Genomic DNA, 72,089 nt, shown 5'->3' with positions numbered 1-72,089 from the left:
TTACTAAGAACAGAATGCTCTGAAGTATTTCAAATGGGTCTTTTCTCTTTTAACTGCTGGAAACCCAACGGAATTTTTCTCTGATATTTACTATGGGAACCTGGTGGATCTTCTGGAGGTAAATCTCAAAATACTGTGGGGGCCTGCCTATGACAGGGTCGCCCTATAGTTTTTAACTCTCAGTTATGTCTGCAATACGCCTTCAGTAAAAGTGAACGAATCACCTTCCAAGTTCTTCACATGTCAGAGCTGAACTGGAAGTCTAACATCTGAATCAAATGCTGTTTATTTTTTGTCTTTTGGCTGTGTGTTGTTATCAGATTTTTACATATGTTTCATAATGTTTTTATGAAACTGGACATCTTTTTTTAGGACAGTAGAGACAGAAAAATGGATTTTGTACCTGCGAATGTGTCCATCTTTTCTTCTGCCAGGCCTTTGGTGTGGTAGTTTAATCTATACAGCAGTATTTCTGAGTTGCATATGTGGTGGTGGTGGTGGTGGGGGGAACTATAATTAACCTGAATGTAAAGTAGCCTACAAGCCTACCCATTCCACAAGGCATAATTTGTGATTAAGGTGGAAGGCTGTTTGGGCATAGGGTTTTTTATCGATACAACTCTACCCTCAGGTTTAGGTCTTACTTTTGTGTTATACTTTTCTGAGGATTGTCTATAGAGACAAGAGAATACTTCTAGAGGTAAATACAGTTAACTCTTGAACAATATAGGAATTAGGGGGGCCAACCCCACACACACACTTGAAAAGCCACATAGAACTTTTGACTTCCCTAAAAACCTAATAGTAGCCTACTGTTAACCAGAAGCCTTACCAACAACATAAACAGTTTATTAATACATACTTTGGATGCTATAAATGTTATATACTGTATTCTTATAATGTAATGAGCTAGAGAAAAGAAAATGTTATTAAGGGAATCATAAGGAAAATAAAATACATTTACAGTATTTATTGAAAAAAAATTTGCATGTAAGTGGACCTGCGCAGTTCAAACACATGTTGTTCAAGGGTCAAGTGTATTTTCACTTTTTACCTGACGCTTGCTACTCTGATGGTTAATACCATACTGAACAAGCCACAGCCTTCTGCAGGTACTGTGTCCCTTCATCTCAGCGGATTGGACTTCCCAGAGATCTTGTCCTTCCCTTATCTCTAGTTCTAGGCCCAGCACTTATTCTTACTGCTTCCCATTTAGTAAAGGATGTTTTTTTCTGTTCTTTTTCACCAGCAGCAATATTATACCTGTGCCCTCAAAATGCAGTTTTTGTTGTCCTTTCCCCCACAGATAAAGCCTTCTGTTTCCTGGGGAAGCTAAATTGGAAGGGTCCTGGCAAATTTTGTGCCTCTCCTGTAGTTCCTGTTGTTCTCCACTCCAAGGCATGCACTAGTATGGATGCTTTCTCAGGACTCTGGCCAATTCTCTTTGTGAGCATGTAGTGAATTATACTGTGAAAAACTCTTCAAGATTTTGCAAACTCTTCCTATATTTGTAACATCCTAGGGTTCCACATTTCCTAACAAAATCATATGCTGAGGACAAGTATAGTATTCCATTGCAGCTGAGGATATGAGAACAAAAAGTTTGCTACTAGTAAGAAAAGGGCAAAGATAAGTGCTGAGCCCAAAACTAGATATGGGGAGTGAAAGGAACAGGGCCAGACACAGCCAATCCTCTGAGGCCAGAGACACAGTACTTGCAGAAGACTGAAGTTTCATCAGATCGAGATATCCAATGCACCACCCCCCACTGGGTATCTTTAGGAGTTCTTGGTTGTCTTCATAGACATTCCTAGTAGAAGGACAACACAAAAGGATGACACACTCTAGGCCTCACCAGGTAATCCTGTCTGATTTCTTCATTCCTGGGCCTGGCTCTGTCTGTTATGAGTAACCAAAGATTTACATCCCATATCTCATCAGGGGCCTTCCTCTCCATAGGCCAACGACTGTTTAGCAGTCCTGCCACCTCAGCCTTTTGATGTGTTCAAGTAAAGTTGTGGATGTGCTGTTTGCCTGGCTCTTTGTTGTTGTTACAAGACTGTGACACTCTGCCCAGGTCTTTGCATCAGACATGAAATCCAATCAGTCTTATAAAAATGTTATCTCCTTCGAAGACTTATTGTTTTGTGAGTGAGTTACTATGTTATAAGTTGCTCCTTGATAGCCTTAACAGGAAGTCAAATCATTTTTCCCTTATTTTATTTGGTTTGCTATGGACTCTTTCAACTCATGCAGTAATTTGTCTCTTTAATTTTCAGATAATCACATCAATTTTAAAACCTTTCTTCCTCTATATCTTGTTTGCAGGTTTATTTTATGATGCCTAAAAAAACTTTGAGGCAACTTGAAGGTATTTTCCTCTTTGTGTATGTTTTCTCTGACTCTCTGTCTTTCTCTCTTCTCCTCTCTCTCTCTCTCTCTCTCTGGTTGTGTTTTGTAAATAAGCTCTAGCTGCTGCTTCCAAATGCTGGTTTATTATTCAAGCAGTAGGTCAATGTGTGAATATTGTAACATTTTAAGATTATGAATCCAATTCCAATAATTCCTGAGCCTTTTCTCTGTAGGTCAGATAAGCATGTATCCTTAGAAGACAATTTCATGGGAAGCACAACACTGACCGTGCACCATTTTATGAATTTATTGGCGTTATGGACTGAATGTGTCCTCCCAAAATTCATACATTGAAACCCTAATCTCCAATGTAAAGGTGTTTGAAGATAGGGCCTTTGGGAAGTAATTAGGTCATGAGGGTGGAGCCCTTACAATGGGATTAGTGCCTTTAGAAGAAGAGGCAGGAGAGAGTTTGCTCTAGTGCACACTCTCTCTCTTTCTGCACAATGTGAGGAAACAACAGGGAGATGGCCCCCTGAAAACCGTGAAGAGTGCCCTCACCAGGCACCCAATTACTAGCACCTCGATCTTGGACTGTGAAATAAAGGATATGTTTTAAAGCCATCCAGTTGTATTATTTTAGTCACAGCAGCCTGAACTAAGATGATTGGTATTGTATTTTGAATTGTAACATGCTGTGGATCAACTTTGGGCTTGCAGTAGTCATGATGCAAAAGTGAAGAGAAAAAAAATAAGTATAAATGCAGACATTTGGGGAAGACAATTAAGTAAGAAGATTGTTCTCTTTGACTTTGGGTTAGTTACCTCATTCATTTCTTTTACAACTTGTGAATTTAGAGAATGTTGGATTTACTTCTTAATCCAACACTTATTATACTTGTATTTCCATTGCCTCCAGATGTATTGATTTCTTAGTTCCAATAAGACAGATTACAAGGATGAGCCAAGGAATATATTAAGAAAGCCTGTTTCTACTTCTGTAAAGTTAAAGTGAATAAAGTTGGTATTAGTGTTACATTTCATATTCTTATGAAATATTCTAGTTCCTGGGTAAATTTCTCAAATTCCAGGTAATCTGGGTCAGTGTCCTATAGCAGTTTCTGAGACGTTTCTGCTTAAATCAACAATTTTAATTTCCTAAATTCACTAGCTTGCTCCCTCTGTTAGAGTCAAGAAAAATCTTTATTTTTACATGTTGCTAGATTTTAATTTAACCTCTCTGCAAGGTTGTCATATTTTCTGTAAGATCTCCTTTGATTCTTCATGCCAGTTTGTCAGCTGGGATTCCAAGCTGCTGCACTTGGCTTGCAGTCTTTAAAATATTACTTGTGTGTAGAGTTCTATTTTAACTTTTCACCGTCATTCTTCATGAAAGGTTTAAATGAAATATTGACACTTTCCATATTTATTTAAAATATTATGTGCACCCTCTGCAGTTCTTCACATTTTTGCATGAAATAATTTTAAACATGGGGATATGTAATTTTACAGAAAATTCTTATCGGTTTGAGCTTTCCCTGACAAGCTATTAATCTTTGAAATATTTTGCCCAACGCTGTGATGTACTGTCAGAGAAGTGGGTTCATTGCTTCCAAATTCTTTTAGACAGAAATAGAACATCATTATAGACATTTATCATTTTTCACACACTCAAAATTTTGGTAAGTGATGTGCATCTAGGTCTTCCGTTGGGTCATCACAATTAGCACCTAAACAATATAAGTATGAAGTATTATTCATCAGACTTGATAATGACTTAATGTTCTTGTGTTATCTTTATGATATTTGTACCTGCCCAAAACTTTACCAACTTGAGTACTTAAATTCTTCTATGAAAAATCTGGGAGAACTGTTGAGGAGTTAAGTATTTGACTGTGGTATTATTGATAGTAAGTTTCAATATGCTAATCATTATTGTTCACCTAACTTATTTGTTTTTACAAAAACAGTCATCATTTGAATGAGAAAAAAATGTATTAATTATAAGACATAGGTTATAAGTGTTTTCGGAACATTTCAACTTTCTTTTTTTGATATTGCCAATACCTGATAGAGTGCTTTATATATAGAAGGGGCTTGATAAATAGCTAGTGATGAAGTAAAAATGTTAATAAATGATTAAATTTGGTTCATATTATTTAAAAGATTACTTAAGTCAATATCCAAATTTCTATTCCAGCTTTCATTTTTGACAAATGATTTAGATTTTTTGGGACCTCAGTTTCCTCCTTAGTAAGATTATAGCATTGGCATCATTAGTTTTCAGCATATTTCGTAATACACTCAATTATTTCATTTATCTTAGGTGCTACCAGAAATATTTCTTATAATCCTATTTCAAATTTTATTGTTTTTGTTCTTTTGGTAACAAGAATTGGTAACATTATGTGATTTTTCTTTTTACTTTAGTACATTGTTAATTAAAACAGAGTTGGGAAAATACAATTTAGTGCCATATTAACATACAAGTGAGCATAGTTATAATAAATTGATCATTGGTTTTCAAGTTGTTTTCTTTTTTTTGAGTGATTTTTCAAATGGTGACTTCAGATAAATGCTTATTCGTTTCTTCTCTGACTCAGAATTGCATAATATCATCTACGAATAAACTACTGTGGCTAAATAACAGGGAATATGTAACTCACTTAAGCAAGGATTGAAGTACAAACTCTTGATAAGTAGAATATATTTAAGAATTTTTAAAATATAGCCTATAAACTTTGATTAAAACTTACAAACAAAATTCTAGAAGTCAATTTTTAAAAGACAGCCCTATTTAGGGGTAATGCTGGATATAAAACAATTAAAGTATAATATGATGCTATCTATGTTCTAAATTATTAGTACCCTTCATGAAATAGCATTCAATGTCACAATGAAGGATATAAAAAATTATCATAAATTATGACCATAATTTTTTTATAATATGAACTTGTATGAAAACATATTATTTTAGGTTTTCTCACATTTATCATTAAAATAGACTGTAAATTAAGGATTTAATATGTGGAATGGTCTCCATGAAATTTACAGTTATTGTGTTAATTCATTTTTTACATATTTTTTAAATTAAAGTTTATTGGGGTGACAATTGTTAGTAAAGTTACACAGGTTTCAGGTGTACAATTCTGTAATACAATATCTGTATATCACATTGTGTGTTCACCACCTGGAGTCAGTTCTTTTGCCATCACCATATATTTGATCCCTTTTACCCTCATCTACCACTCCCTTTGCCCCTTGTCCTCTGGTAACCACTAAACTCTTGTCTGTGTTTATGAGTTTTTGTTGCTTCATTTGTTTATCTTGTTCTTTTGTTGTTTTCAGTTTTATATACGAAACATCAGTGAAATCATATGGTTCTCAAGTTTTTCTGTCTGACTTGTTTCATTTAGCATAACATTCTCAAGATCCATCTGCGTTGTTGCAAATGGCACTATTTCATCTTATGGCAAAGTAGTATTCCATTATCTATGTATGCCACATTTTCTTTATCCAGTTATCTATGGAAGGACACTTTTGTTGTTTCCATGTCTTGACCATTATTAATAAAGTTGCAATGAACATCTTTACAGATAAATGTTTTCAGATTTTTTTAGATATATACCCAGAAGAGGGACTGCTGGGTCATATGGTAATTCTATTCTTGATTTTTTGAGGAACCTCCACACTGCCTTCCATAGCAGCTGCCAAGCTGCATTCCCACCAACAGTGTATGAGGGTTCCATTTTCTCCACAGCCTCTCCAACACTTGTTACTGTTTGTCTTGTTGATGATAACTATTCCAACTGATGTGAGGTGATATCTCATTGTGGCTTTAATTGCATTTCTCTGATGATTAGTGATGTTGAGCATTTTTTCATGTTTATTTGCCATTGTATGTCTTCTTTGGAGAAATGTCTATTCAGGACCTCTGCCCATTTTTCAATTGGATTATTTGTTTGTTTTTTGTTATTGTTGAGTTGTATAAGTTCTTTATATATTTTGGATAGTAGCCCCTTATTGGAGGCATTGTTTGCAAAAATCTTCTCTCATTTGTTTGGTTGTGTCTTTATTTTGTCGATGGTTTCTTTTGCTGTGCAGAAGCTTTTTTAATTTGATATAGTCCCATTCATTTATTGTAGCTTTTACTTCCCTTGCCTTTGAAGTCAAATTCATAAAATGCTTTTTGAACTCAATGTCGATAAATTTAGTAACTAAGTTTTCTTATATGCAGTTTATTGTTTCAGGTCTTATGTTAATGTTTTTGATCCACTTTGAGTTAATTTTGGTACACAGTGACAGACAGCAGTTTAGTTTCTTTCTTTTGCACATGGCTTTCCAATTCTCCCAGCACCATTTATTGAAGAGGCTTTCTTTTCTCCATATGTTTTTGACTTCTTTGTCATAAATTACCTGTCCATATTTATGTGGTTTTATTTCTGGGTTCTACATTGTATTCCACTGTGTGTCTTTTTTTCTGCCAATACCATACTGTTTTGACTGTTGTTGGCCCTGTAGTACAAGCTGAAGTCAGAGAGCGTGATACCTCCAGCATTATTCTTTTATTCTTAGGATTGCTTTGGCTATCTGATGTTTGTTCTATTTCTTTTAAAAACGGCATTGGGATTTTGATGGGGATTGCTTTAAATCTGTATATTGGTTTGGGTGATATGGCCATTTTAACTATGTTGATTCTTCCTGTCCATGAACACAGAATGTCTTTCCATTTTTTTGTGTCTTCTTCAATTTCTTTTAAAAATGCCTTATAATTTTCAGTGTATAGGTCTTTCACATCCTTGGTTAAGTTTATTCCTAGGTATTTTACTCTTTTGTTGCAATTGCAAAGGAAATTTTTTTTATATAAGCTTGTTTTTTTAATTGGGAAATACTGGGGAACAGTGTGTTTCTCCAGGGCCCATCAGCTCCAAGATGTTGTCCTTCAATCTAGTTGTGGAGGGTGCAGCTCAACTCCTAGTCCAGTCACTGTTTTCAATCTTTAGTTGCAGGGGGCACAGTCCACCATCCCATGCGGGAATCAAACTGGCAACCCTGTTGTTCAGAGCTCATGATGAAAGCAAACGAGCCACCTGGCCACCCCTCTGGAAGCTCAGCGGCAGCTCATTGTCTTCAATCTAGTTGTGGAGAGCTCAGTTCACTGGCCTATGTGGGAATCGAACCGGCAACCCTGTTGTTCAGAGCTCACGATCTGAAAAACTGAGCCATCCGGCCACCCCTTTATTTCTTTCTCTGAGATTTGATTGTTAGTATATAGGAATGAAATGGACTTTTGTACATTAACTTTGTAGCCGACAACTTTACTGTATTCGTTTAGTGTTTCTAATAGTTTTTTGGGGGGAGTCTTTAGGATTTTCTATGTATAGCATCATGTCATCTGCAAAAAGTAACAATTTAACTTCTTCATTCCCAATTTGGATGCCTTTTATTTCTGTCTCTTGCCTGATTGATCTGGCTAAGACTTCCAATACCATGTTGAAAAGCAGAGGTGATAGGGGACAGCCCTCTCATGTTCCTGAACATAGAGCAAAGGGCTTCAGTTTTCCACCATTAATTATGATATTAGCTGAGGGTTTGTCATATATGTCCCCTATTATGTTAAGGTATTTTCCTTCTATGCCTATTTTATTAAGTGTTTTAATCATAAATCGATGTTGTATCTTGTCAAATGCTTTTTCTGCCTCTATTGATATAATCGTATGATTTTTGTCCTTTATTTTGTTTATGTGATGTATCACATCGATCAATTTGCATATGTTGAACCATCCTTGTGCCCCTGGGATGAGCCCCACTTAGTCATGTTGTGTAATCTTTTTACTACATTGTTGCATTTAGTTTGCAAGAATTTTGTTCAGGATTTTTGCATCTGTATTCATCAGAGATATTGATCTGTAGTTTCCTTTTTTGTGTGTATTATCCTGAGCAGGTTTTGGAGTCAGGATAATGTTGACCTCGTAAAATGAGTTAGCGACTATTGTCTCTTCTTCAGTTTTTTTGGAAGAGTTTGAATAGTACAGGTATTAGATCCTCTTTGACTGTTTGGTAGAATTTACTAGTGAAACCATCTGGTCGCTGACTTTTGCTTTTGGGAAGGTTTCAGATGACTGATTCAATTTCCTTACTGTTGATCAGTCTATTTAGATTTTCCAGTTCTTCGTGATTCAGCCTAGGAAGGCTATATGTTTCTAAGAACTTGTCCATTTCTTCTAGGTTATTGAATTTAGTGGCATATAGTTCTTCATAGTATTCTTTTTTGATCCTATGTATTTCTGTGGCATCGGTGGTAATTTCCCCTTTTTAATTTCTGATTTTGTTTACTCGTGTCTTTTCTCTTTTTACCTTAGTGACTCTAGCCAAGGGTTTGTCAATTTTATTAATCTTTTCAAAGAACCAGTTCTTTGATTAATTTTTTCTATGGTCTTTTTGTTCTCTATTTCATTTTGTTCTGTTCTGATATTTATTATTTGCTTCCTTCTGCTGACTTTGGGTTTCATTTGTTCTTTTTTTCCTAGTTCTTTAAGGTATGACGTGAGGTTATTTATCTCGGATTTTTCTTTCTTGAGATAGGCCTTTAAAGATACAGATTCCCCTTTTAAAACTGCTTTTGCTGCGTCCCAAAAATTTTAGTAGGATGTATTTTCATTCTCATTTGTTTCTGTGTATCTTTTGATCTCTCCTCTTTTTTCTTCTTTGACCCAGTCATTCTTTAAAAGTGTGTTGTTTAATCTCCACATATTTGTGGTTTTTCCTGCTTTCTTTTTGCAGTTGATACCCAATTTCAAAGCCTTGTAAGAATATGCTTGGAATGATTTCAATCGTCTTAAATTTGCTGAGGCTAGTTTTATGTCCCAATATATGATTTGTCCTTGAGAATGTTCCATGTACACTAGAAAAGAATGTATAGTCTGATGTTCTAGGATGAAGTGCTCTATAAATGTCAGTTATGTCCATTTCATTTAATGTGTCATTTAGGGCTGCTATTTCGTTATTTATTTTCTGTTTGTATGATCTATCCATAGCTGTCAATGATATATTTAGGTCCCCTACTATAATTGTGTTTTTATCAATTTCTCCTTTTAATTCTGTTGGTAGTTTCCATTGTATATTTCAGTGCTCCCTCACTGGGGGCATAAATATTGATGACTGTTACGTCTTCTTGGTGTATAGTCCCCTTTACCATTATGAAATGTGCATCTTTGATTCTTGTTATCTTTTTTAATCTGAAATCTGTTTCATCTGCTATCAGTATGACTACACCTGGTTTTCTCTGGATACCATTTGTTTGGAGTGTCAATTTCCACCCTTTCACTTTGAGTCTATGCTTGTCCTTGTAGCTGAGATGAGTCTCTTGGAGACAGCATATGGTTGGGTTTAGTTTTTTGATCCAATCTGCTACTCTGTGCCTTTTTATTGGTGAGTTCAGTCTATTTACATTTAGGATGATTATTGATACATGAGGATTTCCTATCACTCTATCTTTGGTTTTCTGGTAGAATGGTGTCTCCATTGTTTCTTTGCCTTTTTGTTGCTGTCTATTATTTCAGTGTGGTGGTATTCTATGATTTTCCCCTCTTCTTCTTCTTTTTTTATGTTGTATATTTTAGTTCTGGATTTTTTTGAGTGATTACCATTTACTAATTTATGTAAAAGTTAGTTTCATATTTAGAGTATTACATTTTCTTCAACATTCTCCCTTTTTCCATTTCCTTGTACTGGTTCAGCCTTTTACTCTCTCCCCTTTTATGTTTTTATTGTCCCAAATTGTCCCTATTTATGCTGTGAGTTGATTTCTGTGCTGTAGTAGCAAGTTGTGTGTTTCTTCGCTCTCTTTTTTTTTGTGTTTTTTTTTTCTTCTTTACCCCATGTTATGTTTAAGTGCATAGTGTCCTATTTGATGTAGGGGTTGCCATTTCCTGCTTCTGTCTGTCTGCTCATAATACTACCCAAGGTTTTGTTTTCTTTTGATTTTTTGTTTCAGTTTGAATAGCCTCCTTCGGTATTTCTTGTAGTGCAAGTCGTGTGTTAGAAAATTCTGTCAGCTTCTCTATGTCTGGGAAGGTCTTTATTCCTCCTTCATATCTATAGGATATCTTTGCTGGATATATTATTCTTGGCTCATAATTTCTCTCTTTCAACAGATTGAATTTTTCATTCTACTCCCTTCTGGCTTGTAGAGTTTCTGCTGAAAAATCTGATGATAATCCAATAGGCTTTCCTTTGTAGGTTACCATCTTCTTTTCCCTGGCTGCCTTAAGGATTCTTTCTTTGTCGTTAATTTTTAACAGCTTCAATACAATGTGCCTTGGAGAAGGCCTGTTGGGGTTGAGGTAATTAGGTGTTCTATTTGCTTCTTGTATTCGAGGATCCAGTTCTGTCCACAAGTTTGGGAAGTTCTCGTAGACTATTTGTTTGAATATACTCTCTGTTCCCTTCTCCCTTTCTTCTCCTTCTGGTATGCGCGTTATTCTTATGATGCTTTTCCTGATGGAGTCTGAAAGTTCTTGTAGAGTTCTTTAATTTCTTTTAAATCACAATTAATTCTCTCCCTTCTTCCATCTGTGTCATTTCCATATTTCTATCTTCAATGTCACTGATTCTTTCCTCCATCTGGTCAGCTCTATTACCTAAGCTGACTATTTCATTCTTCACTTCTTCTATTGAGTTCTTAATCTCCAGAAATTTTATTTGGTTCATTTTTAAAATTTCAATCTCTTTGGTAAAATGTTCATTTTGTTCTTTGATTGTGTTTCTGGGTTCATTAAATGGCCTGTCTGTGTTTTCCTGCATCTTGCTGAGTTTTTTTAAGAACTACAATCTTGAATTCTCTGTCATTTAAGTCACATATTTTCATATCTTTAAGTTCATTTTCTGGAGACTTTTCATTTTCTTTCTGAACTGCCTTGTTACTTTAGTTATCCATGCAATTCATGAATTATTATTTCTCTTCCTCCAGCAGTGAGTTCTGCAACAGGTTGATAGAAAGAGGTCTTTCTTTTGTTTTCCTGTAGGTGTTGGTAGAATGTTTTATTTTCTTTCTGACTGTAGCCTCTCACACTGTAGTGTTATATTTTCTCTGCACTGTTCCAGCTTCTCACACAAAGGGGGGATAGGGGGCGTCCCTGGAAGGTGCACTTCTCTTTTTGAGCAGGTTGCCTGGGTCACCGGACACTGTCTCCGTGGAGGATGTGGAGAGCTTCTGAAGTTCCAAAGCTCTTTCTGCACCAGTTTCAGGGCTTATGTGTTTCAGTGGCTCTGTTTATCCTGGCAGGGATCCACCCAGATAGGTGGGGACAGGGGCGGGATGGGTTGTGAGAGGTGGCTCTGAGCAATGGCAATGACCACCAGCACAACCAATCCTGCACCCAAGGCTCTCTCCCCTTCACCGGAGTTCTGCTTCTAGCACTAGGAGGGTGAGGGTGGGGCGAGCTCTGGGAGGGTAGGAAAGTATCGGCTAGGTTCTGTGCCTGTGCCTTCTGTCTTCTGCTTGGCAGTAAGGGTTAAAACCACTATTTTCACGCTTCTTCCCTCAGTCTTTGCTCTGAGGTCTCTGCCTGAGCGTTGGGTTCAGCCCTGTTATATGCTGATCCCTCAGGTAGGACTGGGGGACATAAGGGAAGCACCTCTCCTGTGGCGTGCTAGGTCCGGAATGCAGGAAGTTTGGAGCTCCAATCTAGGTCTGTGTCCTGTGCCCACATCTCCTTTTCCGCACTTCCCAGTTCCCTCCACACCCACTTGTCCAATTTGCCGACCTTTAGATTATTTCAGTTGTACATCCCTTAATCTTGCCTGTGTGCTGCACATGGAGTCCTTTGTGGAATTATAGATGTTCAATTTGTTGTAAATTTCAGGGGAAATTTCAAGAGGCTCACCTTACATTGCCATTTCTATGATGTAATTCCCAGTTATTTTATTTTCAAATTAGCTGATGAGTCTAGTGACATACATAATTTTTAAAGAAGTTTGGCACAGCTCATAATTTCATTTTAATAACCAATTAATCTAATGTGAAAGATCTGGCTTAACTTCAATTTTTTTTCTAATTTTATGAAAGATCTTATGAAAATATTAAATTATTTTGTCATTTGCTGTGGGATAAGAGTTGTGAAATAAAATGGAGACTTTTTTCCTGTCTATTAAACAAATTTAATAATTTAGAGCAATTGCAATTGTCTTTTAAACAGTTTAAAATATGAGGAAATTAATAAAGAAATACTGTTGACTTCATTAAATTTCTTTCTTTCTTTCTTCCTGAACTATTTGAAATCATGTACTGGGACAAAATATTTTCATGCTACATTCCAATATTAACTGTAGCCTTTGAGTATATCTCTTGGCATTTATAATTTCTTTAAAAATTAGCAGCTTAGATTATAACTAACATAAAATAAACTACTTATAAAAATATACTGTACTATCTCCAATTTTTATTTAAAACAAAAAATTCTTTGCATTATTGGTTACTTGAGTTTTAAAAATTCAGATGACTGAGAATAAATATATAACATGAAAACTTTAGGATTTGTAACTAGAATGTAAAAATAAAAGTAGAAAATAGAGCAATTTCTAATAATAAATAGAAAATATATTTTTCCTAAAATATTATTTTAGTTCAAAATAATGTTTTACTCTAAAAGTCTATATAAATCATTATATACATACATTACATTGTTAAACATTATTTGTATTCATATAATTTAAATTGTCTTAAGTGTGTGTATAAGCTATTTTATGCATTAGTGAGTGATTATGCCAGTTTCTTGAAGATAAACATAGAAATGTTATATTAATAATGAGTAATACTGATTAGAATTTGACCCACTGTGTCACAAATTAAAAATATATATCATTAGGGAAAAATATTCCTAATAAACAAGTATAACTATATCCTGTACAGAAAGAAACATGTGATCAGTAACAAAAAGTATAATTATAAAATATTTTGACAAAATTTAATACATGGCAACTCGAGTGGTGACCACACATACTAGTTATATCAACGAATGTAAATGGACTTAATGCACCTAATAAAGTAAAATATTTTTTTAATATTATTCATTTGCCTGGATAGTTCTCTTTTTTACAATTATTAAAATGACCCTGTTACATTACATTTAAAAAACAATTGAAAACTATTATATTCACTTGGAATGATTTAAAATTTGCCCTGGCAAAAAAAAAAAAAAATTGCTTCAGAAAATTAATAGTTTTTTTCCTGATATGAATTACACTTTAGAACTTCACTGAAACCCCTTCACTATAATTGCCAGACATTGAGATGATAAAACCAAAAATCTTGACTCCTCATTAGCATCTTCTTTGTTTGATTAGTTATGTAATTTAAGATAAAAAGTAATTTTTGCCATTTCCCTCTTTGCTGAAAGTTCTTAATATCTACTTACTAAGCTATAATTCATCAATAAGCCCACCAAGAAAATAATTAGGCAACTGTGTTTTATATATCTGAGTAGATCTGCCTCAGAGTACTATTATTTTGACTTTGTATGACATTAGACACCTAAGTACTTCACCCCATTCCTATCCCTAAAAAACATACATTGCATATTTGGGATACCGCATTAAAAATTTGTACCACAAAAGAAAAAATGCAGCACCCAAAAAGAGCTCGAGAAGAAGGAAATTTATTTATGAAAATATTCAAGGAACAATTTGTTTCTTTGACAAGTGACTGTACCATAGGTATATTCTGTTCCTATTATAACAGTACTGTTATCAAATGTGTACCATCTACCTTTACTTATACAGCAAATACCCAAGGAAGTTACTTTGTTTATCAGGAAATACATAGAACAAATACATTTTTCTACCTCTGCTTAAAGTTTGAATCTCTGGTGAACAGCTTGCTCATTTCTAGAGTGAACATGTCACAATACTATGAATATCAGTGGAGTGATTCTGACATTTGGTTGATAAGGTTAGCCTTAAAATATATTTACAGAAATTCTATTTAGCTAATATGTAGCTCTTCACAACCTTTATCAATTTCAAACATATTTGGTTTTCTCATGCATAAAACTTACCGGAATGTTTGCCAAGAAAAGCAATTCTAAATGGGAGGAAAAATTGGTAAAGAATACTGTTACTGATATGTTTCATGTAGAGCTGAGATGAAACAGAAAATCAAAGACAATATGATAAATTCTCATTTTATTTACCTACATTTATTTTACAGCAAATGTCTTATGCAAATATACACAATTATCATCATTTTTCACACACTGGTTATATATTTTTGTTAATATTCCCTCTTTGGTCTTCAGCATTTCTACTCCCTATGTTTCCAAAAACTTAATAAAAAAGTACTTCTCTTATCTGTAGTGTATTATCTCTACATCTGTAAAAGTGTTAAAGTATATGGAAAACTTTTTCTGTCCAAAAGTATTATTCTACCTATTTATATTCATCAAATGCAGTAATTACATAACAACAGATAATTAAGTTCTAGTTCAATTATAAAGTTTAAATATTTTAGAATTCAAGTTATTTATATTGAGTTACCATGTATTAAATTTTATACAGGTCTTGCTTCAATTTAAAATGTAAGTTAAGTTTTAAGTTTTAAAAAGCAATACTTTTTTTCTAATATAGACTTCAGTTATTACATTAACACATTTGAATTACAGTATTAAAATAGACTAGGGTCTTTTGGTTTTTTTTTTAATATTCTGAAATTGTAAAACTCCCCGAAGAAAACATAGAAGAAAGCTTCATTGGTCTTGGCAATGATTTTTTGAAATAACATCAAAACACAAGTAATGGAAGCAAAAATAGACAATGGGACCACATTAAACTTAAACACTTCTGCCCAGCAAAAGAAATTATCAACAGAATGAAAGGCAACCTAAAGACTAGGAGAAAATATTTGCAAATTATATACCTGATAAGGGGTTAATATTCAAAATTTATCAGGAACTTTTATAACTCAATAACAAAAAACAACCTAATTCAAAAATAAGCAAAGGAAATATATATACATATATATATATATATATATATATATATATATATATATATATATATATGTATATATATCGCGATGCCAAAAAAATGTATACAAGTGGACACTTTGGTCAACGTTGCTCAAGTAGTAGTTCGCCGTAATCAGAAGTGTCTGGACACGGATGGTAACCACTTTGACCACTTCTTGTAATTGCAGAAGTCAAACGTGACTTGTATTCATCTTTTGTTACCAATATATATTGAATATTACAACATTAATACAGTTTTCTTAAAATGTGTATGCATTTTTGGCACTATATATATATATTTTGGCACTTTATATATATAAATTGAAACACTTGTACACTATTGGTGGGAATATTAAGTGGTGCAGCCACTATTAGAAACAGTACAGAGGTTCCTTAAAAATTGGAAATAGAAAACCATGTGATAAAGCAACCCCACTCCTGGCCTTCATTTTATAAGTCTGTATTATACTGCAGGTTCCTAATTTTGCTGAACTAATCTTACATAATTTTCCTAATACTCCAGTGATGTAAAATATAATTTTAAGTTGGAATATATACCTGCAGTGAATGACTCTTTGCTCCCTTCCTGCAGGATCAGACTTCCTAGTATCAGAATGATGAATATCACCAACTGACTCTGGGTGGTGAGCACACAATGTGATATATAGATGATATATTATAGAATTGAACACTTGAAACCTATGCAGTTTTACTAATCATTATCACCCCAATAAGTTTAATTTAAAAAAAAAATTAAACAATGGTGAATACCGTAGAGTGTATTGCTAAAATATTGTTCGCTAATAGAATAACCATATGCCTAAATTCTTAAAAGTGAATTTTGGAGCAGTTGGGGTGAAGATATTAACTAAGAAGCTCTATCTATTACAAAAGCTATTCATTGACAGTATTTTAGGTAATATGATAATGTATCATTTGAAGATAAGTCCCAGGGCAACCTTTAGATCTTTTTTAATGACCTCCTTGATATTTCTTTTCTAATAGGCCAATATGAAACTTTTCTCACAAGTTAATTATAACCCATGACCTGAACAATTTCAACTGAACTTTCACTGAATTTCCTTTGTGTTTGGCAGTAAGGAAAAAAATAGAGGATGCTTTGATCTTCTTGATCATAACACAGAAGAATCTGTGCTAAAGACATTCCAATCTCTCTCTCTCTCTGTCTCTCTCTCTAGTTTTTGGATCTTAATGCCTTTATTTATACTTGAGTTTTATCAATAAATAGTTGCTTTTGAATCATTTACCAAAGGGTAAAAATTATTTATCATGAAACACAAATTAAATAAACTTTAAAGTTATTTTTAATTTTAATTTTTAATTAACATTTAGTAAGAGCAGAGAATGATGATTTGTATCTATACATAGAACTAGTTACCTATATTGTTTTAGTGTCAAAAACAAAACATATTTCCAAATTAATACCTTATGACAAAGATACAAATCATTACGGAATGTAAAAGGAGAGAAAGGGGGAATAAATATTTACTGTGTATTCATGTAATGTCTAATTTGTGTCAACTTCTATCAGCTACAGATTTTGAATTTTTACAGATATAGCAAATGAGAATACTATTATTTGTCCAGGCACTCAGCTAGTTATTATTCTAAAGTTTGACTCTTACTCCCAGATTTTTTTCCCTCTAATTTATTGCATTAGTTTTGTAAACATGATAAAATAGATGCAGTAAAGAATAGTACTTTGTAAATGCCTTCCTGAGCTGACATGTATTTAGAGATAGATACATTTAACTTCCCTATTTTTTTTCTTTAAAACCCAGTACAAATTATTTAACTTCTCTCTCTTATCTGCAAAATGATGTTCTGTATGGTAGTAATAAACAGGAATGTTATTGGGAGAAAATGCAATAATTCATTTAAATCACTTAGCATTATCTCCTCACAGGGCTCTGTTAATGTTAGATATTAATACTATGCTTGTTGTTACAATTTATCATTACCGTTATTGTTGTTATTAGAATCAATGCTTGACAAAATTCATGAAAATGATAGAAAAGATCTGTTATATAGCTCCAGTAGCTTTGAATCGCTTTCTCTCAGCTTCATTTATTATTTCATGCATTCACAAGCTTCTTTCTCACTTAATCAATTGTCAAGTATTTATTAGAAACCCATTTTGTGTCAGGCAGTGTGCTACATATTAGTGGAACCAGAAGAAAATTGGGATTCCCTTCCCTCAAAGGTTTTATTCTCCCTTGAAAGAGAAATGAAAATAATACTACTTTTGTGAGATATGTAATAACAGAGTTAATCTCTAACTAGTACTAGGGAAAGTCAAAGACAATACTTTAAGTTCAAAGCTTAGGATTTGGGGAAAGTCTCCCAGAAGTGACCAATTTAAATTGGGCTAAAATGTGAGTAGTCAAGCACTGGGTGAAATGATGGTGTTAAGTGTGGTCTAAATAGAAGCATCAGACTACTCATATCCCCCGAAATAGGAGAAAGCGTGAGAAGTGCTGAGAAGGGCAAGTTGACTGTGGCAGGATGTGTATGAAGCAAATGTGTATGAGGGTGTGAAGCTAAATGTGCAAAACCCTTATTTAAAAGTGCTCTTGGGATTAGCACCTATGGAAGGGAAGACAAAGAAGTAAGATTTGGCAGTCAAGTTGCAATGAGATCGCAATGAAGGCCTCAGCCAATCTCACAGGGAGTTTTTGAGTGAAGACAGCTTTTCAAAATTGTCATGAGTTAGTGAAGGGGACTATGCCTTTTACTTCCCATATTGATCAGTCATTGGATGCAGCTACCCTGGAAGGAATTGTGACCTTGGGCATCGTAACTTTCTTTGGTAGAGAACTGACTGCTGAGGGCTATCTTGGAAGCTCTTTGATTACCTGGCTAAATAAATCCTTCATTTCTGAATGGAGATCTAGGTGAAGCACCACAGTGTCACTACAATGTCCTGAAAAGTTACTGTTGGTCACTGAAAAATTTTAATCAGTGAAATGATAGTGTTTCAGTCTTGCACTTTCTGTTGTGTTCAAAATGAATGTATGAGGGCAATGTTTGCTTGCTGCAGGGGACATTCAGACTGTACTTTATGGTTATACAGCCTTCACTCTATGTTTAAGTCTGCCTACTAATAACTACCTACCTACCTACCTACCTATGCTACTAAGGTATATCAACTACCTGTACTACTACCTAGTTGTAACTGCCTATACTACTAAAAAGTTTATCCCACTATTTTCATTTCTTGCTTCTATCGCCATGGTTGCCCCTGAAAGCAGCCCTCTTGTTTCCATTCTTGCCCTCTATAATCCCTTCCCCACGTGGCAGCCAGATCAGAGATGTTACACCATAAATGACATAATGCAGTGCTGTTGCTTAAAGCTTTCCGATGACTTCCAAATCTACTCAGAATAAGATACAAAGTCGGAGTCCTACTACCTTGTTTGTTGAAATAATCTCCCCTAGTATCTACTTTTGAGCCAATTTATATATTCTAAAATAGATTTTAACAGGAGATTCAGGAAATGTCCTAAAAGTACATGGGATAATTTGTGTTTGATGAGAAAAATACACCTGAGTAGGTGAATTCATCTACCCCAATTCTTTTTAGGGTTGACATGTAGAATGTTTAAAAAGCTGTATTTTAACAACATCCAGAAATTGACCACTCTTTAATGATATATTTGCTAATTTTATATAAAAATGAAGACATATTTGATCAATACTTATATAATTAGCATATCAATAAGAAATTTTATGGATTTTTCAGTATCTTATAACAATACAAAACAAGCTCTTTTTCATATAGCATGCCACAATTTACAATTTAGAACAATACTTCTTTAATATAAATTGTATTTAGAATGCTTTCCAAGTCACGTGAACTTTTTACACATTATTAGTCCTTAATATCTTTCAGAAACTGTGTTAAATGCTCCTTATGAATAAACATACTTTTCTCACAGCAAACCTAGGAGGTAAATAACTAAATTTATTCAGAATTAAGGTTTCCCAGTTCACGGGTGACAAAGAGGATTGAAATCATGTATGCCACTGCGAAACTTATGCCCTTGCTATTTAGGTAAGCAATTGGACATTGCATCTCATATTTCAGAAGAGCTAAGAGTGGCTCATTGTACTGAACTTCTGCTGAATACTACTCTTATTTTAATTTTTACTTCAAACACAGAAATTTAACTAGTATTTCCTAAAGCTTCTACATTCTACTTGTATATGATTTTAGATTTTTTCATAATTTAAAATAAAGTTTATGAAATTAATAAAATAGGAATATAAATGTCAAGTTTACAATATTGAAATGTAAGACTTAGATGATATTTTATGTTACTGTTTCACTTGTTTGTGTTGAGGATACGGGCTTGACTACATCTAATAATGTGAGAATATGGAATTTTGTCATTATCTATGAATATAGTTAAGTATTGCCATTGAAATGACTTTCATTAAAAAACATTTTAATGAAATACCACCCTAAAAATAATACTACATTTTTTTCGGGTAGTATTGACTTAAGTCAAATAATATTTGATATTCAGGAATATTTTTTGTATGTAATTAAATTCAAAATTAGTCATACTTAAGAATATCATCTTGTATTTCAGAGTTGAATAATAAATAGTACTTGTTTCAGTTCCAATTTATGATATAGTAATTTTATGAAGATTGCTTGTAGATAGTAAAACTGGTATTACATATTCCAAGTGTTATTTTATTCAGAAAACTGATGAAATCTAAATATTATTTCTGCTTAAAATGACCTAGATTAAAAGGGAAAAAAATGAGTTATTTATTTAACACCTTGACTTCTAAAATATATTCACCTTCTTTTATTCTTTTTAATTAGCCCAGCAACTAGTCTAGAATTACAGGAAATGGTTTACATCCTTTTGTACATAAAGAAATTCAAATTTAGAAGGATTAAGAAGTTTATGAAGAAATTTAATGAACTTAATTTAAAGAATTTAATAAATCTGAAGGTCACAGGTTGATTCATTTTAAAGAGTTAGTCTTTGGAATTAGTTAAATGTATGTTTGAGTCCTGCTTCTGCCATTTACTAGCTTTGTCACTTTGGACAAGTTATTTAAATATCTGGAACTTCAACTTGACTATCTATAAAATGAGGGTAATATCTATACTGACAATTCTTATGAAGAATACAGATGGCATATATCTTTCTTAAAACAATACTTGATATACAGTTGATACCATGTTTCCCCTGAAAATAAGACCTATCCGGACCATCAGCTCTAATGCATTTTTTGGAGCAAAAATTAATATAAGACCCAGTCTTATATTAGATTATATAAGAACCAGTCTTATATCATATTATCTTATGTTGTATTATATGATATTATAATATGTTATGTTGTATTATACCCAACATTATATTATATTATATTATATTATATTATATTATATTATATTATGTATTACATTATATTGTAGATTATATATATGTATATCTATATATATATATACACACACACACACACACACATAATATTACCAAGATTTTATATTATACCCAGTCTTATATTAAAATAAGACCAGATCTTATATTAATTTTTGCTACAAAAGATGCTTTAGACCTGAAGGTCTGGCTAGGTCTTATTTTCAGGGTATGGTATGGTATGTATTGATGACAAGGTCACAAAACTCCTAAGTAAGTAAAAGGAGTTCAAACATTCAGAGACTTAGAATTCAAGCCTAAAGATATTTCTACTAAGCACTTTTAAAGATACCAATGAGAAACAAATTTCTTTCCTTATAATAGCTATTTGTTTAGATTTAGGCAAGTATGTTTGAATTAATCAAAATACAGGACTATCACAAAAAGTACATAACATATAAAACCTAGTAACATAGGAAAATAACTTATCTGAGGATATCATAATAACTTTAACATCTTTGTATAAATTTCACTTTTTTTATCTCAAGTGTCTCAGTGCTCTCCAAGATAATTCTTCAATATAATTTAGCTGAGGTTCTTGTATGTGTAAATGTGTTTCAGTTACACATGTTTGTGGAGTGTTTATAAAACATATATGACAATTTTTATCTTATGCTTCTACAGGAAGGAAAAATAACATATGTGGTTTGACAATTGAATTCACAAACTCACCTAAAAAAAGTGCTACATATCTCATTGCTGAATATCACCATTGTCACCTTTAAAATACTCCCCTTGGGAAGCTATGCACTGATGCCAGTGCCTAGTCCATCCTTCAAAGCAATTTTGTAACTCTTTTTCTGGAATGGCCATCAGAGCTGTAGTCCTATTACACTTGATGTTCTGAATGTCATCAAAATGTCTTCCTTTCAATATTTCCTTTATCTTTGGGTAAAGAACGAAGTCAATGGGGGCCAGATCAGGTGAGTAGAGAGACTGTTCCAATACAGTTATTGGTTTACCTGCTAAAAACACCCTCATAGACAGTGCTGTGTGAGCTGGTGCATTGTCATGATGCAAGAGTCATGAATTGTTGGCTAAAAGTTCAGGTCGTCTAACTTTTTCATGAAGACTTTTCAGCACTTCCAAACAGTAAACTTGGTTAACTATTTGTCCAGTTGGTACAAATTCATAATGAATAATACCTTTGATACCAAAAAAAGTTAGCAAAATCGTTTTGACTCTTGATTTGGATTGACAGAACTTTTTTGGTCGTGGAGACTTGGCTGTCTTCCATTGTGCACTTTCACGCTTCGTTTCGGGGTCCTATTGGTACAACCATGTTTCATCACCAGTGATAACACAGTCCAAAACTTTGTCTTGCCTTTCAAAAAAGGTCTTGGGAAACTTTGACTCTCCTTCCTTTTGTTCAATGGTGAGCTCCTTCAGGACCATTTTTGCAAACACCTTTCTCATACCAAGGTTTTCAGTTAAGATTTTCCTAACTGTTTCTCTATCGATGTTTACTTGGTCTGCTATGCTTCTCACAGTCAGCCAATGATTCTGATGCACAATTCAATGAATTTTTGCAATGTTTTCATCAGTACTGCTCGTTACTGGCCGCCCTGACCTCTCTTCATCAGTGACACGTTCTTTCCCCTCAGAAAAACATTTAATCCATTTGTTCACTGCCATTTTCTTCATGGCATTATCACTATAAACTTGGACTAATATGTCCCCGGTTTTAGTTCCACTCTTGCCAAGTTTAACAAGAAATTTAATGTTTGTTCGTTGCTCTAATTCAAACTCAGACATTCTCGCCACGGCACACAAAAGCACACAACCAAAATAACAAATGCCATTCAGCAAGACATCACCACACGTCGATACAAACACAGCTGTGAGGCACTGATATAACAAGTTAGGAAACTTACCAAACTCTTTGTACAGTGCTGCCAATATATGCACACAGTGGTAAGCTCATGAACTTAATTGTCAGTCCTTGTAGGTATTCTGGCTTCTCAAAGTGAATTATTTTTCACCAAGTCTCCCTTTATAGTAGTATATCCCACCTCATTGTCATTGATATACTGCATTTGAGTCACAGTAACTGTGAAAACTTAAAACAAAACAAAACAAAACCTGCTTTCAGCATAATGAAAAGGAGATGTGAATTAATATTTCAGCAAATTACTTACTTTTCCCCAACTTTTAAGCATGAGTTTTCTACTTTTAGTTTTTCCTATATTCAGATTACAATTCAGCAACAATTTCCCTGTCATATTCACTGTCATATAGAAAATGAAAATTGCTCCTACTTTCTTAATGCATTCAAATTCTTAGTGACAGATCCTTGTGTGAATTACCCTGGAACTCAGTTTCTTAACATTTCCCTCTTTTGGTGGGTTTAGGATGTTGAATGCTGCTGGAAAAAAAAAAAAAAATTTTTTTCTTCTAAATTTTTAAATGTTTTTCTATAAATCATTCTGAATTTCCTAGAGTCATTGTTCCAAAAGATACCTATAATAGTGACTTTATACATTTTATTTGATTATTACTATTTATAAAAGAAAAATTATGAAGCTGGATTCTGAAAAATGTAATGCTTTTAAATACTTAAATGATTTCCCCTGAAGCCTGCAATACCATTTTTAGAATTGGTGTTTCTTTCAAATTTGTTAGCTATTAGAGTATAAGACTTCTTAGTTTATTAGTAATACAAATGTTATGACTGAATTATAAAAGCTTCCCTAATCACTAAAAGGTCTTTGAATGCTCCAAAGCAATTATATCTTGTAATTATCAGAAAGTAAAGTTCCCCAATCATTCCAACAGTCAAGCATTTACTTGTTCGTTCATAGCCTGCAGCTACGTGTGGATAAGATTAGCTGCTAATTATAGGGAGGGAAAATAATTAAGGTGAAATACATTTTTTATTTTAACTTGCATATGATATTTTTAATAAGGATGTTTTCTGCCCTTATGAAAGAATTTCTAGAATCTAAAGAATGGATTGTAATTGCACTTCAGGAAGCTATGACAAGGAAGGTAAATGGGTGTATTTCAAATATTTTATAAAATAAATAAATATTCTAAATAGTTATGCTTTAATTAGTAGTTTAGTTTATTATACCAACTCATTTGGGTGGATTGAATTATACCATAAATAGACTGACAAATAAACAAATGCAGCTATTTAATGAACTAATAATTATTGCCATGTTGTCTGTAAGACTCACTTTTATAATCTGTTTGCCACTGAAGACCAATAAAAATAAGTATTACATATGATAAAAACATCAGATGCATTTTGAAAATCCTTGGTTGAAAGAAATTATGTTATTAACTAAAGGATTTATCGTGTCTTTTTAATGCACTTTAATTCTTCATCTGGGGGTTATAAGATGCAGATTTTTCCAGCCTTACTTAAGCAGATGTCTAGAGTTCCCTGGGAGACATTTTGGAATATACCAATCTAGTTTTTATCCATTTATATACTTTATTGATCAAGTAATCAAATAATCCATGTGATAGTAGTTTCCTCAAATTTCCACATACTTAATTTTTTTTTCTTTTTGCTTTGTGATAATATTAAAATTCCTAGGTTATATTCTTTGCAACAATGTTTTTCAAATGTGTCATCTTTACCTTTACTAATTACAGAATTTAAATATTGCCCGACAATTAAGTTTGCGAACTGGTTGCAACCATGTTGCTAACCTTTCTTGGTATTTCAGGGATTATTCATTATGAATTTGTACCAACTGGACAAGCAATTAACTAAGTTTACTATTTGGAAGTGCTGAAAAGGCTGCATGAAAAATTAGACGGAAACGACCTGAACTTTTCACCAACAATTCATGGCTCTTGCATCACAATAATGTACCAGTTCACATGGCACTGACTGCAAGGGAATTTTTAGCTGGTAAACAAATAACTGTATTGGAACAGTCTCTCTACTAATCTGATCTTGCCCCCATTGACTTCTTTCTTTACCTGAATATAAAGGAAATATTGAAAGGAAGGCATTTTGATGACATTCAGGACATCAAGGGTAATATGACAATAGCTCTAATGGCCATTCCAGAAAAAGATTTCCAAAATTACTTTGAAAGGTGGACTAGGTACTGGCATCAGTGCATAGCTTCCTAAGGGGAGTACTTTAAAGGTGACCATAGTGATATTCAGCAATGAGGTATGTAGCAATTTTTCTAGGATGAGTTCCTGAACTTAAGACTCAGACATCATGTACATGTGTGTGTGTCTGTGCATCACTGATTTTATCTAACAATATTAAATTAATATTTTAATACATAATAATTACTCTGTCACATAAATAAAATAATTGGTATTTTGTAAACTTTAACAAGTATATCTGTTAAGGTTGATTTATAAAGACCATGAGGTATGGTGAGATTCAACTGTTCATTTCTTCTAATGTGTGTCTCTACTAAATGTCACTACAAGTACAGGACACTGAAAATGGCATCCAGGATTGGAATAAATGTGTCAGATATTTAGATGTATTCAAATGACACTTAGAGCCAGAAACTGTATTGTGTTTTCTTTCTGAAAGCTATTTTCTACCTCTAACAGACAAAAAAGTGAAGAATTTTCAAAAGCTATAATTTTGAATTTTTAACTCAAGAGACAGAATTAGTATTTCCAATCCACTCTTTTTGCTCTGACTTCTGAAAAGTATTTTTTCATGATCTGCTGCAGCACTAGCAGTAATATACTTAATATTTCATCAGTTTCTTTCACCAATAAAAGAAGCAATGTTGAGAAAGAATAAAACTGTTGGCTATCAATCTGTTTTGACCCCAGTTCAATCTTTTGAAGATATTATTTTGCAGTCTTATCAACATTAGGAAATCATGATATTTAAGTCCTGAGGTTCTGGCAAGTATGGATAATGGAAGTGTCATTGTGATTTGCCATTACAGCAGCACTTGAATCCATAGATATGATTTTTAGTGGCATTATTCATGTCATGAAGAGATCTTTTTATCTCATTCCTCAATTTAAAATCTGCCATTGAATTTCTAAGAAAATTTAGAAGGGAAAAAGTAGTTAGTAGTAGAGAAGTATGCACACGGACCACAGTTTTACTCAGGACACTAAATGTGTATCCTCAGTGATCAAGAATTGAATCCATTTACAACATTCACTATTTTTTTCAAGACTAGCGAAAAAAGAGAATGTACATCAGTGATGACAATTGATTTTTCATTGAGAATAAAACTAGACATTTTAGAATTTAGATAAAATTTATTTTTTTCATATACAAATCACTTTCCTTTTTGCACATGTAGAGCCAAAGCATCATAAGATCTAATACCAGTGCATTTTCTAGTCTATGTTATGATGTATAACATAATCATGACCTAAACAAAAAATATCTACTTTTCTGTTACATGAATTATTAGTGCAAGGTAAAAATTAGCCTTGCTATTGTGTATATAGTATATACAATGAGAATTGATTCAATTCAGCGCATTAAATACTTTTTTGAAATGTACAGCAAGGCATGTTGATATGTGTGATCATAACTGCTGTAATAATTTATGGACCAGTGATACACAACATGGAATAATCTAGTATTTCCATATGAAGTGTGGCTAAAGCACGTTTCCTGTTATCTCAGCTTAATGATTACCACTAAATGTATAGTGATTTTATAATTTTATATCAAATTGTAATTTCTTTCTTTTTTGTGAGGAATCATCAATGTTGAAGGAAGAATTTACGTTTTTTCTTTTCTAAATATTTATTACAAAATGCACTTCATACATTAAAACATTATGGTGAAGTTGCTTTATTAAAGACTATTGGTTTCTCAGAGAAATCAATGTTGGTTTTAGAAAATAAAGTGAAAGCTTTCATACTTTCAGATTAATATGTGTTAATACCATATAGGATTGTTGTTGTTTCATTTTTAAATGTTGTGGCATCTTTCTGAATTATGTTTGTGTTACTATTTAGTATCTAAGTGCTTTTTCAGTTTGTGGATCACTTTTCAGACACTCATTTGCTTTTGTGAATTAAGTCCCTCCAAGCTGAATAATTGTGCTGAGCATCCTCTGTTTGTTCCTTACCCCAACCTTAGATCCATTATCAGTTTGTCCCTGCCCTACTTTTTGTCTCTGTGGAGTACATCACCAGAGCCACCTTTTTGTGAAGAAGATGCTAGCTGGGTTTAGCCAGTGGAAGGGAGGAGGCAAAGATGAATAAGTAAGAGATTAAAGAGTAAGAAGAGAGAGGATAAAATCAGTGTATTTGTTTCTGCTTTCCTTGCGGAATCTAGATTCCTCCATAATCCAGATCCTGGCTGCAGGATACTTTGCTACTTTCACATGAGCCCACTAACAAAATTTCCATGCTCTTCCGCTTCAGGAAATTGTCCTTCTTTCTGACATTGCCAGTGCTTGAGTGTCTTATTTTCCTTTATTTGTTATTTTTGGATGCCCACCCTTTCCTAAGTGTTTCTCTATGAAATCTCCTCCAATTAAATACCCTGAGTGAAATGTCCTCTTTCCTAGATCTAGATTAATACAGTAATTCAACAAATTAAAATTCTAAAAATATAATGATAACCAGGATGATGAACATATTGCATAAAAAATAAAATAAAATGGATAAAATAAGAGACCAATAATATCTTGTAGTGCATGTGCAGTCGACAACACATAACAAATTTTGTTAGAAGTGGTAGGATTTCTTTTTTAAAAAAAAATCATTCATCATTAATTTTGTATTTGAGTCCATTTTAATTAAAACTTTCTGTTGCTTTATTTTTCACACAGAACTAAACTTCAAAAAGACTAATGTAATGTGCAAAATACATAATAAGAAAAATTTTTTGAAACTTTAAAATCTTTGAGGAAAAAATACAAATATAAAAACTAACCAGTAGCTTTGAGTATAAATAAAGGGATAATTCTACATAGTTACATAGAAACATGTAAATAAGTAACATTCAAGAAACTAAAGGAATAAATAAGAAATAGGCAATAAGCAAATTCAATGTATTGCTTCTGGTTCCAAGTCCAACATATAAGGAGCTTAGAAGTGGATACTCTGTCCTGACAATAAATATAAAACTGAATATCTGTAAAATCCACAACTCTTCTTAGATACATGAGAGAAGTGATATCATAACAAACTGTGTATCCAAAAATTAGAAAGATAGACAGGTAAGTACAGAATATCATAACTTACTATACCAGAAATCTCCAAGCATTAACCTCCCCAGAAACCAGTGCCGGGGTAAAAAAACATGAACTATAACTGAGGATTGCTGGAGGCTCAGGATGGACAAATCTGAGAGTTAAAAACCCCAGGGGACCAAGTCCTAGGGGGTCCCCCACACTGTTGTGAGTTTTAGCTCCTGGAGCTGTATAACATTCTGACATTGAATATGGGAAATGAATCTTCTGGGGCTTCTGGCAGAAGAAGGGGGAATAAAACATTTTGAAATACATTTTGTTCTTAGCAAGCCTGCTCTCGAGAGTAACCGTTTACCAGAGTCTAACCTATTGGAGTTTTACCAGAGCTTAACAATTTTGGAAGTAAAGAAACACCCAATTCCAGCTCACTTTAGCCTTCACACGAGCAAAGCAAAATATCCAACTCCAGCTCCCTCCAGCCATCCTGTCCCACCTACATCATGGAATCAAAAACCTGAGAGGCACCTGTGTAGTTACAGCTGAAGGACATAGGGTCACTGAGAGACTTGGGACCTAATTATAAGGCTATAGAACTCTTCTCCTCACTCCACACCTCACCACCACATTACTAAATGCCTATTTTAAAGCAGTGCCTTTTACCCAATACATCATCTCCAGCTATCAAGAAAAAAATTAAAGACATACCAAAAGGTGAAAAATATTTTGAAGAGACAGATCAAGCATCAGAAGCATATTCAATATGGGAGTGATGTTGGAATTTTCAGACAGGGAACTTAAAACATCTATGATTAGTATGCTAAGAGCTCTAATGGAAAAAGTATACAGCATTCAAAAACAGGTGGATGATGTAAGCAGAAAGATGGAAAGTCTAAGAAAGAATCAAAAAGAAATGTTGGAAATAAAAACCATTGTAACAGAAATGAAGAATGTCTTCTATGTGTTTGTGAGTAGACTGTGAATGGATGATGAAAATATATATATGATCTTGAGGCTATGTCAATAGAAACTTCCAAAATGAAAAGCAAAGGGAAAAGGGGCTGATAAAATAAAATAAAATATCCAAGAACTGCAGGACAACTACAAATGTATTACATTCATCTAAAGAGCATACCAGGAGGAGAAGAAAGGGAGAAAGACACAGAACAATGTTGAAACCCATAATGATGGAGAATTTCCCCAAATTAACATTGCACATAAAACCAGAGATCTAGGAGTGCCAGATACCACTCAGGATAAATACTAAAAGAAAATCTACACCAAGTCTTATTGTATTTGAACTGCAGAAAATCACAGATAAAGAAACACTCTAGGGGAAGCCCAAGGAAGTAAAAACAAAAGCTGAAATATAAAGAAGAAAAGAGAAGAATTATATTCAACTTCTCTTCAGAAATTATGCAAGCAAGACAAGATGAAGTGAGATTTTTAGTGTTGAGAGAAAAAAAACAACGTCAAGTTTGAATTCTATATCCTGGGAAATTATCCTTCAAAAGTGAAAATGAAATAAATACTTTCAAAGACAAACAAAACCTGCGGGAATCTATGGTCAGTGGACCTGTCTTGAAAGGATTATTAAAAGAAATTGTTTAGAGAGAAGAAAAATAATAAGACTAAAAATTCAGCTCTACATAAAGAAATAAAGAGGATTATAGAAGGGAGGAGTGAAGATAAAATAAACACGAATTACAGATGGAAGCTGTTCAAAATAATAATAGCAATCATGTATTCTATGGTTATAGTTTATGCATAAGTAAAATGAATAACAGAAATGATACAATGGGTTGGAGGGAAGAATTAAGGATACTTTGTTATTATAAATACTTGCATTGCCTGTGAAGTGGAATAGTGTTACTTAAAGTGAACTTAATTTAGTTGTAAATGTATATTGCAAACTCTAAGGCAAACTTCAGTGTAAATATATATATATATATATTTGAAGCACTAAGAAAGGAGAGAAAACAGAATCATGTAAAATGATCAATTAAAACCAAAATGGCAAAAAAAGAGAGTAAAATACAAAAATAGAAACAAGACACAAAGGCAACAAACAGAAAACAGTAACATGTATGGTAGATATGAATCAAATATATCAACAGCAAATTTAAACATGATCTTAATACACTAATTAAAAGAGAGATTGTCAAGATGGATCAGAAAACACAGTCTAAGTATATGTTTTCTACAAGGAAAGGAACTTAAATATAAACATATAGATGAACAACAAAGAGATAAAGATATACCAACCTACCACTAATCAAAAGGAAGCTGGATTAGCTATAGTAATTTCAGACAGAGCAGATTTCAGAGCAAGCAGAACTATCTGGGATAAAGAGGGGCTTTTTATAATTAATAAAGAATCAGTTCTCCAAACAGACATACCAATTTTGAATGTGGCTACTCTTAACAACTGAGCATTAAAATACGTGAGGCAAACACAGCTATAACTGTAAGAAGAAATAGATGAATCCATTACTATGGTTGGAAACTTCATCAACCCTCTATCAGAAATGGACAGGTTCAGCAGGCAGAAAGTCAATAAAGACATAGTTAAACTCAACACCACCATCAATAAACTAGATATAATTTACATCTACAGACTACTTTGTTCAAATTATCCCCCAAAATTTGATAACTGAGGTGAAACAGATCAATTCCTTGAAAGATAACATCTGCCCAAACTCACACAACAATAAATAGACAATCTGAATTATTAAAGAAATTGAACGAATAATTAGCAATCTCCAGCAGAATACTCATTCTTCCCAAGCTCACATGTATAATATAGCAAGAGAGACCACATTCTGGGCCATAAAACACACCTTAAGGAATTGAAAAGGATAGCATACATCTGCTCTCAAACTACGATGGAAATAAATAAGAAGTCAGTAACTGAAGTTAACACTTCTAAATAACACACAGGTCAAAGAGGAAATCTCAAGATAAATTTTTAAAATATTTTAAAATAAAATGAAAACAACTCATCAGTATTTGTGAGACTCAGCAAACACACACACACACACAAAACAAAAAAAAAAATAAAAAAACAAAACAAAACACAGTACTTAGAGGGAAATTGATAGTACTGAATGCATGTATTAGAAAAAAAAGAAAGATGTAAGATGAATAATCTAAGTTTCCACTTCAGAAAACCAAAAGAAGAGCAAATTAAATCCAAAGGAAGCAGAATAAAAGATAGGAATTAGAGCAATAATCAATGAAATGGAAAACAGGAATCAATAGAGTGAACTAATAAAACCAAAAGCTGGTTCTTTGAAAAGATAAATAATATTGATTAGCCTCTAGCCAGGATAACTGAGAAAAAAAAGAGGTGACACAAAATATCAATATCAGAAATGAAAGGGGACATCACTACAGATGTGATGGGTATTAAAAGGATAATAAAGGAATACTATGAACAACTCAATACCTTCAAATTTGATGACATAGATGAAACGGACCAATTCCTAGAAAGATACATCTGCTAAAGCTCACCCAAGAAGAAATAGACCATCTGAACTGACCTATGTTAATTAAAGAAATTGAATCAATAACTAATAATCTTCAAAAATGAAACACCTGGCCCAGATTGTTTCACTAGTGAATTCTACATTTAAGGAAGATTTTATACCAATTCGCTATACTCTCAGAAATAGAAGCAGAAGAGACACTTCCTGACTCATTCTATAAGATTAGCATTTCCTTAATACCAAAACCAGACAGACTACAAAAATACTACAGTCCAGTATCTCTCATGGTCATAGATCTAAAAGTCCTCAACAAAATATTAGGAAATAAAACCCAGCATCATATAAAAGAGAATAATACACCAGAACCAGGTGGGATTTATCTCAAATGTAAGGCTGGTTCTACATGAAAAAAACAATTAGTGCAATCCATCACATCAACAAGATAAAGAAGAAAAATCATATGATCATATTGATAGATGCAGAAAAAGTATATTTTAAAAATCAACACCCATTCATGATAAAAAACAAACAAACAAACAAAAAACTCCCTGCAAATTAGGAATGGAGAAAAATTTGCTCAACTAATAAAAACCACTTGCAGAAAATCTACATCAAAAACCATACTTATTGATGAGAAACGAGAAGTGTTCCTGCAACAGTTAGGGACAGGGCAAGGGTGTCACCTGTCACTACTCCTTTTCAACTTTATACTGTAAGTTTTAGTTAATGCAGTGACACAAGATAAGGATATAAAAGGGATGCATATAGAAAGGAAGAAATAAAATTGGCTTTGTTCAAGGATTAAACATGATTATCTAGGTAGGAAGCCTGAAAGAGTACTTAATAAAACTCTTGAACTAGTTAGTGATATAGAAAATTTACAAAATACGAAGTTAATATACAAAAAAAAAAAAAAGTCAATTACTTTCCTATTATGCCAGCAATGAAGAAGTGGAATGTGATATTAGAACCATAATACCATTTATATTAGCATCCAGATAAATGAAATATTAGGTATAAATTTAACAAAATACGTGTACGAGAAATATATGAGAAAAACTATAAAACTTTGATGAACCGAATCAAAGAACTTAAAAATACAGAGGCTTTCATGTTCATAGATGGAAAAACTCCACATTGTCAAAATGTCAGTTCTTCCCATCATGGTCTATAGAATCGGTGCAATCCCAGTCAAACTCCCAGCAATTTATCTTGCACATATGAGAAACCGATACTAAGTGTATATGGAGAGAGAAAATGCCCAGAATAGCTCACAGTACTGAAGAACCAAGTTGGAAGGCTGACATTCCCTGACTTCAAGACTAACTTTAAAGCTGAATTAATTGAGAAATTGTAGTATTAGTGAAAGAACAGACAAGTTAATCAAGGAGCTGAATAGAGAGCCCAAGGGGCCAGTGGGTATATAGGCAGTTTCTGTACTTTCTACTCAATTTTGCTATGAACCTAAAACTGCTCTTAAAAGTAAATTCTAGGGTTTAAGAAAATTCAAGATATTAACAAATATGGAATTATTCCCTAAGTACCAGTTTGTTGTTTTTTTTAACGAGCGTGTCTTAACCATGAGACCATTTACTCACAAATAAAGACACATTTAGTGTTTATATAATCTTTACTTTTTTTGTTTACTATATATCTTTTCTTAAATAAACCAATGTATGGTAACATGTAAATGGCATGCCAGTGTTATCCGTTGCGTTGCCATGGGAATGTATGCCATTTACATATTGTAGTGGATTAAATCCCCAAAAATATATGTCTAAATCCTAACACCTTACGTGAGTATAATTTTGTTAGCATTATCATGCTGCAATGTCCTAATTAATCTTAAAAAGCTGAAAGAATGAGACTGAGAAACTACATTTCAAATTCCACAGGTTCTAGAAAGTTAATTGAGTTTCTTCATCTTCCTGTGTATTCTCAGCTGAAGTTTCCTTGAAAACACACTTCCCTGCGTTACAATTTCATATTCCAAATTCCTAGAGAAGGAACTTATGAGCATTTTGTGTCTTTCAACTAGGAATCTTTGGTGTTTTGAGAGCAATAGATATCATCAATATGAGTAGAATTTTATCCCTGAAGTTGGTAATTTTCCACTCTTACTTCATTCAAATGCATTATGAAATTTACAGTAATACGGCAAAAATTTGCCTCAAAAAGCCTTTCAGTCTACTGTTGATAAATATGAATGCTCTTTGAAAGGCTGATCTTACATTTTATTAAAATTTCTGGGAGCTTTTGAAATAAAGAACAAAATTGATATACAAACAAGCAATGTTTGCAAGGAGACCTAATTATGTCCCTTACATTTATGCTCTGAAAGACTGAGAAAATGCTTTCCAGAACACCTCATCTGAAAATTAAGCTAGTGTCTTTTCAAGAGGAATATTCCCTTAACATGGACTACAAAAAATAATCCCTTAAATCCCTTCACATATCACTATATATTTTTTTATATCACACTTCAAATTCATTGCTCATTGGTTTGGGTCTGAAAGGTCATTATTATTTGTTAATTGCTAACTTTATTTCGAACATCATGTTTGTTGTCACCGTTACAAAGCCTTTTTGTCTATATCAAAAATCTTTCCCATGAAAACCTTTATCCTTGTAATTTTGACTTTTATTGTGTTTCATTCAGTTGCCTTTTGGATGCCATGCTTTTGTCTTAGGTTAGAGCATTTCTTGGTAATTAGTTCATTATTTCTTTAAATCTCTGTGAGATTTTTTTATTGCTTTAGTTTTTTACGAAATAAGGTATACCACTTTCTTTTCCTTAGAATTTCCTTGACCCCTTCTAGGAAATAACAATAAAAATTAAAAGCAGGGGAATAAAAGCAGACCAAATGTGGCTATAGAATAAAGTGTGCGTGTGTGTTTGCGTGTGTGTTTGCATGTGTGTGTGTTTGCGTGTGTGTGTGTGTGTGTACGCATGTGATGCATGGTACTGTGACTTTCTTTCAAGCTAAGCATTAGGATTTTATTTAGTATGTTTTCCTTTCTTATGGATTTGAAATAATAGTAATGCATGCTACTAAAGAAATAAAATGAATAAAAATATAGGAAAAACAAAATAATACAAATTTATATCATCCAAGTATTATTTTTGATTGAATTTCTTTATTTCCTGGAAAATTTAGAGTTTGAAAGGCAGCTTTAGTTGGAGACTACATAGATTTCCTATTGCTCTATGCATGTGATAAATTAGTCTCAGGAAAAGAAGCTAGACATTTGTAGAACTTCTCACAAGGCAAGTTATCCCCTGTGTTTATTGCACTGAAGCTAGGGAGAGAAAAAGAAACACACTTCTTGAGAACAAGTCAGTCTCAGACAGAATACTGAGAAGTGTGCAGATATGTGCGTGTGATTGTCTATGCATACATGTGTTTGTGTGCACTCTATGGAGTAGATTTTATATTAAAGTTTGTTTAGGTACAATACCTTTTTTTTCTTTTTTATTAATATTAACTTGCAGTTGTATACGCACCACCATTGCTTAAATAGGATCTGAATAACCATCTCTCTGATATAAAATACAAAGAAGCTTTGAATTTGTGGTTTCCAACCTATTCTAACTCTGAAACATACAAATGCAAATAAAAATGATTTAGATAATAAGAAAAAAACAAAATTATTTTGGAGCAAACCTTATCAAAGACAGGTAATGAATCATTATTTTCCACTATAATTTTTGCCTTAGCAAATTTACTGCTGCCTTTATAATTGTTTGTTTACTATTTTTTGATGTTACATTTATTTGGTACAGATTGAATCTGATTACAGCATATTTATTATGATCTTTAATTTTTATAATACAAAATTACACAATACAAAATTCTGGGAAAATTAGCATGAAAAGTTTTTGGCACCTATGTTAGATCAAGAATTAGTAAAATAATGGGTCATGTTAGGGCTAAACTAAAAATATGTGGAAGTGTTGTGTTTCAATAAAATAAAATTGCTGTACAATTTTGTTTTCAGTGAATGTAATACTTCCAGGGACTTTTTGAAATTAAACACAAATAATTATATGGACTGTGGATTAAAAAAAAAATATATATATATATATAGAGATAGATAGATAGATAGATATGGATATATAACTTATATAGCTATATGTGTATATATTATATATATGTATATATATAATGTGAAACTTGAAATGATATCATTAAATATTTGACAAACATCCATAGCCTACAATAATATTGATTCTTACTATATTCATAACATTTTATAGTTTCTAGGTATAAAAGTTATCAAAACTTATTTGGACATAATTTTTGATGTCAGATTCTTAACAGTTCAATTTTAAAGATAAAGAAAAGTAAAACAAATAAACTGAGAAAATTTCCCAAAAGAATTTGCTTAATTTGGGATGCCAAACATTCCTACTCTTCTAATAAAGTTTGCCACTTCTTTACTTCTTTGGAAATTTTGAGATGCCATGGAGATTTAAAATAAATCAAGAAGTTCTGGTCTTGAAGGAGCTTGTGATATAGATTGGAAAACAGACATGTACAGATTACTCCATAAAGAAATGGTTATACTTTAAGCCTTCTAGTATAGGTATGAAGTAAAAGATGTTAGAAAAAATAGATGATGATAGTCTTTTTTATCAGACAAAAAGAAAAATGTTTGTCAAGTGCTCAAAACCCATAGCTGAAATATTCTGCATAGTTCTTAACACCAGAATTCAAGAGGTTCTTTGAAATGCAGTAGAAATAACAACACATTAAAAAATGTAGATTATTTTAACATGAAGAAGACTAATTTTTGAGGCAGGGATGGAAGGAGGAAATATGTGGGCATGATTTCAGTGTGGTTCCAGCAAATGCTAATAGAGAAATTTTGTAATAATAACACTGTTTCAAAATGGAATCGGACATCATTCCCATTATAAAATTTTAAGCAGATGCTGAATTATCATCTCTCTGAGATTAAATTCACGGCAGGTTCAATTGTATTTCTTTCAGCCATTCTTTATTCTAAACACCTAAAAGTACAATTAATGGACCTATTAAATAGATATTTGCAAGAAATTCCTGATAAATTCCATTTGTCACAATGTCTGCCAGGGTTTGTCTATTCTGTAATGCAATAAACATTTATTAAGTAACTGAAATGTGCAGGCCACTGGGATTGGGACTAGAAATACATAATTTATCTAGCAGAATTAAAGCAATATAAACAAATGTTCATAATATGTTATGACAAGTGCTGTTTGCAGAGAATGCTAGTTGCTTACCCACAGACTATCTCTTTTTTATTCCCTGTTTTAAAACCTTTGGTACTTGTGTTGTTGCAGGGAAATTTCCTTAGATCTGGGAACCTCAGATGGACATTTCCTCCAGCTCTAGGGATGAATCATAACTATCTTAACCCCACTATCTTTTGCCAGTTATCTGCTTTCCCAGTCTCCCTTGAAGCTCAAGGTGACCCTAGCTCAAGGTGACAATTTCTAGCAAAGGAAAGAAAAGGATCAGACTCCTGAAAAAGCTATGTTCATAAAATAAAGAACCACGCAAATTAAGGGCCCTTATTGTCACTGACCCTTGAAGTCCCTATCTTGCTTCTTGTTTTTTAACATAGTTGTGATGTCCAGAGCTTTCACAGGTATCTTATAACCATTGGGCAACGAGTATTTAAAGAATAGTGGCTCATAAAGCTGGAAAAATCCTGGGGCTTTACTGATATCATTGAGGTGCTGAAAAAAAAAATTGTAAGATTACTCACCTTTGTACTTTCCTTGTAAAATTAATAAATGTCCTTAGTCTAAGCTACTATATGTTAGGTATTCTTTTAATTACACATGAAATCATTCCCAACTTATGCAATGCTATTTGTGTGTGTGTGCGTGTGCATGCGCATGTACGTGCACAGACACACACACCTCTGGTGGAAATTAAGATATATGATCAGGACCATCAGTCACTGAATGTTATAATACTAGCTATTATTGCATCTGTTGCTGGTTGAGTGAAAAGGCTAGGAAACAACCAAACCGTTTTGACATGTTGTTCATATGAAGCCCCTCATTCTGATTTCCCATGTTATGTTTTTCTTTCATTTTTGGTCATGCTACTCTATGTGGTTTGGTCATCTAACAAAATTGCCAGTTGCTCATTGATGGGATTCTGCTCTTGTTCTCCTATGGGCATCTGTGTCCCAACAGGAAACACATGGAACACTCAAATGGATTAATTTGAGAAAATTCAATATAGACCTTTTATAAAGGTGTGACAGGATTTAGAGGAACTAAAAAGAAATAGAGAAGGAATCCAGGGACCAACAACAGCAAGAATCATTATTACAACCACCCTAAAAGTACAAAAAAAGAGGGGTTACTGTAATCCTATGACATAGCAATTTTGAGATATGTTAGGTCATAGCTGGATGTTCCCCAGAAACATTAGTTTCTTATCATGTTGGCCTCTCCAGAAGATGGTGTGAAACATGACAGCTCACTTCCCTCAGAGGAAGCAATTGAGAGAGTGGGAGGAAGTGTGCAAGTTGGAAGTCACAATATCATTGAAATGTGATTGTGAAAGTGATATCACATCACTTTGACATAGTTTATTCCCAATCAAATCACATCACTTTTGTCACAGAAATGATACATTTGGTTTAGCCCATATTCAAACAAGGGATTAAGCAAGGGCTTAAATACCAGGGAATGAAGGTCATTGGAAGCTGTCTTAGAGTGCCCAAAACCGATGTTCACAATCCAAGAATCCAAGGTTTTTATAGATTGAAGTAAAGTGACTTACAGAGGTGATGCTGAGATGCTATGGCTGAAGTCTAGTACATACGTAGGAAACATGAAGTAAAGTGGTTAGAAAAGTATCCAAGACTCAGTAATGTAGTGACATGTAGATCATGGAAAATAGTTTATGTATTATAATTATATTTAAGTGGTATCCTTGAAGTATTTTAACTAAAGCATTAAAAAGATTTAATTTTTATTTTGGAAAAAAAATCTGTTGTATTTGGATAGAGAATAGGTTGCCAAGAGGCAAAAGTGAAAAAAGGAAATCCATTAGGAAGGCAGTAGCAGTAATTCAGATAAGAAGTAATTTTGCTTTGGTCTGGGGGTGATGACAATGGATATGGAAAGAAGTAGGTGGATTTCAGACAGATGTATCTGGAGATTGAATTGTCTTGCTGAGTATTTAATATAGGTTAGTAAATACAAGAAACAAAAGAAAATCAAGGATCTGTCTCAGGTTTTTTGTACTAATTATCTAGGTGACTTATAGTTCTGGTTAAAGAGATGTAGAAGTCTGAGCAAACAGGTTTGTCATAAACAGTTATTTACACTTCATCCATTTTAAGTTTGTCCTCTTATTCAACAATCAATATGTGATACCAAGCCGGAGGCAGGTTAGAAGAGTTTAGAGCTGATGCTATTTGTAGGGGTAGAGATAATTACGTGAAAGCCATCATATAGGTGACTTAATCATAGCAACACAGAGATATTTGAGTGGAAGTTTTTATTCAGAGAATCTCTAGAGCCTGTGGTGGGATGTCTATGCTTGAATGTCCTCACTATTTATGTGATCAAACCAGAATGCATACTTCTTCTGAATATCTTTCTTCAGGCTTCAATGCTTTCACAGTTTTCTTCAAGAATAATATGTTTGTTGGTATTATTTTACAGTTTTGCAAATAAATGATTCATTCAAATTAATTCATAACCCAAAGGAACTATCTAAACTAGTGATAAACTCAGTTTTTCATTCTTTCTTGACAGAAAGCAGCTTGCCACCTTGAAATTAAAATTTGTATAGTTTCTGGAGTTCAAGTTTACAAAAATATGTAAATATAATTATGGGAAACCATATTAAGTTTATAATTATATAACATTTATTACTTTGTCATACTTAATTTTTCACATTGCAGTAATTAAATATGCCACTGCCGAGTTTTAATAGGTATAGTTTTAATCACTGTGCTATAGGTCAAAATGTAGATATATGAAGTTTTATGTAATAAAAATAGAAAATAAAGCAGCTCTCAGGTGATGAATCATTACTTCCAGACATAAATTTTTAGTAATAAGAATGGAGTTATTATATAATTTTTGATTGATAAGTAGTTAGTCAAATAAACATTTATTCAGAATATAATAAGAACCATGTTAAGTTGGGCCCAGAGGACATAGCAATGAACCAGATACAGTTACTTTAAGCAACTTATATCCAAACAGGGGATCCAAGATGGCAAGCATACAGCTATAAAGCAACAATGTAGCTCTGATTCTGATGCTCTGAATCAGAATGATTTGGAGGTATTTTTTAAAAGTGAAACAAAATTTCCTAATTTAGGCATAGAGAATCTGCCTTTTAGAGTTTATTTTTAGAAACTCTAAATTTTAAAAACATTATAATATATATTACAATAATGGATGTTTATAGAATATAATGAAAACAAGAAGAGTAACCTAATTTGGCTTTAAGATATTAATAAAATTATTATTAAAAACGAGATCATCCTAAATTTTTTATTTAGCAGACAATAAAAACAAATAAGATTATGGAGACCCACTCATCTAGGCAAGTGCTTTACAGTTTGCAGACCATCACCAGTCTGCAGAACGTACTTTGAGCAGCACTATTATTGATTATATGGATAAAAACTAAGTAAGTCCAGTATAAAAATAATTGCTAAAAGTAGTCAGTGGGAGAGATCCACATCTATTGGGCACAGTGAAGGTGATTGGGCCTTTTAGTATTGGTACAATGTGGAAATGTGTGAATATATTTATGTGTGTGTAAAGAGTGATAGTCTATTTGGGTGGGAAACAAGAACAAAAGTGCCATATCAACAAAACTTAGAAATGAGATGTTGTGGCCCCTGACATTACCCTCAGATTTAAAAAAAAAAAAAAATAGTGTTATATTACTGTCACATAGATGTCAATATTTAACTAATTATTTAAAAAATAAGAAAAACTATTTTAATTCATTAACTGTCACGTTGTTGAATTGTAGTCAGTAGTCCCAAAGTAGAAGTATCAAAAACTATTATATGTCAGTATCCAACCACCAAATAGATGTCTTCCTTTTACACTCCCCACAGGAATGCACGAAAAATCATAAGAGCTGGATAGGAAAGAATTTAATCTCGATTGCTGCCATCAGTGGGCATTCAGAAATATGAATTACCTTTAACTCTTATGAATGGCTATTTGATATATCCTTAGAGACTCCTATTATAAGACGGCCTATTTCTCTCATTTATTTCCTCCAATATCAATTAGGCTTGATAAAGCAGAAAAAACTGAATGTCACATTTGGTGTGTTTCTGGATGACTGAATTGATTTTTGGCTTGTGGATAAATTCAATTACATGCAGCATTCAGAGATTTACGTAATTGTAATTTTGTTGGATCTCTTCACTCAATAACTTCTAATTTCCTAATCTCCTGTAAGGTCAAAGGTGGTAGAGTGTGTAGTAATTTTTTTTAAAGCAGTACATGAGTAAAAATGTATTAATAATATCTAATAATAGGCAAAGAAAATGCTATTATACACTCAGCATTCTGCTTTTTAAATTCATGTTAATTGCAAAGTACCATCTGCTCAAGTTCTGTGGCTCTGTAGTACCTCAAACTCTGGACACTTGATTTTGAAAATAAAAGCTGTAATTTCTGCCTGAATGATTTGGATTTAGCAATACTAAAATTTGAAAGTCAATTATGAAATCTTGAAGCTTAAGTTCACAGTATGTTTATAATAATGGATATATATATATGTATGTATTATAATATATATTATATGTAATGTGTTATGAGTATATATTATATATATATGTGTGTGTGTGTGTATATATATATATATAGATATATATATATATATAATGTGTTATGAGTATATCACAAACACACACACCATCAAAAGAGAAAGCCAAGAAGGTGTTACATTCTGGGACAAAAATTAGGAAGGAGAGAAGGAGAGAGAGAGATACATTCACAAGAGCATTTGTATAAAGAGGTTGATGAGTGTGAGGAGTGAAGTTGTTTCTCTGTCAGAATTTCTTGCTACATGCCTTTGTATATGGTCATTTGACTTATCACCATGTATTTCTGATTATTGACTCAGTCTGATAGACTGTCCATTGGCTATTGCCACGTGATGGAACACACACACACACACACACACACACAAATCCTGTAAGATACTACAAAAATGTAATTTGTTTCACTCCATTAGCTGTAGTATATTAAATTGTTGATGTTCTAGTCTCTGTTTCCAGTGTCATACACTGTGTCATTGATGTCACACATTGATTTTCAAGCTTGACTCTGACCTTCCATTTCCCAATGATCTCCTGGCTTTTGTTTCTTTTTCACCTCCCCCCTTGCTTTTTGTTGTGTATGATATAGTGGGAAGAGTACTGACTACCTAGTAGTGAGACTCAGGATTTGAATGCCAGCTCAGGCTATTTAATAATTCTGTTTTCTTGGGCAAGTCACTTCCCTCTCTGAGCCTTAAGTCACTCATCTTTAATAGTTGTCCTACAGGGTTATTGTGAAAATTCAATGACACAGTGAATAAATAAATATGTATACGTTTGGGGCAAGTATGGCTGGAATGAATGGTCTCCAGAGTGTAATTTTTTTAAATGACAGTAACAGGACACAAAAGCATGTATAAAATTTATAAATAAATTTACTATTAAAACATGTATTTTAGTAAGCCCCGAGGAGAAACAGATAAAAATTTAAATACCGGTTTTTCTGGGTTGGTTCAGATGCCTATTCATTTAATTTTTTATATGTATCTGTTTTTATAAGCTTCTAATAATGTGTTCATAGTCAAAAGGATATATTTATGTAATAAATCACTAAGGTAAATAAGAAAGGCCTCCTCATATTCTGGAAAGGAATCAAAATAGAATAAAACAAAGTTTCAGTTACTTGCTGTCACTTAACTCCGCTTTGTCTCTCTGAAATAGGAGAAAATGGCCCATTGAAATCTAAAAGGGAGCTTAAAAATATGCTGAGATTAGGAAAAAAAACTTTCTTGCAGCTATTCATGTGGTCAGTAATGGAGATGAAATTTCAGATTATATTCAGGAAAAAACATATATATGTATGTTTATATAAACATATACGTATATATATATATATATACACACATATATACATGTATATGTAGAGAGATAAGTGATAAATATATATATGTGTATATATGTATACGTATATATGTATTTGTATATGTAGATATAGGTAGTATAGATATAAATATAATATAGATATACAGAGGAAGGCAAGTGTATGTAGAGAGGGGAATTTTCCTGTCACTGAGGGGCACAAAAAGAAGACAAAACAGTAAGGAAACAAAGGAAGGGAAAGCAAGGTAGTACCAGGTGAGTGACATGCCAATGAAAATAGTAAGCTGAGAAAATAGGAATTCAGGGATACTCATCAAAATTAAATATAGCACTGAAACATAAGGGCAAAAAAGCAGATGCAAGAAATGAAGAATGTTGGCATTCACTGGGAGTAACCCATGCTAAAAATCAGACCATTTAAAAAGGAAAAAAAATAAAGATTCATAATGGTATTGAGAGGAGAAAGCACAGTCAAGACAGCATTTTCATAGGACTTTGCTCAGATATGTAAGAAACAAATAAAAAAAGAAATGGATGTGAAAGGATTGAAGATGGGGAAGGATATGACTTTCAGCTCCTAAGGAGTCAGGAGTTTCTCCATGTGGGGGAAAAGAGGCAGAGAAATGGCTACATTCCTTTGAAACAGAGATAGATTTTGAGACCGTGTGATGCTTAGCTGAGTACTGGACCTGGAAAAGGTTCAGGGATGAAGAGTATGAACAGATGACATAACTTTTTAAAATGATTTACTACAGAAACAAGGCTAATAGACTGAACATGTAATTAGAAGACATGTCAACATGTCTTACTGAGGGTGTGGAAAATATCAAGGGGACTTAGGATAATTGTTCAGTACTCTTGTAGTTAGTATCCTAATATAAAATTCATTCACTTATTAGGATAGTGACATATTATGTTTTGGGGGTAGTGTAGAAAAGGTAGTAATAGAAGCGTAGGGCATGCCCCTGAGAATGCCTTGAGGTGAGATAAAAGACTAGACACCTGACGCTAGGAAGGTCAAGGATCTGAAAGAGCAAGATGTTGAGTTGATATTTTATGTGGATTTTGAAATCATCAGAAATTATTATAAAAGTCAAGGTGTAAAGAAAAGGAGTGATGTTGTTTTGGAAATTTTTAAAATGCACTTGGCTTGGATTTTTTTTTTTTCCACGAAAACAATCTATTCACTTCTGATTTACAACTTTTATATTGATATCTCTATCTTGAGAGTTTGCTTGCTGTTTGTTCTTAACCAAGTCTATCTTTAAAACAAGCTACCCCAACTCAGTGAGAAATTCATAATTGCTATTGGCTGGTGATGTGAAGCAACATTTAAGGATTTCTCAGTTAGAAGTCTAGCTAGATGGTGCTCTATAAGAGATGAGAATCACATACAGGCTCACTTTTCTGTCAAACCATTCCTATGAGGCTCACTTTTCTGTCAAACCATTCCTATGATGCTTTCTGGGGTGATGAGTATTGCTATCCTGCAGAAAAGTTATGGTGCATGTTTAATACAATAGCAGTTGATGGGGGAAAGTTTGTGTTCTGTCATATTTTACAATAGTTTATTCCTAGGATGTCTCATTATGTACTTTGAAGATACCAGTGTCTGTAACAAGGATGTTACATCCTTATTAGAGTTCTAACTGACCTTCAGGACAACCGTCCTCACACTTTTTGGATACTGGGCCCTTTACATTATAAAAAAAATTGTGGAGGGACCTAGAGGGAGTTTTGTTACATTTATTAGTACTTACTGTATTAGAAATTAAAACTAAGAATAGTTTTAAATATACATTAAGTGATTTAAAAATTACTGCAAAAAGGTACTATAAGTTGTCAGAAATATTTTATGAAAAATAATATTTTCAAAGAATGTAAGAGATAAGGCACAACACTACGGTTTTGAAACACCCTTTAGTGTTTCGCTTAATAGAAGGAAGCTGAATTTTCATTTTTGCCTCTACACTCATTCTGATGTAATATGGTTTGTTTGAAATATGTAGAGAAAATCTTGTCTCAGAGAGGTAATTGTGAATATGCCATGTAGTCTGTGAAGACTACACTGTACATTCATGAGAGAATAAGAATGTGTAAAGAAAATAATGCCTTAATATTTTTATGAAAATATTTTTGACCTCTGGTCTTTGAGCGCAGTTCTCTACACTGTCCTATCTAGGGTTTTCACACACACACACACACACACACACACACACACACACACACTAAATACTCAATAGCATTATGGAATATAGAAAACAGTTCAGCTAAGGAGAGTATGATTAGATAAATATATAAAATTTAGAAAGAATTGAGGTAGGAGGAGTCAACGGAGAGTAGGAAGCATGAGTTAGGAATTGCATAGGCAGCGACTGAGTAAGAATTAAGTGCTGTTGACTTGGGTGTGCATGAGTCAGAAAGAACCAGTGCCAATTACCGTTATTTACAAGTGGCCTCAACAGGGAGGTGATGGGGTAAATCAGTCAGAAAACATGACCAAGAAGTTAGCCTTATCCATCTGAAATTGAAAACTGCAAACTGAGATTTTAGTTGCTTCACAAAAGAATTATTCCATAATTCTTTATTGTATACAGGAACGAATAAAGACTATCATAATTTGATACAACATAGAGACAACATAAATAAGGAAACATCAAAAGGCTGCATATCCCAGAGGTAGTAACACTGGGACACAGGAAAGCTGCTTCTCAAACAGTATTTAGTTTGCACAGTGTGTATGCTCCTTTTATCTTAATGCTAACAAACTGAATCAAAATATGAAGTGAGGAAAAATAGCTCTCAACTTTAGGTCTTCTCATTGTTCTTATGTCACCAAAGTATTACTCTAAAATTTTTTGTGTAATATCGCCACCATAGCCTGCACATCTCCCATTCACCTTACAGATCAATTGTCCTTGCTGATACTAGAACTAACATGATAAGATATTAATCTAATCAATACTTACAGCTCAAAGTGATTCTCTGACTTATCTCTGATTCCATGGTAAACATCAAACTTCTTAGTCCACCATTCTTACCCTTTTTACTAATACAAGCTCACCTTCACATTTCCCAGAGATATTTTTCTAATTGATTTGTTTAGAATTTGCTCAGAATCTCTCTCTCTCTCTCTCTCTCTCTGTCTCTCTGTCTCTCTCTCTCTCTCTCTGTCTCTCTGTCTCTCTCTCTCTCACACACACACACACACACACACACACACACACACAAACAAACACAGGCTCATATGTATCTCAGAAATTAGCTATGCTACCCACACACTAATCACCTGTTGTTCTGCTTTGTAAAAACAAGGGGTAACCAAAGGGATCCTCCTGGATTAAACTAGAAAATGGAAACAGAGATGACAGTCTTCCCATGATGGTGATAGAACCAATCCTCTTTTCGCAACAAAATTGCTTCTAGATAACAAAAGCAGGAAACTAAATGCATGCAAGACTGCTCCACAGGTTATGTGAACAATCAAGTCTCCTCGTTTTAGATAAATGAGCTCTTTTGAATGTTTCCTGAGAGACTGCATCAATGGGAACACAGTGTGGCCAGTCCTTATGCAGTAAGTGCTTGTATAGCCCCACTGCAAAATTAACCATTTAGACAGATCAAAAAATGAGTGTATTTACCTGGAGATGGGAAATATATAGAGAAGGGCAAGATTTTTCAATTGTTTGATAAATTCTTTTTTTTCTTCTTCTTTTTTTTTTTTTCTAACAATCTGATCATTAAGAGAGTTTAAATTTTCTGGTCCAACATGTGAATGGAGGATGTTGTTAGGACAGGTACGGCTCCCGTGAGTTCCAGGTACATTTGTATAATACACCTGGGGAGGTAAGAGCTATGAAAACTATGATCCCAAATAAAAATAAGTAAAACATAAGTTCACAAAGAAGATTTTATTTGCATATCTTTATCTTCATTTCTATCTCCATCTCTATATGTATATCATATCCATATCTACAGCTACTTCTTCATCTGCATCTTTATACATATATATTTTATATATTTAGATATTTTGGTATCTAATTTATATTTATTGAATATAAAATTTGATTGAATATAAATATATATTTTATATATTTAGATATATTGGTATCTAATTTATATTTATTGAATATAAAATTTAAATATAAACTTCTTATAGGACTGAGACAACTCTCAAGCCAGGCAAAATTGCCATCTCCTACACTGCAAATGTTTTTTCTACCAATATGTTGCATAACAGTAAAAAAAATAAAAATTGTCATAAAAATAATGCTTTTCAAAGACTGTGTGGAAAACATGTTCATTCATTCTATGAAGACACTTAAATGAGTAGCCATATATGACCATGAATTAAATTTGAGTGAGCACGAACATAGAGGCTGATCAAATGTTTAAGGGCACATGATACATCTACCTAGACTTCTGAAATCATTTGTCAATAGATCCAAAGGACATTGACTAGGAATATTTAACCTACATGTGAAACCTCCCTCTCCTCTTGGACACAGCTTGCATGGACATGGCTGATGCTTGCTTCCTAGACGATTATGTATCTATCCTCTTTTTGCCTTGTCATTCTTCTTTTGACTAAGATAACATATTCATTTACATAGAATAAATTTTTTTATTTCTTCCTGGTGACTTTGCTATCCCTTTGTTGACAAAACATATTGCTTTTACCATTCAACACTCAAAAGACATTAATCTGCTCATATCATATTAATAGAGGACTCTTCACTATAAACCTCAGTAATCTTTTTTAAAATAAAAAAAAAATGTACCCTACTTATTGATTGTCTGAACCTCAATTTATGTCAAGAATCCCTTTAAAATTTCTCAATAACATAGAAATAGATATTATGATGTGTGTATTGATGAGGACAAAGTAGTATATAGGTGTCAAGTAACTTGCTTAAGATCATAGTTATAAGATGGCAGAACCAATATGGAACCCAAGTCTGCTTGGGACCAGTACTCACTCTTTGTAGTTTTCTAAACTTCCTTTTGAAAGACCATGATTGCTGCTCTTTCAAACATGTTCAATATATAATCTATATGTGATTGTATACAAATGTGACCAAATGATATACTTACCAATATAATTATCATAAATAGTATGCATTTACTATGAACAATGAAATGATTTGTAAGAAAAACATATACATCGAAAGTATGGAAACATCTGATATAGAGACTAAGGTGTCTAGTTACATAATACATAAAAGTAATTTTTATTACTTTTGTTCTGTATTATGTTCTGTATTAGTTGTGTTCTGTATTATGAGTGTATTGTCCCTGGAAATGGCTTTGTAAGTTTTCATATCAGCAATTTTAATTCTGAAAGTGAATACTGGCCTTGGCAATGATTATATATGATTAATGACAGAGGGAGTTGTGGGATTATTAATTCTGTGTATAACAAAGGTTAAACTTAGTTCTGTTGATGATCTATTTTGCCTAATCAACATCTTAATAACAGGTGAATAGATTAAGAGCAATAAGTAGTCTCAGTTTCTTATTGCTGATTGCTATGATATTTTAAAGATTGTAATCAATAATTAAGATAATTAAGTCATTCAATGTCAACCTTCTATGCAGACATTTAAAACTATTTAAATAAATAGCTGGCATGCATCCATATGACATTTGGGTTATTCTGAGATGCATTGCTCTATGCATGATTAGATGCAAAGGAGGCCAAATTATATATTTACTAATATACTGAAGTATAACAATTTGCAATAGGACTTCCTAAAGTTAACTTGTAAAGAGGTAGAATAAGGCATTCTTTGACTTGGATGCTCAAAGCTTCAACATTTCCATTTTTATGAAACATGTTTACTCATATCACTTTATTATCCAATGGTGATTCAGAAAATTGCAGACAGCTGAAAGGACACCCAATGGTGTACTCGATCCATCTGTTCATCCATCAACCTTATGGTGAATATGCAGAACAAAAGGTTTGCCTTAGGTCACAAAACCAAAGACAAAATTTAGTCATGAGAGTTAAAAAAACAAACAAACAAACAAACAAACAAAAAACAACACATACTTTTCTTTTGGCTAAATTTGTACTGAAATTATCTTGTTGCCTTTATAAAATAATCCAATTGAAATCTGAAGGACAGATTTTAAATAGCTACATCAAATCCTATTTTACATTTGATAGTAATTTCGCTGACATTAAAGTAATTCAATCAGTTGAATCTGTATAAAAAATTGTAAGAACAATATCCATATGCTTTTTTAGGGATAATTTACAATGTAAGAAGCACTTAGATTATATACTTTTAAAAATTTGGGTGGGGGGCGGGTGACACTATGTCCGGGTAATAGTAAATTAAATCAACCTACTGGTCCATCTTGTGTCTTCTTATAACAGAGAACAGCTCAATTTTGCTTTTATACTAATGATCAGTCCTTACTAGAGAATAGTCTATAACTTGAAACATGGAATTATGCATGTTAAATTATCAAAAACCTCTGCAATATATCTAAATGATTAGATAAAGTTAAAAGTACATAAATATCAAGTACATACTTAATTTGTGTTGTAATATAATCAGAAACGGTACACTGTCAAGCTTTATCTTAACATGTAGTGTTACACTTATTGAAGTCTATATAATATAAATAGCGTTGAATTCTAACTTTTATCCAAATAACTGTAATAGTAGTTTTTCTTATTCATGAATTGCTTCAACCAATATTACTAAACACTTACTAATTATGAAGGTTAAACAATAAATGAGATAGTACCTGCCCTCACATTCCTAGTGGGAGAGACAGATAATATGCCATTAAAATGTAATATGTAAAGGGGTTGGGGGGTGGGGGATGAGGGTGAGGGGGATCAAATGTATGGTAATGGAAGGGGAGCTGACTCTGGGTGGTGAACACACAGTGTGATTTATGGATGATGTGATACAGAATTGCACACCTGAAATCTATGTAATTTTACTAACAATTGTCACCCCAATAAATTAAAAATAAATTTAAAAAAATGCAATATGGTAAGCGCTATTATGCTCCTTAGTTCAAGAGAACAAGGGAGCCCACAGAAAGGGCATATCATCTCTTCTAGAGTATCTTTGAAAACTTCACAATGAACGTGGTATCTAAGATGAGACCCACAGAACATGTAGGCATTAATCACCAAGAAAAGAAATGAGCATTCTAGGTGGAAGGAACCGAATGTGTAAAGTTCCAGCGGACATGCAGGTTAAGGCATATTTAAAGAATTACCAAGTTCTGAATGTGAAGAGGGCAGATTGCAATGGTGACGGTGTGACTGTGAGGCTGTGGTGGTGGTAACAAGAGAGAAGTGAGTTTGATGTTGAATCAATTCACGTAAGAGACAAGCACTGCCTGACCAAAATAACAGTGACAGGAAGGATGATAACAAATGAGTAGGTGTCAAGCATAACAGGTTACTGATTTTCCATGATGTTGAAGGAAGGGAGTTTTGGACATAGTCATTTTAAAATAAATAAATCATAAATAATAATTCCATCAATAATATGCTGAAACTTGTATGTGGAGATCTGGTAAGCAGTGAATAGCTTCGTAGGATTGAATTTTGGAATGCAAGAATGATTTTGGAAAATAGTGATGTATGACTGAGGGACAAGAATGAGATTTTGACTTTTTTTTTTTCATTTGAGCAGCTAGTGCTCAGTGTTTCATGGAGGGATATGACAGCTAAATCAGAGATAAAGAAGAGTCACTTGCTGACATTTGTAGATGCAATCTGTAATTCTTAGAAAATAAGAAGGGCTTATAGCGGACAGAAAAACTTTAGGAAAAATATAATGAATAAGTGGTAATCTCCAACTCTCTGTCACAGTAATAAAAAATTATCATATCTTTGTAGGTGAAGGAAAGTCGTGTGCTGTAGACTGAATGTTTGTGTTCCCTCAAAATTCGTATGTTGAAACCTAATCACTAATATGATAGTATTTGGAGGTGGGGGCTCTCAGAGGTGATAAGGTCATGAGGGTAGAGCCTTCACGAATGGGATTAGTGCTTTTATAAAAGAGACTCAGCAGATCTCTTGTCCCTCCAATATATGAGGACACAGTGAAAAGACCGCTGTCTATAAACCAGGAACTGGGCCCTCACCAGACCCCAAATTTGCTAGCTCCTTGATCTTGGATTTTTTTATCCTCCAGAATGAGGAGAAAAAAAAATCCATTGTTTGTAAGCCACTCAATCTATGGAATTTTGTTGCAGCAGCCCAAGTGGACTAAGATAGCCATCATGGAGCTAAAGAAGAACATAAATAGTTTTGTGTGGGGGTATGAGGAGTATAGAGGAATGGATGATGGCCTACAAGGAGAGGAAATATGAAGACAGCTTCATCATCCATGTGAGGTGGTAGGGTAAATACATTTATTAATCCGTAGCCAGAAAAGATATCTGTCCAATTTTCCAATAAAGACCTGAAAGACCTCACAGGCCCAGAGGGAAGAAATAGCTGTGTGTCTAATCTAGAAAAGGGGTCTTATCCTCACAGAAGTTTCCAAGACCTAATATGGCACAGGAAATAATTATAGTACTTCTACAGTGACAAAGAAGTAGTGGAAGGGTTTTTAAAACTGGTTCATTGAAATATTTTAAGTCTCAGAATGTAGATGGAACATAAGAGAAAGGAAAGGGGCACAAAATAAATGGATTGATATGTCTTCTACAATGGGAAAATTTCTGCTCAAAATAAAAATTAAGAAAAATTAATCCGTCGTTGCATATGTACTTAAATTTATGGAGTTAACTGTATGCAATATATATAGTTATATTTATTTTATGTTAAGGTACAATTTTCATACAATAAAATATATAGTGATCTTAAGCAGTTGATTCATTGAAGTTTGAAAATGCATAAATCCTTGCAAATGGCACATACAACAACATTGTAAAGAACAAATTTATCATCCCAGAAAATTCATTATTGTCCCTTCCCATTCAAGTCCCCACCCAATCCCAAAACAACTCATGGACTAGTTTTGCTATTATTGAATTTCGTATAATGTTCTGGCTTCTTTTACTTCACATAATGTTTTTGAGATTCTATCTGTGTCTATCTGCAGTTTCTTTTTTTTTTTTAATTATTGAGTAGTAATCTATTGTATAAATATACCACATTTTCTTACTTTTTTATTAATGATTATTGGGATTATTTTCAGTATTTTGGCAAATATGAATAAGGCTGCTATAAATAATATTTTGCAACTCTTTCTTAGGAATACATGTTTTTACTTCCATTGGGAAAATACCTAAGTTTATCCACTAGGAGAATGAATAATTTTGAAAGAAGTGTTAAATAGTTGCCTGTAACTGTACCATTTAAAATTTTAAGTGTAAGAATGCTTTAAGTGTTCCATGTCCTTACAGACATTTGTTATTGTTAGTTGTTTGTTTTTTTTTTTAAGGATCTTCTACACCTATATCTTCTCACTTCGCTTTAAGTTTCTTTTTTTACAGTTATTTTTGTATATTTTGTTTTTTTTTCTAAACAACTTTGTAGATGCATAAATATTGCACATATTTAAAGTGTGAATTTTTATAAATTTGACGTATGTATAACTTGTGCAATGATCACTGAATTTAAGATAATGAACATATCCATCCCCCAAACGCTACCTTGTGCCCCTTTGTGATATCTCACACCTGTCCCTCTCTGCCCAATTAAAAGAAATCACTTATCTCTTTCATGTCACTCTAACAAATTTGTATTTTCTAGACTTTTATGTAAATAGAATCATGCAATTTATGATCTTTTTGCCTACCTTCTTTCTCTCAACATACTAACTTTGATATTCATCCATGGTGTTGTGGGTATTGATAGTTCATTCATTTTTATTGATGAGTAGTATTCCACTGTGTGAATATACTACTTTTTAATATGTTTACAGATACCTTAATTTTTTCCAGATTTTGCATTTTACAAAGTACTATGAATATTTGTAGAAAATTATTTTAAGGACATACGCTTTCTTTTATCTTTATTGTACTATGGCAAGATTCTATAGCCTATGTATATTTAACATTTCAAAAAACTATTTCAAAGTAGCTGTACAATTTTACATTTCCTTCAAGTTGTTGCACATCGTCTCCTACATTTGGTATGGTCCATGTATTTAATTTCAGCCATTATAATAAGTGTTCAATGTTATCTTGTGATTTTTAATTTGCATTTACCTAATAACTAGTCATGATGAACATCTTTTCATGTGTTTATTTGCCAACCATATGTCTTCTTTGGTGAAATATGGTGTCATTGGGTTGTTTTATTAAGTTTTGAGACCTTTTTATACATCCTGGGTATATGTTTATCTTAATAAAGTTTCTTTATGCTTTTGAAAAGTTTTGTATTTAGTTGTGGTTGAATGGCATTTTCTAAAATCAACAATTAAACCAAATTGCTTGATGGTGCTATTCAATTATGTTCTTATTGATTTTCTGTCTACATCCTCTATCAAAATTTAGGAGGAAGTATTCAAGTTTCTGAATATAATTGTAAATCTCACAGTTCTATGAATTTTAGTTTCATATATATTGTAGCTATATTCTTAGGGATCACTTAGGTTTTCTTAATAAATTGACGAATTAACTTTTGTTTTCTTTTATAGAGTGACATTCTTTATTTCTGATAATAATTTTTTAATGAAAAATTTGTCTATATAGGTTAGTCACTTGTGTTATTTTAGCATTATTAGTTCTAGAGAAGATTTTGTAATCTTCTCTTATTGGAAGTAGTCTTCTACAGATATCTTTTAGGTCTAGTAGATTTATTGTCTTGTTCACTCTTCTATTTCCTTATTAAACTTATACCTAGTTGTTCTATTCATTATTAAAAGTGGAGGTATTACAGTCCCCAACTGTTATTTTTGAAGTGTCTATTTCTCCCCTTAATTCTCTCAGTTGGTGTATCATGTATTTTGGAACTTTGTTTATAATTACTATATTTTATTTGTGTATGGATCTGTTTATTATTACAAAATGTCTTTCTTTGCTCTAGTAACATTTGTGCTTTAAGTTTTTTTTTATTCTTCTAATGTTAATACAGCCACTATATCTCTCTTTTCATTGTTGTTCGCATGATATATATATTTTCCTTTGTGCTGATATCATCTTTTAGAGTTTTAATCCATTGACATATAGTGTAACTAATGATAAGATAGGATTTGTATCTGCCATTTTGCTTCTTGTTTTCTGTATATCTTTCTATCTCTATCTCTTTCTTCATTATTTTCTTCTAATTTCCATGTGATTGATATATATAAAGGTTGGACAAGTAAGTTCACGAACTCATCCTAGAAAAAGTGCTACATACTTCATTGCTGAATATCGCTATGGTCACCTCCAAAGTACTCCCCTTGGGAAGATATGCACCAACAGAGCTCCTAGTCCACCCTTCAAAGCAATTTTGGAACTCTATTTCTGGAATGGCCATCAGATCTATCATCATATTATCCTTAATGTCCTGAATGTCATCACAATGTCTTCCTTTCAATATTTCCTTTATCTTTGGGTAAAGAAAGAAGTCATTGGGGGCCAGATCAGGTGTGTATGGAGGGTGTTCCAGTATAGTTATTTGTTTACTGGCTAAAAACTCCCTCACAGACAGTGCCATGTGAGCCAGTGCATTGTCATGATGCAAGAGCCAGGAATTGGCAAAAAGTTCAGGTGGTCTAACTTTTTCACGCAGCCTTTACAGCACTTCCAAATAGTAAACTTGGTTAACTGTTTGTGCAGTCAGTACAAAACATATTGAATAATCCCTCTGATACCAAAAAAAGGTTAGCAACATTGTTGCAGTAAGTTCATGAACTTAATTGTCTGACCTGGGATAAATGTTTATCCTGTATAATACAATTAGCATTTTATCTTAAAACTATCTTGTTAAGATTAATATTAAGATAATGTTAATGGTATCTAGAAACCTTGTTTCAGTGTAGATATGTTCCCTACTTGTTTCTATATGTTATTAATAACATACACATGATATGTTTTTACATCATAATATCTTATAAGTAATTTAATTGTATATAACTTAGCTAATTTAGGGCTAAAAAGTATAAAAAATAATTAAATAAACACCTGAAATAAAAAATAAAAAGTCTAGGTAATTTTGAAATATATGGAACCAAAGAATTTATCAGTCTGACTAAAGAGACTAAGTTAATTTAGTTTTCATTACTTCCAGATACAAGTCAGGGCAATGTTGAAAAAGTGATTTAAATATTCATGGTAAAATGTTATTTAAAAATTCATAATAAATTTTCACATAATCAAATTAATGATACTATAGTGAATCTAAATCAGCAATTAATTAGAAAAAATGAGTGATTTCACCAAACTCTGTATATTTGTAAACAAATTCAATAGTGTGAGGAAAAAACAGGTAATTCTAAAATGTCTTCTGAAAATCATTTGTCTCTGTTAAAAATTACATTTGTGATTTATTCCTTCAAAGAGCTCTGCAACACATGGGGGAAAGGTGAAAAAAAAATAAAAGGGGGAATACAAATGTAGAAACTTTACTTAGTGACTAAAATGTCTTCATATATATATATATATATACACACACACACACACACATATATATTATGTATAGTGTACATATCATATCACAAAATAAATGGATTTTTTTTTCTGTATCTCTAGAACCCAGTAAAAATTCTCCATATTAAGACAATAGCTTTAAATGGTAATTACTCTCTTTTCTTTGCTTAGAGATAGGAAACTAGCTTGGTAAACTGAGAATAACCAACACTGTACACATACTATCTTTATTGTTATAGTTTACATGTTCCTCCCTTCAAAATACATATATTGAAGCCCTAACCCTTGGTACCTGTGAAGGTGATCTTATTTGAAAATAAGGTCTTTGCAAATGTAATCAAATTGAAATGAAGTCATTAGGGTGGGCCCCTAATCCAATATGGCTGATGTCATTATAAGACAGACATTTGAACATAGAAATACACATGGAGAATATCAAGTCAAGAATGAGGCAGAGATTGGAGTGATGCCTCCACAAGCCAAGGAATGTCAAGGACTGCCAGTTGTCACCAGAAGCTGCGTATACAAGTCCAAGTCTGCTAAGGATTGCCAGCTGTTACCCAAAGCTAGGAGATAGGCACGAAAAAGATTGTCCCTCAGAGCTTTCTGAATAAACTCACCTTGCCAACACTGTGATTTTGGGCTTGTAAGATTCTAGAATTTGAGGCAATAAATTTCTGTCGTACTAAGTCACCCAGTTTGTGATACCTTGTTACAGCAGATCTAAGTAATTCATATACATACTATTGATAGATTTTACTTATTTCAAGGACAACATATTGTGAGAAAATTGAATGGATCATTTTACATTTCTGGATAATATATGACTCATGTTTTGTGTCAGAATGAACTGCTGGAAAAATACCAAAATAATTACACAAAACAATTTTGGGCTCAATTTATAAAACAGTATTTTCTCAAATATTTACCTTTTTTAAAGTGGTTACTGTGCAAATTTTATGTAAGTTAGTACATCTGAGTAGTTAAATGTGTGATTAACCCACATTTAAAACTAGAATTTCTAATTTTGAATTCTCTCCAAACTAAGTCTGAGTGCTACAAGTAGTAAACATTTTTCTTAAAAAAGGAATTGCTCCTTTTCTTTTGAATTTTAATAAGCTGCTAACATAGGAGATACCAGCTATCTTTGTGAGACTATTTTTCTTAAATACAGAGGGGTTGTAAATATTTCTTCTTTGGGATGAATAGAGAAAGCTATCACAAGTGCTCTTAAATATCTTTTAATATTTATGTGGGCTATATTTTTAAAATGCCAAAGAAAGAAGATAGAATTTAAAGCTGTATTTCATAGCAAGATTTTTTTTTTCTTTTTTTTTTTTTTTTTAGCATGTGAAGGCAACTGCAAGCTTTCATTAGGCAATGTTAAAGTGATACATATAAATTTACAGTATCTCTCCCCTGTCCAAATAACATTAAAATGAATGGGTTAATATACTATTTTAGAACTCTGGAAAATGCAGATAAATTTTTCAGTTAAACATAAGGTAATTTATCTAAAAGAGTACTCAAGAAGGTGTTATAGGAGCCTAATAAGAATTAGATATTTTGTTTTCTCAAGTTTAATATTTAAGGAAAAAATAAGTAAAATTTTTATGTCTCACAGACATTAAAAGGAACCCTCATAAAGGAAAGGATGTCTGAGGGCAGAAAATACATTGGCATTAAAAAGGGAGACAGCATTTGGGAGATTCCTACCTGCGTCCCGTTGAGATGGATTTAACAGTAATGCTCAATACATAATTGTGTCTTTCCTACTCTTCTAGTGGAGAAAAATAAGAAGTGCTTAGAATTCTCAAAAGGAAACATATGCCAGTAGTAACCTTCCACCATTGCATATTAAGTTGATTTTGTTAAACCTATTAAGAGATAGAATAAGTAATGATGACTTATTACATAGGAGTTTACCAACTACAATAGAATATTAAAATGCAAACAGAGTTAAAATTAGATGTTTAATTAAAAAACAGAGAACATTTATAGTAAGTCCTTCTACAATTAGGATTTTGATATGCATTGTTTCAACTAGTTTATTAATTATTTCACAAATATTTAATTAGTGCCAGCTTGGTGTCAGATATTAAACTAGGTGCTGTTTCACATTAATGGTGTCTGCTCTGAAAGAATAAACATTTTGATATTAGATCTGACCAAGCCAAGAGACAATAGTTATAAAGTGTATAAAGCAATATGATAGGGTTAGCACCAAATGCTTTGGGTAATACATGTATGAGAATTGCTTTTGAAATAAATAATACAGTATTTTCTATGGAAAAGGTTAATTGATATTTGATGTCTGAAAATATTCTGTTCATCGGAAAATAAACAGAACCCTGGTTGCATTATCAAATTTACAGAAAATATGTCTTGCTTTCTATAGTCCAAATTTAAAAAAAATTAGAAGCTGTATTCCCTATTATGCTGGAGAATTTCAACAATACAATGTGTGAGTTCCTTATCAATGTTCGCCAAACTGGGGTTTCATAAGTTTTCTGTGAAAATAATTTCATTTTAGGTTTTCATTTTTATTATGTCTAAATATATATAAGTACACTATGGATCATCTAGAAGAAAACTTATAATTACATATAGTCATGCAATTCAGGGCCAGAAATTACTTTTTTTTTTTTTTTTGGAGCATTGTGGTTACACAGCGTGAATTGGTGCAGACTGATGACAAAATTCAAAGATAGAATCATAAAGAAAATCCTTGCTAATTGATGGCCCCTGGGGCATAAAAAAGTTCACAGTAATTCAAAGAAAGAGAAAAGTTGGGAGAATTTAATCATATATGACACAGGGTGGCATAGGCATGCTGAAGCAAGTTAGGATAGCATTTTTTTGTCACATTAAAATAATGTTACAAATTTGAATGTCACTAACTTTATGGTTTGCTTGTTTTACTTTTATAAATCTGTTTCAATATATAATCACATAAAGCTATGTATATTTGTATTTTCTGATTTTATATATTTAAGCAAATTTTAATTAAAATTGTTTACATTATTCAGAAGCTTCTCATATAACTGAGTCCTGGGCACCACTGCTACTGAAAAGCCTTCAAAAAAGCAAATCCACTCTCCACTACTCAGGTGCAGTGTTCCCAGTTCCCCATAAGTGGGTCACAGAATCCATTTAGTTTTGGTAAGTTCCCATCTTTCTCTTATTTGAATTGATCATAGGAGATTTCAGGGCATACCTATTTTTTTTCATAATCCTAGGTATAGAAAGCCAAGTTCCCATTGCCATTCCTGAACTGAATGGTTAAATAGTCACATATAGAGATCCAGGACTTTGTTTCTTAAACTTGAATGATATGGAAACCATGTTAACAACAAAGAAACAAATATGAGTGCCAAGTGTTTATGTACCTGCTTCCCCTGGGAAACTTGGTGAAGTACAAATCAGTGAAAAATTATCCCCCTTTTCTACATTATAACTCCCTTCTGAAATTATCCCACAATTTCAATAAAGAAATATGTACAGTGAACAAAGCCTAATATGACATGCTAGGGAAGATTAAATGACAGCCTGGCGAAAGTATGGAAGGTGTCCTGCCATTTTGTCTTCTCACATTCTCCAGTAGAGAACTGGCATGATCTGGCAAGAGGATTACAACTCAGGTCCCAGATAATGCCTAGAAGCCCAGAAGTGTATATTTGCCTAAATGTAAATTTTAATATCCTGCATATATGGTTTAACTTCTGACAGGTTAGCTGAAAAGCACCTCTGATTGAACAGTGTAAGATCAATGACTTCAACTAGTCCTGGACTTAAATCTTAATTGGATACCTCATACTATGTGACCTAGGCATGATATTTCCTTTCCATATGTCTTTGTTTCCCCATTGTTGAAATGTTAATGATGATATTTCTCATTGGTATGGTTTACATGAAATGTATATCAAAAAGAATAAATAACATAGTGGGGGTGGCTGGCATATATTCAATAAGCATTTAATAAATTATGGATGTTATTATAATGTAATGGTGAATCTATATCTTCTATTTTGAGATTTCAACCTCACTTATAATTCACTTTAACAGTGCAGTTAGGCTTGGGACCTTTTGAAAGTTTTCCTTTTCTTTACTTCATCTTCCTTCCACCAAACGTTGATGATTCTGTTTACTATATATTTACTCTGCATACCAGTTTCAATGATTCTGTTTAGTTCAGAAATTATGCCTACCTGGCTCACTGACTTGAAAGAGGTTCTTACATCTGTGTAAGATCCACTCCTATCCCTGAAACTGTTAGGCAGAAGGTAGGCATGAGCAGCTGTAGGGGTGAACCCTTTGCATTGTCCAGGTCCAGTCCCCAGAGACTGTCGAGGTCCAACCCCCAGGGACGAATTTATGGTTACAACATTCTGAAAAGAGGGAAGTAAAATCCATCTAGAATTATCTGGCTTTGAATCCTGCTCAGAATGTTAAAGCTTATCCTTAGCTTCATTATAATATAGTTATAATAAATTAACATTGAGGATTTAACTCTGCCCCACCCCGGGGTTTTCTGTGTGCATTATGGGAAAGGACATGCGCAGAAAGGAATAGCTATATAACCTACACATGTCAATCAAATGACCCCAGTCTGTATGTCCTATGCAGAGTTGGCCCAGAGCCAACAACAAAATCTCAAGCCCCAAACCTTTCAAGGCCATTGTCTCTCTTGACTTGGCCCATTCTCCCCTTAGGGCATATCCCAATAAACCTTTCTTATTCTATACTTTCATGTTTTTGATCTGTAATTGTTTACTGCGTTGGCAAAACGACAAAGCTATTACTCTGGTAACATTATTATACATTTTATTTAATCAGAAAACAAACTGTTAAAGATTTTTTGTTTGTTTGTTTGTTTTTAATTATGGAACTTTAAATATACAACATAATGACATATTTAAATAGATTTCCTTTGCCTAAGGATCTAAAGAAGGCTCACTTAGCAGATACATTTGCAAGTGAAGAAGAGAATACAACACATTTTATACTCTGGAATAAATTTTGGCAGACGTATGCATGATATCATTTTAAAACTATGCAAGGCTAGAATTTCAGGGAATTTGATTTTTAAGCACTGAAAGTGCATGTTTTTTGGGTTTTATTTTTTTATTTTTATTTTTATTTTGCTTACAGCCTTTTTATCAGAATTTTCCGATTTCCTCAAATCTGTTTACCTTCAAGTAGCCCTAGGTTGGACAGAAATCATTAATTAAGTACTTACAACTGTTTTCTAAACTATCTCCTTTCTAAAATTTTTCATATGAAAAATGAATCTTAGAAATTAACACATATGTATATTAATATAAAATTTTAAGTTCATTTATTGATATAACTTATCATATTTAATTTATTTAAATGTGCATTACCTTAGTTTTATATCCTACCAAAGGACAAAAAGTTATATAGAGAGTATTACTGGGAACTGAATATATGAATAAACAGTATTGAGAACCATAAATGCATGAGCTTATTTAACTGGTAGTCAGTTTAAGAGATATGTGTATGTACATGGACTTATAATAGTACTGGAACAAAATCGGCTTCTTCTCATCTTGTCTGGTGTGATTTATCACCAGTTTGCTTTTTGTTCTGTTACAGTAGACAGAAAGAATATGGCCACAATGGGAGAGAGGGGGAGAAGAGGAGGTGGGGAAAACAAAGGAGGGAGGAGAGATCATTCTTAAGAAAAGGGGCAGCTACCAGACCCACTGAACTAAATTTCAGTGGCCAAGAGAAGACCGAGGACATCATGTTGTCCCTCAAGGTGAACTTCAGCTCATTATAATGGATTTTAATTATTATTAGCATTGAGGGCAAGGGAAATCTCTACCCACCTGTGTCACCATAACAGTTCTGATAAGGGTCAAATAAGCACAAGACAATCCCATCTCCCCACCAGAAAGAGCAGTCAGTGAGGATGTCCCTGGGAACTTCTATAACGCCACCACTAAAACTTGAATATTTCACGCCATCATTTTGAAAACAATAAATTCCTAGGCTTCTTTGTTCTTTGGGGCAGTTGCTCTTTTCCAGGCCTGCCCGTTCTCCATTCTTGAGAGTGTACTGTTCTACTTGAATACATTCACCGCTTGCTTGCCTTATTGGGTGCATCCTTGAATTCTTTCCGGTGGTGTTCACCAAGAAAGATCCTATTTTCCAAGAGCAGTTCCATATTTCAGATTCCTAAAACACAAGAAACAAATATTCCTTTTTACATTTACTTGTGCAACTGCTGAGTTTGTATTTATGTTAACTGCATAAATATATTTTTAATTTGTTCAATATAATTGCAGTGAAATGACTTCCAAAAGAATAATTGTCTATTCAAATTATGAACTTGAAAACCTTTATTATTTGCTTTAATTAATTTATCAATTTTATCAATACAAGACTGACATCTAAAGATGAAATGACCGAAACTAAAATGGCACAGCAAATTGTTATTAGTGGATAGAAAACTTTATTTGTAGACAAGTTGCCTTGAGGTCAGTCAATAAGGGACTGAATTTCATTCTTAGAATATATTTAAATATTGTTGCTCTCACCACTCTGAGCCATTACTGATTGCAAGTGATAGATAATTTTGATATAAAACACTATCAAAGTTTAATTCCTGCTCCCCGCCCCCAAAATGTTAGGTATTCTGAGTTTTGTACATCTTACAAACTGTATGTTGGATAATACATACTGGACTTTTTTCATTCGCAGTTTTAATTTTACAGATCGACTTTCTAATCAAATACTATATTTGAGTACATTCACTTTTAATATCAAGTCTATTTAAAATGTCCTTTTCTGCTACATCATTGTCATGTGAAAAAGTTACATGTCCTCTGCCATTTAAATGCAAAATAGTTTAGCATTAATTTGTTTTTTAGATTAAGAACATTGATTTTAAATGGCACATAGCTAAGTTATTTACCTTTACAAGGGTGGAAAAACAGAATGTAATGATTTTTTTTTCTATCCGTAATTGCTATATTATTTACATAATTTTCCCTTATGTATATATATATGCATATATATAGTTGCACAATGTTATACATTTGACAGTTTAAGTAGTGTTTATCGATATAGGCACTAACTTGAAATGATAAGAAAACTATTTAAAACCTTAAATCTTTCATGAAAAATATAAATGCATAACATTACGGACTTTGAACCTAACATTTATAGAAATGAAATAGTCCAGGATATTTATTTTGAATGCACAACATCCCTGTGTTTTTTTCAAATTCCGAACTCACCCCAACTTCCATACTACTCCCTTCACAAAGATGCAAAGCTCATCATGAATTTCCTTGTCTGGGTGAGTGTGTGTATATCAACCCCTTATATAGTTCTGTTCCTTTATCTTCTCTCTCTTACTACACAATGTCTCCATAAAGCTCATTTCTCTATCCATATTCAAGAGGCAACCTCTTTTACTTTGCAACCTTGCACTCATCACTTAATCTTTTGATAATTATAGTTGTAATTTTAGAACACTTTAGATTTACAAAGAAATATCTGATTATTTTATTATATTCATGGAAGTTCCGTGTGAGATGCCTTGAAAAACATTTTCACTGTGACCCTTACATGAAGTAAACGCTAAAAATTGCCCAACCTATGCCTGCTAAACCCCAAGAAAAATTCCCTTCTGAGAACTGTTTTTGCTCAACTATTCATGAAACCAACTGTACTTTTGCTGTTCATACACTGTAAAAACTTGTCAATCCTTTCCCACAGTAGAACAGCCCTCGACAAAGACACTTCCCTTGGTCAAACTTTAGTCTGGCTCCTCTAAGCCTCCTTCTCACGTAGGCCTCGCCATAGGATTCAGTGTCCATTCTGGTTGGGCCTGCATTGTACAATTTTAGCAAGAAGCTTGCAAATCCGTTGGCAGAGAATCCCCCACCACTGATACTAATCATCCTCATTATCTGATCAAATTCCTCATCCTCCACCCTTGAAATCTGATCACCCTAGCCTTCATCCAGCAAGAATCCTATTAAGTCAGTTGAGCAAGAAATCTCTCTACTCTTCATGTCTTCTTTTTATAATTTTTATCCATTGGCTGTGATCCCTCCAACCTGCTCCTGGGCTATACAACCCTACTTATTCTTATTGTATTTGGAATTGAGACCAAGTCTATTCTGAGGTTTCTTTTCTTTTATTATAACAGTTCTTGGATAAAAATCTGTTTTACCAGTAAAACTACTATAAAGTTCTGGTTTTTCTTTACCAGGCTTTACAGTTATGTTTATATTGTATTTTTTTGGATTAAAAGTGCTCCGGTTAATATTCTTTCATACCCATGATAGGATTATTATTGTTCTAAGAATTTTGAGTCATTTCACTTTCATTGGCTCTTGTGTGTAATATTCCAAAATACTATTCACTGTCTCCTGCTACTAAAGTCTAGAATAAATAATCTGTTTCAAGGACTGACATTTTCTTAATCTCATTGAGCAATAATATTATTTATATATTTCATTTGAAAATAAAATAAAAATGAGTCATTTAAATAATGGAAAGTTTATATGAAGAGAATAGTATAATTCTCTATGTACGATGACAATTAAAAGCTCCTAAGAACCCTCTTTTCAATGGGCAAGCATATACTTTGGGGATTGTATGATAATCTTCATCAGGAATACAATACATATAATAATTGACATGGTGGGCAATGTTCACAATACTTCTGAATATCCTTTCTTAAGAGAATTTTATCGGGGAGGTGAAGGAGATAAAAAAGTAATAATAATTTCCTATTTATTTTAGGGAACTTAAAGATTAAGTTGTTCACTGATTTGTGAAGATCATTCAACTATTTGGAAAGTAGAAAATATTACTTCTGACAGAGAAAAAATATAAATATTCTTCAGACTTATCACTGAGATAAATAATTTGGAGGAAATAACAAGTAAACAATACATAAATTAGCAATTAAAGATAGTACTGAGATTGTTCACTCTATTTTTTAAAATACTGAGGCTTTACATATACTTTCCTTAATTTTATACATCCTAGATTCCTTTGGATTACTGAAAGAATGAAGTTAGTCATTGCACATTGGGACATGAAAAAGAATAAAAAAAGGTTATAAAAATTGTGTGTCTGTATATACTGTGTTTCCCCGAAAATAATACCTAGCCAGAAAATCAGCTCTAATGCGTCTTTTGGAGCAAAAATTAATATAAGACCGGGTATTATATTGTATTATATTATATTAAATTATACCCAGTCTTATAATACAATAAGACTGGGTCTTATATTAATTTTTGCTCCAAAAGACGCATTAGAGATGATTGTCCGGCTAGGTCTTATTTTTGGGGAAACAAGGTATATGTGTGTGCTGATCCATAATCTGTTGTTAACGTCTATTGGAAATTTGAGTAATTTTTCATTCTTAAGAAAAATATAAATCTTTGTTCATTCTAGCAACACACTGATGAATGCCATCAATCTTAATGGACCATTGAAGACCATTTACCCTTGTAAATCAATTATAGTGCAATTTAAGTATAAAATCAAGTCCTCAAACTATTTATGCTTTACTCATGTAAATAAAAATGGATTTAATTTAACATAAAGGACTAAGAATTCAGAGAACTTGAAATATATTTTTTTCGTTTTTTTATGTCAAAATGTAGTTAAACATTCATATATTTCCTAAACCTTCTATAAATGTAATGCCACCTTATAGACTGAAGGGTTTATATAAAAATATAGATTAAATGAGTACTTTTATAATTGTGTACTCTGGATCTGGTTAGTTTACTATGTATTTCCATAGTTTGTTCACTGAGGACAGTTCTTTTATTATCTTCATCTTCCCCAAACCAGCTTACAGTTCCACTTCATCTTTACCTCCAAGCACCTAGTTGCCTTCTAATAAACAACTGAATAAATGAAGAACCCATCAAAAATTAATAAATTTACCCATTTAATTTATCAACAAACATGTATTGTACACTTAACGATAAGTGCTCGTCCTAGGCAATAGTCAACATAAATATATTTTTCCCAAAAATAATACAAGTTTAAGGGGAAAAGTAGGCATAATAATAAATTATATAATACGATTTTATGATTGTGGTGATAATGAGAGATTATTGCTGGGTGTTAGGGGGGCGGCATTTAACATAACTTGGCTTGCTGATACCAGGGGGAAGTACTTTAAGAGGTGAAACAACAACTAATTCTCAGAGAATGTTGCTTGGGACTCCTTTTTACACAGAATTTTTTTTTTTTAATTTCTAGTTTTTAATGCTTAAAATTCTTAGTCACGATCTAATTGTCTGCTTAACTTCATGAGAGAGAAAGCATACTAGGCACTGATATTAGCTACTATATATGCTATTCATGCTTTAAATTTTATCTGTCACATATAGAATTCCTATTTGTGAAAGAAATGGTGAATCTGTCACTATTGTCTACAGTGTCTAACATACAGTGTTATTTATTTCTTGGAGCATACCTAGATTGAGATTCAGCACAATAAAAAAAGTAGAAGGGGGGAAATTGGGGCTTATTTTCACATAGGCTACACTGTATCATCGTAGGGCTGGTGACGCTATTTAAAGCCTAAGAAATGGGAGGACAGGAAAGTTGTCCTGCCAGTGATGCAATACTAGCTTCTCTGGTGTGCCACTGCTTTCTTAGGAAAATGAGAACCCTGAACTACATGATGTGCCTGGGCAGATTATGGAACAATTTTTGCTTCATTTCTATCATGTGGAAAAAATGAGAATACTTATGGTACCTGCCTCTTAGTACTTTTGTGAAAACTGAGATGATAAATTTAATATGCTTATGAAAGAGTTAAGCATCTACTCATTTTTCAATAAAGTTCGTATCATTAATATGAAATTTAGGGAACCTAAAATACTTAAAAATACCATAAAAATGTCTTTCAGTCTCAAATTCTGTATTTGTAAAAGTATTTTTCAGGTGACAATTTTTACTCACAATCCTTGGAGGGTTTCAGTTTTTATGTCCCTGACAGATTATTTTTTTGGTCAGCATAGTCTATTCTGTCTAATGGATTGATTACTATACTTCAGTGATTTTAAAACCACATTTTGAGAACTATCTCCCTATGGAAGAATTTCTTCCACAGAAAATGCTCTAAAATGACACTAAACAGTAATAGTACTGTAAATAAGGAAAGTATCATTAATAGAGAAGAATTTTTGGAAATTATAAAAATAAAATAAAAACAGTTGGAATTGAATACAATCTCTACAGAAGTAGACCACATATATATTATATATTATATATATTATATATATACACACATATATATTATATATAAGTGTGTATATATATATCAGTATATATGTATGTATGTGTGTGTGTGTGTGTGTGTGTGTGTATATATATATATATATATATCAGTGTTCAAAACATTAAAATAGGGCATCTGTATAGTTAAGATATATGGTCCAATTTCAGAGTTAACTGATACAAGGCCAATGAAAAGTTCCTGGGAAATGGTCACTATTGAATATTTTTGGAAAAACATTTAGAAAAGTAAGACCTCCTCTAGGCTTTTGAAGATCAGTCAGTTCAAGATGCAACATGTTCAAGAGTGTGAGAGGCAAAGCTCTGTTGCCAGTACCTAGGCAATCAAATAGTACGAGGGAACCACTTGTTTAAACAAGTTACTTGTACTTCTAAGCACAACATGGAGGGTTCATTTATCATTCGCATTTTATCCTTACAAGTTCAGTGATATAGTACTATAGAAAAAGAAACCAATAAGAACATTAACAACAAGAACCAAAGCAAATTTGTCCTGACAATCAGTTTGGTTCTCCCAAGTGAATTTGGTTGCTTTGCTTCTAATGCATGTATTCTAGTAATAAACCTCCAACTTAGGAATTTTCTTTTTTAGGTCATAGCAACACATTGCATTTAACCTGTTCAAGACCATGACTTATTCTTTCAAGTATTATGGCTTTTGATATATTTTTCTATGTTGGTTTCCTTTAAAATTGATATTATTAAAATTATTTCAAATCATAATGAAAAATTTGAGGTGTTGCATGAAGAAAATAGTTTGTATTGAATCAGCTTTTTAATTTTTTTCTGAGGGTTATTTTCCATAAAAATTTACATACTCTGAATAAATTACTGAATAAATTGTGGAATGTAATATCAGATTTCTATTTATCTTTTATTTTTAAGTGTTCCATTGATTAAATATTGCATATTTAATGACATTACTGGCATTATTCATATACTTCGTTAGTAAATCACATATAAAATACATTAAAGACTAAATTTATGAAATATATAAATCTCGCCTGTGACTTACACTTTACTAAAATTTAACTCGGGATATATTGTGAAGTCGTTTTTAGAGAAGAGAAAATGAAAATAATAGCGTAGAAGTGCTACTTGGAATAAAACATTCAGCAATATTCATCAAATTTGTACAAACAACTTCAAAAGTGGCAATATATTACCATTTAAAATATGCCACTCAAAGATAATTGTGAATCCACACTCTATACCAATAATTTAATTGTCATGCTTATACAAGTCTCTTGACTTTACGAGTCGTTTTTTCAACATGAATAGCAAACGGGAATTTTGCTAATCATATTGCTAATATATGTGAAGCATTTTGCTATGTTCTGGAGATAACAGGTTGAATAGACTGACAAGGGACAAGGAGACTTTTGTTTGGAAAGGATAGCTCTCTGGGGAAGTATCACTGAAATTAACACCCAAATGCTGAAAAAGAAGGAACTACGTATATAGTGTGAACTATCTTTTCTCTGAATTATTTCTATTTCTTGACTCTAAAGATTTTAGTAATACTACCAGTATATTATTTTTAACAATGAGTCATATAATGTCAATTAAATTATTAGCATATGTCTTGCAGTATCATATCATTCCATGCTACCAATATATGTTTTAGAAACATGTTTTAGAATATAAACAAACGTTTGCTTTCATTCGCTTATCATCTCAATAAGATAATCATAAATGTTAAACATATTTACAAGGTAATATTTGAAGAAAAAAAATCATCAGTGAATTGAAAAACTACGGAATTATTGGAACTGGAATATTTCTTTTGCTCTTTTGAAATAAAGTGTCTGACTTTTCAACTGCCTTCATTGATTAACTCGTATTTGCTTCTCTTTACCTCAGATTAATCTGTGATGTCAAAGGGAATATTACTTGAAATTCACGTTAATACAATTTAAAATATAAATTGGATAAACTCATTGGAATAATTTTTCTTGAGATCATAACAATTTCCCTTGTCTCCTATCTATATAGCATACAAAATCACATATATATATATAATAAACATAATTAATTTAAACATTTTAATCATGTAAGTTAAATTTGGTTATTCCAAGTCTTCTAGGATTCTATAGCTGTTAAAACCTCCATTCTTATAATAAACTGTACTAGTAGCCACAGTGATGAATTGCTCTTTGATTATAATACACTAAAAATCATTAATAAGGCTTCACATGGAGTAATGTTATAGATTAAATTAAACACATATTTTATTTTCTATGAGATGAAAACATTAAAATATAAATTGACACCTGATTCAGAGAAAAGCAGTACAAGCATAGCAACTATATTAATTAACTGATATTTATTAATTGCTTTTTGTGTGTTAAGTAAATATGTTTGAAGATATAATTTATACATTTATTGAATAATTAATACAAAAAAATTTGAGTCATGGTTTAGTGAAGCAAGTCAAATGTGGTGAGACATGCCATCTCAGTTTTGACCAGTCAAGGACAAAGTAAAATGTTAGAATGTTTTTGTAAGAAAGAATAATATTAGAATAAAAATTATATAAAGTGTTACTCAATTAATATAAGGATTGATTTTAAAAATTAAGTGTGCTTTTATTTCTCTGCTATTCCACAGTATCATCACATCATTATTTATGAGCAGTAAGGAATCACAATACTATTCACATTGTGACCATCTTTATTACTTTGACTTGTTTTCATGTTTTATTTAGGACTCTGTTGACGCAATGAAGTAATTATTTGTAATCAATTACTAAAATGTTTTCAGCACAAGACAGTATAAGTAATATTTTTATGAAAATTTCCAAACTATAAGTTTCTTCTCCTGATAGATGACATATTTTATTCTAGTTATCCCTAGAAAGGTATGATTAGCTTGATTTTAAAAACAAAACAAAATAAACAAACAAACAAAAAAAAACTCTTCAAGCGTTCAGCAAGAAAAAATGAAATGAACAAGAGTTGTAAATTATTCTCCTGCTTGAAACAAACAAACCAAAGTAGGTTAAATATATTAAACAACAGTTTTCAAGAAACTGGACATAAAGAAATAAATGACAGTTATCTCTGAGAAGTGGGAAACAAAGGATGCAAAGCCCTAATTTGATCCATATTACTACTGTGAACGAGTTTGCAGGCCATGCAGCAGGGAGTGGGAAACCAGGCAGAACCCAGTGGACAGCCTGAGCCCAGGAGACAGAACCTATCCTCTGGGTAAGCTAGGTGATTAGCGATCACAAGACAGAAGAACAGCAAGAAGAAAACTGACTAGGAAGAGAAGTCTGGCAGTTTGCAGAGCATCCTGGTTAAATAAACATTCAGCTTAATTCTGATCAGCAAATGTAGGAAAAGAAACTATTGGGGAACATGAATAGAATCACTGAAAGGATTAGAGGTCATATTGCCCGGTGGTCATACAGGATGAGAAATATTTTATTCATAAAATATAGAAATACAAAAAAGTGTACAATGGACTATTAATACTAATAAGTACTACAGGTTATACAAAATATCAATATTTTATCATAAGAATAACAGTTAATCATAAAAATGCAGAAATGAAATTTTAAAATGATTTCATACATAAGAGCAGTAAGCAATACTAAAAAACCCAGGTTTAAGTTGAGCATTGAATGTTCTTTTCAAGATCCCTTGTTTCTAATAATTTATTTTAAATATCTTGTTTTTTATCAAGATGATTCTACTCCATATTATTCTTGGACTACACAACAACTAGAAAAGCCTTTTTTAGTGGAATGGAAAGTGAGACATGATACTATGACAAATTCTCATTTTTCATGTTCAGTTTTCACCTACATGTGGATAGGGAAATATCTACATCTGAAAGCTTCATGAGATCACACTACAAGGCATTTTTAAACGATAAGTCTAAAAAGCTAATAAACAACACTTTGTTTTTTATCTTATATCAAATAAAAGATACAAAGTCATCTAAGGAAAACAATGAAATATTATAGATAAGTTGCAAATTGTTGAAATAAACGGATGCATTTATATTCATTTATGTATTGAAAGAAATACTATAAAAATGTCAATTACTTCCAAATTTATGTATAGAGTAAATGCTATCACAATAAAAATGACAGCAGACTTTTAATGGAAATAAGAAAACTGACTTTGAAATATATATGGAAATTCAATTGTTAAGTCTAGCTAATAATTTGAAGTAGAAAAGTTGCAGGAACCTAAAATAGCAAAACTTAATATAAAACATATTATTAGGACATATAAAAGGGTGTGTGTTGAAAGTGTGTTTTAACTTGGAAGCTTCAGTTATTTTGGAAATTTATTTATGTTAAATATTTCTACTGCTTTTTGATACATGAGGTATTATAGCACTACTTTCCTAATAGTCTTTAATATTAGAAACAATCTTGTTATGTTTTTTGGTGTTGTTAGTCATTAATTTTACCTAGAGCACAGAATGTCTGTAAATGGGGCAGTTTTTTTGCTGTGTGTGTTAAACGTAGACATAACAGCACTTTGAAAATATATAGAATGGAAAAAATGGGCATTTAAAAAATAATATTATATGTCTTTTCTCATACTTAAATAAAATAGCAAAATATTGGCTCTACTTAATCTCGCTCTCTAAACTCCTGATATTTTAAAATGCTTAATAATTACTGTGACTCAATTTGATGAACTCTACTTACCCTCTCTAATATATTAAGAAATGGTATTGTTCACTTAAAGCTTATTAAACTATGGCTCGTATTATTTCTTCCTATCCTGGAATGTCAGCCCACATACATTATTCACATGAAGCGGAGTGAACTTTAAATAGTGAGATTATACTGGAGGGAAATGAGAAAGCCATCATTCTCAATTTTACCCCATAGTGTTATTAAAGGTTACATAGGTAGTGGTCTTTCTTTTTCTATTTTTTTCTAGCTTTCTCTCCTTTCTTATTTTCTTTCTGACTGTTTATCTTATTCCTTTTCATCTCCATAACATCCACATATCCTGCTTATTTTCTGTATTATGTGAAGGCACAGGTTGAGTTATTTTAAATGATTTACCATCTTCTAGTTGCAAAGTATATATTTAAATAACTTCTGATGAATAAGACATTGTATGCCATCTTACTTCCTTCTATTCTTCATATAAGATGTGGTCGATGTGAATTAAAGTCATTAAGTATGAAAATATTTGCCTGAAGATTTAAACACCAAGTTTCAGGCTAGTATAAATTAAATTATTAAACACTGACAATTGCAATGAAAATGCTAACAGACATTTAACTAAACAGTAAGCTATACAATTACAATGTTTTCTGGCAATCACATCCTTATTTGTCAGTAAAATGTTTCCATAACAGCACTTGCATATTAGATGACTGATATATGCTTAAGCACCACAGGGAACATATAAAAGCTTTGCTTATTATTTAAACACCAATTTATGATTTCTGAAGAAATGTTTAAACTGAAAGTTATGAGATGAAATATTCTATTTTATCGCTACTTTAAATTTTGGTCATAAAATAAAAAGTAACAGTGCATTCTAAAGTCTTTATAAATTATTAAGTATAATAATTGGTGTTACTATTAATTACTACATTTATTTGTACTTAATATGTTTTTAATGTCTTTAATATCTTTTAAACGTGTTTCATGGCTGCAAAATTAGAAGAAAAAAGAAA

This window comes from Rhinolophus ferrumequinum, chromosome 3 (assembly GCF_004115265.2).
Source record: "Rhinolophus ferrumequinum isolate MPI-CBG mRhiFer1 chromosome 3, mRhiFer1_v1.p, whole genome shotgun sequence".
Lineage (NCBI taxonomy): Eukaryota > Metazoa > Chordata > Mammalia > Chiroptera > Rhinolophidae > Rhinolophus > Rhinolophus ferrumequinum.
This window is presented reverse-complemented; position numbering follows the sequence as displayed.